The following is a 72,089-nucleotide window of genomic DNA, read 5'->3' as shown; positions in this document are numbered from 1 at the left end:
GGACTTAGTTGGAAAGATAAAGGCTCATTCAGGGTAGAGACAAAGCTAAGAGCACAGTCAGGGAGGACAAAGTACAGGAATTGGATGGTGCCCCCCCCCCCCCAGCTGATGAGAGAGTGCAGCTGATGCTCTGGTAAAACCTCTCATGGAATTCTGACCCGATCCCCAGTACCATGAGAATGGAGGGGAAGATGCAACTAATTCCTTTTTATAATAGCTGAAAAGTACATACTGAGAAATTGCAATATGATCATCCTATCAGCATTATATAACATTTTGAAAACTTTCAAGGTTTTAAGCCTGCACAATCTTGCCAGCCCAACTTTATCCTATTTTTGTGATAGCCTAATAGGAAACCTTGGATTCATTGCCAAGACATAGTGTCAGACCATCCTTCTCCAGTTTTATGACTGCATAACAGGAAAAGTAATTGGGGGTAATACAATGGACACAGTCTACCTGGATATCAGCAACTGTCCAGCACAAAAGATAGCTGGAGAAGGTAATGAATGCAGCAAAGGAGACAAATCTGCAAATGGGTATAGAAATAATTGAAAAGCAGGATGGAATGGGCTGTGCTGATGAGTCATGTGTCACAAGAAAAGTGGCAATTAGTGGTATGACAGGGTAGATGAGTTTTAGAATAAACTTGCATCTTCTAGGCATAATGCCAGTAATGGGAAACTGAATAAAACTTATGGCAGACAGCTTGATGACTCACTGGTAAGATTTCTGCCTCACAGCCTGTGACTATTTCCTGATATCTGGTTTCTCTATGGAGTTTGTATGCTCTCCTTTTGTATACATAGGCCTTTTCATGTCAGTCACAAGTTGACTGGAAATGTTAAACTGGATACCGCATTGCGTTAATGGTAAAACATCAGCCTCATATCTCCAGTATCAGGGGTTTGATGCTCCAGTCACAATCTGTTTGGAGTTTAGATGTTGTCCCTTTGTTACTTTGGGCTTTGTGTGGACACTCTGGTTTCCTTCCACATCAGCAAAACATACTGGTTAATTACCCACACTTATTGTATTTAGCTACACTCTTGTGGTTTTGGTCATGGCTAAAAAAAGTGTCCATGATATAATTAAATTCATTAATTAAAAATTAATATGATGAGAGTGTAAAATATGGCCAAAGAATTGAGAGATCTGGAGTGATTGATAGCATAGTTAGAAATCTGTCTGCTTAAGTTTAGTTTGGACAAGAACAATGTCTTGTACCACTGAAGCCAATCTAGGGATTGAATACGACTTGAAGTTCCGAGTGCTTGGTTCTTAAGCATTTTAGAAACAAGAAATTAAAACATAAAACCAAACCATTATATGGGACAAGCAGACAAATACACTGTATTATTAATTCATACTACTCAGAGTACAATTATTAAATAAAAATAACACTGTCCCAAGAGTAAAAACATGATGATGATTATCATAATATTGTAATCATTAACAATCTACACTGCAAATCCAGCGTCAGTGCAGAATATTGCATTTTTCAGCACTACCCCCCAAGTAATATTGCACTATATTCTCGGGAAAACAAACTCCATATTTCCTCTCCAGTACTACAAAAAAGCAAGTCAAATAAAGTCAAAGCCACTATGGAGAAAATTAAGCTGGACAGTGCGACAAGCTAAAAGACTGACAGCAGCAAAATTCACAATTTATTCCTCACACTTAGAAGAAAAATAATCCCATTTCTAATTAACAAAATAATAGCAGCCATGGAATCAGCAGCAATGTAACAAACAATAATATACCTCACGGTTTTCATATTCTAATGCTGTAGCAGAACAGCCACCAAATATGATGGAGACAGCAAAGGGGAAAAAAACAAAGATGGAGAGAGGCCTGCAAGGAGGCTACATATGCAGAAAGGGTCATTAGTCTGGGACTACACTCTTGTCATATCCAGGACAGAGCCATTGCATGATCTGTGTCCAAAACTGTTTATATGGAACTCTAGTATGGCAGAACTAAGGATAAAAGATATGGAAGTGGAATAGGGAAAACCATCCAGACAGATCCGATATCACATGAACATGAAGTACTTATTGATAAGAACAGTGGCAAGCATGTGGAATTAACTACCAGAATGGTAATCAAAGCAAAAGTAAGAGACATTCAAATGCAAATTATTAAGAGAAGGACAGCTTCAGGGAGCCATCTGCAACAAGCATTCTGATTCAACTGCCATTAGGTCTCCTCGAGTCAAAAGCCTAATTCCAAACTAAATATCTTGCATTTTTTTATAAACAGTTTTTTTGAGCTGTGTACATGGTAAAATGTATTCCACATTTGGATTATGTAAGTTTTTTTTTTAAGATGGTATTTTTATGCATGAATGCAGTTATATTAGAAGAGATGTTCCAATTTAGGTTATTTTGCATAAATCAATAGTTAGCAAATTATGTAAGCAAATATTAATTTACCACTATAATGAATTGTAAAATTTTCAGCTTTTTGCATCTGCCAAAATAATCTAGCATTCCTACTATTCCTACTAATGATACCCTTAATAAAATTTCCATTGTACCAATTCTAATTACTTCTGTTGATTTACAGAGTATGTGAAAAACATGGTGCAGTGTATGGAGCATGGGGATTATATTCTGATATCCAGAAAAAGACAAACCAGTTAGGTGCCAGAGTGACATGTGACCCGACCTTAAGCAAGCAATAATGTCCAACAGGGTGTGTGTTACTGTGTAAATAACACCCGCCCAGGGGTGTTATAAGGCCCAACATTGCAGGTGGGTGGCCTTTACACCCCTGGAAGGGTGTTACACAGTAGCATACAATCCAAAGGGCATTATTCCACTTAGAGTATCGGCTGGCTGTAAAACTGTTGTGATTTACTTAACTTTTTATTACTATATTATTTTTTAATGCAAAATAGTTCCTCCACCTAATGTTTCAAACTTGCTGTAGTATAAGGGTATTGGAGAAAGAATTTTACACTCAAAATAACACGACCTAATTTTTTTTTTTTTTTTGCCAGTCATTGAGGATTGAAGTCATTAAATAATGACATGCATTTGACTTTCGGACTTTATTTCCATCAGAAAATTCATGCCAACACAAATCTTGTTATTGAAGTTACTTTGTAATTTTATAAGAGCAATATTTAAGATCTGTTCCTATTTTTGAGCCATTGTTCTCCCTTTATCTTAGGATTTAGCCAATTTTTTTCAACTAAGAGGTGTGCAAACCTCTTACTGCTGCTACCAGTGCTCAATCACTTTCACTCTACACAAACACACACACTTCTGATTTCATACATGCAAGCACCCAATCACACAGACAGAAAAACACACACTTTTCTGTTTCATTAATTTTTACTCTTGCTAAACGGCAAAAGCCCTGCTTAGTGAATGTAAAATAATGGCTCAGTTGATCTTGCTCCACTCTCATGCATGCATACACACAAAATTCACACAAACATACCCACACTTTTTTTATTATATATTTTACATTTGCTAAACAGCTTAGCTAGCATAAAATAACGGATACAGTTAAGTTACTTTCTGTCTGAGCTCCACAGTAGCTTGATATGCTGCCGTGAAGGCTCTATATTATAACAGAATGCTTAAAATAGCGGATGCTGTATAATCGACCCAAACAAAAAATAAAAACACAAAATTCTGAACAAAATTGCTGGTCAGCCAAAAAAAAAACTAAACACAAACACACCCCCTACTTAAATATAAATATACCACAGTGGAGGAAAACGGCCCAGTGATTTTTTTTTCCCTGGGGAAAAAAAAAAAATCACGGTTCTGTGTTTTCGGGATTTTAACATTTAGCTGTCAATTAAACAATGTTCACTACATTAACTGTTCACTTACTAAATAGGGAACTGCCATGAAGTGGCAGATTCATTCATTTTTCAGTGGGTATTACTTGTAGATCAGCATCCTGCTGGAGAATGTTCATTCTCCAATTAGGGTGCCGATCTACAGGTAGCCCATTCTCTAAAAAAATGTTAGGCACCTGCTCAGAAAGTTAAGGACAGATCCTACTCTCAGCAGTGATATCTGCCATTACTAACTAGAAAATGACAGAGGCAGAACAAAACATCTGTTTCTGCCTGTGTCCTTACCCTTAAATGTACCACTAACTTCCTATAAAAAACATTGTTTCTAGAATAACAAGATGCATGTTCACCTGCATAATCTGAAGGATACCAACTCAAACTGAAATGCATGTCATTATTTAGTTACTTCAATCCTCAAAAAAAATGGATCAAAAATATGAAGCAATAATCTGGATGTTCTTCGAAATTCTAGAAAGTTGAGACATGAAAGCTGAGTGTAGAAGTAATTAAGTGCATTGTACTGCTATTCAGACAGTCACCACTAAATGTTTATGGCTTTCAAAGCCAGCAAAACAGCAGATAAAGCTCCATGCACTTCAAAAGTATTACGATTGTCTCACTAATCATAACCAGTCACTCTTTGGGTAATTTTGTTGTAAACCACCTTGACCAACAGAGATAGAAATAGTAAGAACACCAACACTGGAATTAGCGTGCCGATATTTTAATCTCCACTTACATCGATACAAACTTCATTAGAATAAAAACCTTCACACACACAACTCTTTAAATAAGAAAAATCAATTAAAAAACAATTAAATGTACTCAACCTATTAAATATAAAAAACCCAGAATAAGAACACTTCTTATCTATTTACAAAAAGTCTCCTCTCCTTCAAATACTTAAATGTTTATCATATCATTAAGCCCTGGGTATCTGTCCGCCCCATTTTTATTTGCTTATACATTGCCCTGAAAATATTGAATCAGTTATGTTTTGGATCTCATATTCATTTAAGATTTTCATCAAGACAACATACTATATATTTGTGTTGCTTTTACACAATCAATTACACGTTAATTTGCTTTCATATTTGATGGTTTAAAATTTCACTTCATTTTGCAGCCGTTTTGACAAAAGTTTAGCCTTAGTCCCATTTACTGGATATTTAAAATACTTTCCTTTATTTTAATAGTTTTTAACTTTTGGAGCAAGTATCTTGCCTTTTACTGGTATTTATACATGCTACAGTGAATTCAACAGAATTATACAGGACTTTCCAATATAAAATACCCACAATCTCTGCCTTTAAATTTTAATAAGGAATAGTTAAATTCTTCCAAAGTCATATATTTTAATTTGTTTTGATCGCCAAATAACATCATCTTCTGTGAGTATCACAACATTATGATATGATGTCCTTAATGTGGTCACTACTTTAAATGAAGTCATGAAGTGGTGAACATTAGTTGCAATAATAAATTCTTATTTTGAGTATTTTTTGTGACCAATTGTTGGATTTCATTTCTTAATAGTATATACAAACACTTCTGCTCAGTATAGCTAATGGATGTGTAGTCCAATCACACAAGTCTATTGTTAGTTGAAGTCACCTATAAAATATTACGTGTTTGGGTTTTACTGCCTGACAAAGCTTAAGTAAAAATTCATGATGTCTGTCCTTATTTATAGACAGAGCTGTATAAGGCACAACAAAGTTGTGTCTTGCCATATCTGCTCACTGTTTGAATTTGGGAAGTTAAGCATGACACTGTTCTAGATCTTTCCTCCTTCAGTGCTGCTTCTTACTTCATCTCTGTATGTTCTTCCCTCCCCAGACTATTCCTAATTAAATAAAAAAAAAAAAAAAAAAAAAAACACACAAAACACTCTGTGCAGTTTATTTCCCCTTCATAGCCATATCCATGTGTTCATTCTAAAAAAACTAAATTTCCTGGTTTAAAAAACTAAATTTCCTGGTTTCTCCCTTAAATTCCTAATTTTTTCACACTGTGCTTAGTTTTCAGTGTGTGTCCTTGGCATTTTCTTTAACATGCATTTCCTTTACCATGTCATCCATTAAAGTAATAATAGCATGCTTATTTGACACTTATTTATGCTCTTGCTGACAAATTATATCCTATACATGCTTATTCATAGATCAAAAATAATCCTCTCCAGGTAATTATTCATAACAAATCTTCAACTTAACTCCAAGAATGCAGTTATCTAATATTCTCCATTACTGAGCACACTTGATTTAATTAAATGTCTTGTATCCAAGCTGCATATTCTATATTTTCACCTGCCTCCACTTCCTAGCATTTCTTTCAAAATAATTTTATTTCACATTTTATCTTTTCATTGACCATCTGTTCTCATCGCTTCTTCTGTATGCTTTAGGGTAAGAACCAGTTTACTTTCTTAGATACAAGAAGGTGTCTACGCTGCAATAAATGGTTCTTGGGTCCTATTCCCCATCAGTTTTGTCTCTCTAAGTATATACTATTTTCTGTATTATTTTTATTTCACTGTTTTTATCACTAATGTAATTTCAAAAATATTGCTCTACATTTTTTAGTTTTTCTTCTGTTGTTCTACATTTACTCCTATTCTTCCACAAGTAATTCTCAAGCATCAGGCACTATATCTTCACCTTTTCCTTCTATATTGCAATTCTACTTTCTTTACTGTGGCCCCATCTTCTTTTAGTTATTTTGATTCATAGGTGTGTACTAGGCTAATGGCCCTGGATCCTTTACAAGCCTAGCCCATAGAAGTGCCCTGGCATCATGCTACTCGATGTTAGCTCCGAAGTAAAGCCACTGGAGTGATCTTTCTATTTCCTATCCACTCATCAAGATTTCTCTTGAAGAGAGCCAGTGAGGTGCTCTGCTTGACATGTATGGAAAGTCTATTCCAGAGCATGGGCAGTATCTGGGTTATGAACCTGTTCCTCCAGCATGTTCTGTTTATTGTGGTAATGAGGTTGAGGTCACTGGGGCATGTGGTGTTAAAGGATTGGGATTTCTTTAGATGTAGAATTTCTAACAGAGATGGGTCAGACATGCCTTTGTAAGTCAAGCAGAAATCGCCTCTTAGTAGACCATACGAAACAGTGAATATCTGGTGTTTTTTTTTTTTCTTTTTTTTTTTTGAGTCTGTCCATGTAGGACATATGTTTAAGGCCTAGGATCTTCTTCATGAGGTACTTTTGTGGCCTTTCCAGCCGTTACATGAATCTAGTGAGGTATATTGCCAAATGGGGCATTATACTCGATGACTGGCCTAATAAGGGAAGAGTAGAGAGTAATGATGACCTCTTTCTTCCCGAATGCAAAACCCTTGGTAATGAGACGTGCCATATAGGACTTTGACCACAGTGGCAATGTGGTGGTCGAAGGAGTTTGCTGTCAACCTGTGTCCCCAGATCTCTTATAATGGCTTCAGTGTTTAGTGGGCCCCAATCAATTTAGCAATTAGTGGGAACTGAGTTTTGTCCAAAAGGGATGACTCATTTTTTGGCATTAAGCTTAAGGCCATGGTTTCGACACCAGTCATTGGTCTCAGTGAGGCCTTTGTGTAGGATGTCAGCATCACTTGGGAAGTTGATAATCATTCCCAGCTTGCAGTTATCTGTAAATTTGGTCAGCCAGAGTCCCTCCGTGTTGGCCTGGACTTCTGAGAAGTAGATGCCAAACAGGAGTGGACCCAGGACAGATCCCTGTGGGACTCCACTCATGACTGGTTGGCAGTCTAACTTGGAGTCTGCTACTTCCACACTGTGGGTTCTGGGAGCCAATTTGCAACCCACCTAGTGATATAGGGGTTGATGCCTAGTTTGGCAAGTTTATCAATAATTTCTGAGTGGGGAATGGTATCAAAGGCCTTGGCCAGATCGAAGTAGGCTGTATGAACCTGCCTTGCCCTCATCCACAGCTCTGGTGACGGACTCAAAGAAGTCAACCAGGCTGAGTAGACATGATCTACCTTTCAGAAAACAAAATTGCGCAAGATCTAGAGTTTGGAGATTTCCTATATCCTCGTTAGTTAGGTCCATTATGATACCCTCAGACTCATCAGGCTAATAGAGTGATAATTCCCAGGGTGTGTAGCCACTCCCCCTTTATGGAGAGGGATGACTGTAGCAGTGCTCCATTTGGTAGGAACAAAGCCTGAGGTGTGATTAAACAGAGCACACAGATGTGGTGTCGATTCACCTTGTAGTTCATGTAGAATACATCCAGAGATAGTCGGGTTCCATGGAAGCTGTATTCTTGGCCTTGGACAATGCAGCTTTAACCTGTGCTACAGTAATGCTGGGTGCCTGGCATTCCTCCGGTATTGTGATTGGTCCATTGGGGGGGGGGGGGCAGTAACTCTGAGCAAACCTGGGTATTCCTGTGGAAATTCTTGATTTAAACTATAGAAGGCTTTGTAGTTGTTTTTAGTCTCTGCCAAAATTATGCCTTCATAGCAGTCTTTACTGGTTTTGATGAGGGATCTCAACTTTTTGTTGAGGCTAATAAGGGAGTTTTACCAGTCTTGGGATGTCGCCTTTTTCTGCAACAGTTTCTTACTTCTGTTATAGAGTTTATTAATGAAAAGCCCAATGTCAAGAAACTTCTTTATTAAAACAACACAAAGCTTTTGGGTTTACACCCTCATTGTGAATATAAAACACTTGTATTAACTCAATTAAAATAGGAACAAATCACATCATGTGACTACAGCCAACTCATCACGAGTGCCATTTACAACAGTCACCTATAACATATAAAAAACTTATCTATATAACAGATAAATCTATATATATATATATATATATATATATATATATATATATATATCTAATATACATCTATAATATATATCATACAAACATCAAAGTTTACTTTGTTGCAACTTAACTAGCACAGGTTTAATGGCCACAGCAGTATTAAGGCCAGGTTTAATATATCAGCTCCTAGTCTCAATATCCAGCTATATTCCTTGTTCTCTAGTAAAAATTATTTATATCACCCCCCCCCCCCCCGATGTCTTTATCCACCATTTCTATAACCCTAAACTTAAAGATGTGGTCAGTGTTCATACACATAATAGGCCTACACAATGCATTTCTTTATTCACTCTTCTGATGTCCGATTTGTGTTCTAGGATACGTTCTTTAAGTTTCCTTGTGGTCTTGTCTATCTTTTATGCAAGGAAGATAATCCACTCATGAGTCTGGTGTTTCTACAGGCATGGAGATACCTATGCAAGCTACAGAAGATTTTGGTAAGCGGCTAGAACTGTTGGAAAGGGAAGTGGGATCATTTAAGCGCTTTCAATGGCAGCGCACGAGTTTTTTGGTATATTTGGACTTGGGAATTGTCACACTTGGCTTACAAATGTTAAAAATGCCTAGCTATGCAAATGTTTATCCAGAACTCTTGAAACGCTGGCAACAGCTAAATTTAATGCTAGGTTTGGACTATATGACCCTTATGAAAGAAGAAATGATGGATCTTGAAAATAAAATTATGGAAATGGCTTGTTTTTCTGACATGCTTGTGATTTACCAAAAAATGTTAGAAGATTGCAGCAGTTAGATGACAAGCTTGAAGCTGTTAAAAAATGTTATAAACAGTTTACTAGAGAACAAGGAATATAGCTGGCTATTGAGACTAAGAGCAGATATTAAACCCGGCCATAATACTGCTGTGACCATTAAACCTGTGCTGGTTAAGTTGCAACAAAGTAAACTTTGATGTTTGTAGGATTCATATATTATATACATACACATTATATATATACACATATATACACATACATACACACACACACAAGTTTTTTTTTTTTTATAGATTATAGGTGTCTGTTTTAAATGGCACTCGTGATGAGCTGGCTGTAGTCACATGATGTGATTTGCTGTTATTTAAACTAAGTTAATACATGTGTTTTGTACTGACATTGAGAAAGGGTGTAGACCAGAAAGCTTTGTGTTATTTTAATAAAGAAGTTTTTTGACGTTGGGCTTTTTCTTCAGCATATTGGAGTTTTATTCCAGTTTTACAGCAATTACCTTGTTCTGCCTTGTAGAGTTTATTAATGGCAGGGGACCACCATATTGGTTTCCTTTTTATGGTGGACAGCATCTTTGTTCTGTTGGTTATGGCTAGTTCCATACCTATTCCAACTTATGTTGCCTATATATTATATCCTTTAGATTTCCTGTATCATATTTATATGCATTTTTGTATTTCTTTAATATAATACTGTGCTAGAATCAATGAGGCCACCTCCAAAAAAGGTGCCATCATCAGTGGAGTCCATCAGGGCTGTATGTTAGGCTCACTCCTCTTTGGCATCAACTTCTCAGATGACAAAGCCAACGTCAAAAACCTCTGCTAACCACATTCACATATGATTGAAAACTGGGAAAAGTCATTTAATCTCTTGAAGATGACAATACCCTTCAAGAAGGTCTAACACAGATAAATGCTTGGAGACAAGGTCATAACTCAATACCAAGAAATGCAAGAGAAGACACTGTCCATTTGTTATGCTACAGACCATTTTTGGTGCAAATAAGGCAGTCTTAGAGGTTTTTTTTTTTTGTGACTATTTTGAAATCCCGTACTTTATTTAGCTAACTCTTACTGGCATGTTTTGCTGGCAGCAGCACTGACTGCGTATTATGTGTTTCTTTACACCAGGACTTCCTCTTCAGTGTTTTTTCAAAGCCACTTCTTGTTAGAATGGCTCCTTCCACTTAAGTCAATAATTCCATTGGCCATTAGCTCCTACAGGTATCCCTTAAGCTAGTTTCCTATTGGTGCTTATGAAAGCAGGGGTCAACCCCCTTTTTCTAAAAGGATTAATTTTCACAAAGCATCATTCTCTATGGATGGTTTTGCTTTGCACAATCTATTGATATACTTCCTTATAATTACTGAGTGTAAATAATTGCAAATGCACAGAGCCTGATGAAGTTAGCTGCACTGGACAAAACTGGGCACATTTTCCAATGAAGATGACTAGTTCATTTTTTTCCTTCTCATCAATATAACTATTCACAGATTTTTTACTAACTGCTTATTTTCCATGTAGGTAGAGCAGTATAAATTTTGTAAGATTAATTTTTCAGTGCAATTCATTAGTCTTTATGCTTCAGTGAATTTGCAATTAAGCTCCCTTGACAAAAACATTATTCCATTTCCAATTAAATATGGCCTACATGCTTCATTCTGCTCTTTTGTTTACATTGTAGGTACATACCTATTATACATTCTCATCCTGGTAAAATATATATTTTATTAACATTGCCTACACCAGTTCTCTGCAATATCCCCCTGCACATTTGATATCTTGTAAGCATGTCGCATCTTGTTTCTTGTTTTTTTAGACATTTAAAGTACAGTCAATTTTCTTCTTCTCCCACTTAAGATATTTGTATGTATGCATGGTTATTATTGGCAAACTATATTGATTATGGCAGTTTATCCCACTCCATCTGTTCAGTTTTAAATTTTCTTCATGTTTTGCACTAAACTGTCATTTGGTATTTTCATTTCTACCTGTCTTGTTCCTGCATCTCTATCTTCAACTTGTTCTGCAGTATCTTATAACAGGTGTATATCAGAAGTCCGAACACTCTGAAGTCCAAACGCCGAACCTTCGAACTGGGAAGTCCGAAGTCTAAAAATAACGAAGCTGCAGAACATCCAATTCTTTCCAGGGAAAGAATTATGTGGGCCATTTCCACTGCTTTACTATTTCCTCCACTGTGGTGCAATCTCAGAATTGGTATATTTATGTAGGGCGAGTGTGGGGGGCAAAGCCCCCCACATTAGGAACAGTAAGTAATGTTAGTGTGTTTCCGTGTTTTGTACTGGAGCAGCAATTTTTTTTCCCTGGGGGGGGGGGGGGACAAAAAAAAGAAATTCGCTGTTCTGAGTGTTCGGAGTATTCAGTTTTCAAACTTTTGGGTTTGATATTTACATAGTTGAAGTTTTGACACTTTGACTATGTGATATAGACCCCTTATAACAAAACTGTATCCATTTTCTTGCTCAGCTGAATTTTCTTGTCATGCATCTACGTTACATAGGTCTCCCACTTTTTGGTTCTCTTTTGCCTCTTCCTGATCTTCTGTTATTGCTATACAGTCTCCATTCCATTACCCATTTAATTCTCTTACTTCTGCATTTTCTACTCTTTTGTAGAAGTCAGGCTAACTATCTGCAGATCCACACGGACTATGTACATTGGATGTGTAATGAAGTTACTTGCCTTTTTCTAATATTGTGGCATTTTTGCTTGAGACCTTGCCGTTTCTACACTGCTGTACTGTGCACTAGTTTGGTGGCTTTCAGGTTAGGAGTCATGTAGTTCAGATCCAAGTTTAAATTGGATACAATTGCAATACATTGTTTAGTGCCAGAGCTCAGAATATGGCTTTTAGAGAAAAAAGCCATATCATCTGTGATGAATACCTTATTATTACAGACCCCCAAAGGTCAAAGACTTACAAAACCCAAAGCAAAGTGAATCCATTTTATGTAGCTTTTCTTAATGTCCATCATACTGCAGGTACTGAAATGGACGAGTAAAATACTTACCTATGCCTGCCTTCTTCTGAAATCAGTCCTTCAGCTTATTCACAGATTAAAGTGTACTGCAGAGAAGATGGCATCAGATTCAGCATACAAATGTAAAAGACACTTAGCTAAGTGTGTGGCCAAACACATAGCACATATGCTGCTGCATACCCTTTTTAAAAAATAAGTTGTACAATGATATGAATTTAAAAGTAAAACCCTCTGGCACATTTACTGTAGTTTTATTTTATTCTTACATATTTTGTCAGATTTCTTTCTGAATATCAAGTTCAGTAAATGAGTTGTTTTGCTGAAGCTTGCCATTCAGGACTTGTACATTACTGAAGAGGTAGGCTGTGCTGAAAATACACTACCTCGGGTGATGGTGGGTTACAGCTGGACTATGGGAGCTGCATTCTGGGAAGTAATATACAGTTCCAGAAACTCCATGCTGTACTCCTGGAATATAGGTTAGTATATTCTTGGAAGTTTGTCTATAAGGTGTTCAGTATGAAGGCTACAGTTTGTGGTTATTACAATCTCTTGTAGCATTAAACCAGCCAACTTGCTTGTAATTCTTCACTGGCTGACCAGTTGTAGGCCTGTAACATTATTATTTCTAGGACTAGGACATTTTAAGTTGCTTTATTCTTGCTTTCTTTTACCAAATGAATAAAATAAAACCTAACTTGTTCTTTGCACCATTATGGGTATGAGATGGCAATAGCTTAATAATAGTACAGTAGATCCAAGAGTAAATGTTGCTGCTATCATCTATGATTTTAAAATCATCAGTAGTGGGGTACTGAAGGGATCGGTCCTGAGCTCTCACCTGTTTTGCATGTATTTTGTAGGCATTCAAGCCAATATGCCTGAAGTGTGGTTGAACAAGTTTGTTGATGACTGTAAGCCAAGTATTGTTATCCACTTGTAAACAAATACTAAACACCTTAAAAAAGACTGGAATGTGCACATACATGGTGCACCAAAAACGGCCTAAAACCAACTACAAAACAAAGTGCAGCAGAATAGTGTTGGGCAAAAAAGCGGTTTCTACCTCCTATGCCAAGTTTCAAGTGTTTTGAATAGCACAAGAATCAAACACTTCACATTTATGTGCTACTGATCCGAGTAGTAGCCAGGATTACTGAAGTGTTCACCATATTCAATAATGTAGCCATCTCCCTACAGTAAGGAAGACAGTATGTGCTTCTGCACAGTATACCTTTTCATTTTTGGAAAATAAATACATAAATAAATTCTTGAAATATTTAGCCAGAAAGTTTTCTGAATAGACTTTTAATAAAATGTACAACTATAAATCAAGGTAAACATGTCAGTTAAAGAATAAAACCTAGCATATCTCATTGAACAAATTGAAATATTAATAAAAAAGTACATGCTGTATTATAGTATATATGGTGTATGCCTGGCTATGGATGGAGCCATTTAGTGTTTTGTACCAGGCTAGTAAGAAGAATGAGGGAAAAAAAAAAACAACAACACAACACTTCCGCTGATAGTCCTCTACTCCCACTGCTGATCAGTTACTCTTAAACACACTCATAGCCACAGGGGTGGGAGTGCAGAATGTCATAATTGTTCAGTCCAGCACTGAAATTCAGAGTGACATGGTGATCCTTAGCCGTGGGGAGGGGCAGGGGCACAAGTCTTGGCTAATTATTCTTTTACTTCTACTATCCTTAGGGTAAGGGCACAGAGGTTATGACCCAAAGACTCGGTAAGAATGGACCAGTTAATCAGCTAATTTATTATATGGCTAAACTGATCAGAGACCTTAAAATATCTCATGGTGTACTGAGTGGCTTTGCTGTAGGAATCAGACACAATTATTGTTGAGTAACAAAGCAATTGAGAAATCTTTTTAAACAACAGCTGGTAAATTATGATAGTTATCTAGACAGCGACTCGCGTACACAAACACTTTTCTGCAGTACAGAAGCTGAAAGCAGAAGGCATTTCAATTGTTTTCAAGACAAACTGAGAAGCACAAATTTTGTGTCATAAAACACAGGAGAAAGAATGCAAACATCTGATAAAAATGTGTAGCAGATACATCCCACAGTAGCACTGCCTATCAAACAAGGGTCATCTCAATTACAATCAGGACTTCAACCCTCTGTGCCATAGGGTTGCATGAGAGTTATACTCACTTTTGGACTTAAAAGGGGCAGAATGCTTTTATCGAAAATTAAGGCATTCACTAGTTACCCATTCTTTTCTCACTTGTATTGCTGAAGCCTCATTTTTGCTGAGGACTCATTTTCTTTGACTACAGTCCCTTAAAGAATAAAGATTATGTCAGTTTTCCCAGTGAAAGAAGCAACTCTCGGTTTTGTACCAAGTACATGAAGTGTAATAACAGAACAGACTTCTCAGATTCTGAAATTTCCATGTCAGTAGTTATTAGCAGTGGAATAATTTAGATACCCTGCTCTCTGTAGTGAAGGGAAACATTTTTATAGAATCTGATTTCCTGCATGAAAATGGATAATTCAGTGAGTCTGGGTGAGTTGAACTTCTCTTATAGTACATGGAACTTTGAGAGTAATTCTTTTGGACTCTGGCCCTAAGTCTTCATCAATTCAAAAAGACACTTAGAGACCAAGTCTGTTGGAATTGTCCCATAGTCTCTTTTTCTAGTGTAATGGAAAATGCCTTATTTAGATCTTAGAAAACACTGGGTTGTTGGTAGCCTCACTACAGGTTAGAAAACATCAGATGTTACCTCTATATGAACTGTAATACTGTTTTCAAAAAAAAAAAAAAAAAAAAAAGTAGGGAGGATTTTTTTTGCAAAGCAACTTATAGCAATAAGAACAAGGAACGTAAGATCTATGAATGTTATTACCTTGTTTGGTGACCAGATGATACTGCCAGGAGCATGTTAAGCAACTTTGTTTATATATCGTTAATAAATCAGTAACAGGGAAATGAAAATATATTTCTAGAAAAGCCACTCAAAAACTATGTATAAACACTAAACAAATCTCAATTGTAAGAGAAGATGAAAAAGTCACTGTATATATCCAGCAGAATGTAACATATGTTATGCTGACATTAAAAAAGCTACCATAAACATGTAAGAAAAGTCTAAAAGCATTCACAAAGTTCCTCATTTGTAATGATACTTAAACTTCCAGGGATTTTTGCTCATACCTGATGGTATGCAAGGGATATATGCAGTGTAATGCAGAGTAGAATCAGGCATCCTAATCACCGAGCTATGCCAAGCTGTAAATGTTTGAGAAATATTTGGTAACATTTATAGTAAACAAATAATACAAAAGACTTGCTTATTACTAACAAGTGTCCTCTAATCTAAATGCATTTAAAATGAGCGTAGATCTTTTTCAGATACTCTTATATAGCACGGTGCCCAGATTCTTGGTTGCTGTGATTTATCCCACTTTAAGGAAGTCAGTGCTGCATTAACCTCCTCCATTTTGGTGTCTGTCCACTGTTATTTCAGTACCTCAGTCTACTATGGTTCACGATACATCTTTGCTCAGGATGGTCAAAGTTGGTCTCCTGCTTCCATATTTTTGTTGCATACCTATCAAAATCTTTATTCCACCTTGACTCATTCAGCTAACTCCCTTTTCAGCTTGCAGATGTGTTGTCCTCATCTCCTTTGCTTCCCTTATGCCTTCCTTCAGCTCTGTCTCCCTCACCTCACCACCTTCTTTTCAAACTCTTATATGCCCGATGTTAGTTTTAACTGTTAACCTCACCGTTCTGAAAGATTGCCTCACTGTTTTGCCTTTTCCTTATACCCATGTCCTTAGAATCGCTTCCCTCAAAGATTATCTCAACATACGTACTCGCTCAGTTTGTCCCCATTTCCCTAATATTTAGAACTCTCTCCCAACTCATCTGTTCACTTAAAATTCCATATCAGCAGTTGTGTGTTCTGTCCTCCAGTCTCCAACCCTCTTCATTTGTGGTTTTTGAGAAATGATACACTATATAACCCAAGACTCTCATGTACCACCATCTTGTCTATGGCCCAAGTTTGTTTGATACCACCAGTGTCTACCCTCCCTGTATACATCACAGAGTCTTTAGCTCCCTCATTTCTTGCTTAGACTCTTGATTCTGCAAAGTTATACTACAAAGGTATGATTGAGGACCCACTGTTTGTACCCCTTCTTCCTTTATTTCTACTAAACAAATACCTGTATACCCCAAAGTATGTGAAATGCTAACTTCCATTCCTTTTTAACATAAAGGTGCTGTACTTTTCCAACCAGCTCTGAACACCGGTCTCCCTTCTAGGCTAGGAAAGAGCCTGACCCTGACATACAGCTTTTCCATCGGTCAGCATCTACCTGCTCTATTGTCCTGCTTCTGCTCTTTCACCTCAGTCATTATACTCTCCAGTTCCCTACCCCTACAGTGTGCTTGCTGCTGGCACAGGCAATTCTTCTGAAAATGGTGTTTCCACAACGTGTCTCTGTGCGTGGGGGGGGGGGGGGGGCAGTTGCACAGCAGATAGTGCTGTCACCTCAAACCCAAGAGGTTCCCTGGTTTCTCAGCTGGGGTAATAAGGCAAAAAACAAACTAAGAAACAGTGCTGGCAAGAAGTCAGCATACCAAGGCTTCCAGGACAAATTGTAGTTGTAGAGCAAAATGCCCAAAGTTAACAAATCTCACTGAGAAACCTCCTTGTAAAAGCAGATAAACTGGTGAAAATCCAACTCCAGAAACAGCATAGAAAACGAAATCTTCTTTAATGCAGAATAAAACAAGCGCTTTCGCCTGGCAATCCCAGGCTTTGTCAAGTTACAATGTTGTTCTGGCAGTGCAGTGCATTTATATTAAACTGCTGAGCCAATTAAACAATTAAAAATCACCAATTACAATAATCAGAGTCAATTAATTAAATAAAACAGTCAAACTGTTTTAAAATGCTTTGCACAACTTAAAAATGCCAATTTCAGCTCTCTAAAACTTGGATTTAAAACCAAAAAATGTCTTTAAACAAAATGCTGAAAATAATCATAAATAAACCCTGACATTAGTGCTAATGCAAAAGTAATGATTTTGCAGCTTTCAACTAACGCTAGCTTGAGTGCAATGAGGACTTACAAGATGTTTAAAACCCACATCTATTGTTCTATTGTCAAAACCTATGTGAGCCAAAAAAAAAATGAGGAGATAAGACTTTGGTGCCTAATGTACAGACCAAGCATGTCCCAGTGTGTTTGTGTGGGGGGGGGGTGGGGTCCCTAGGTGCTCCCATTTCCTCCTACATTACAAAGACATGTAAGTAGGTGAATTGGACACAATATATTGGTCACAGGTGTGAATGTGTAGTGGGCATCCGTGGCAGGGCTAGCCACCCAATGGTGTGAACCTTGGCTGTGGATTGTCACTGTAGAAGTGACACCCAACCCCATGCGCAAAAATTGGAAAAAGGGGTCATGGCTGGATGGATTGATTTATACCCCTATTCTAGCATCCATCAGAAAATGGTGGTATTTTCTACCACTGGAACTGCGGTCATAGGCAACACTTTTGAAAATGTTTTTTGCATCCCTATCCTGGCATCTTTTGGAATTTGGAAGCACTTCCTACCATCAGAACTGCTGGCAGAGGCAACATCACTGAGAACACTACTTGCATACCTATCTTGTCTCTCTCTGTGCCATCACACTGGTAGTACTTCCTACCACCAGAATGGTTTCCTTTAATGAGACCTTGATGTCTACATGCACCAAAAGGAGTCCATCCCTCGTCCTTGTTAAAAACCTTTGTTACTTTGTCCAATGTCTTTGTGCATCTCAGTCCTAAAACTGGTTTCACTGTGCTGTTGTCTTATTTCTCCATTTATTTGTGGCTTCAATCATGAACACCTTCCTTTTTCATACACTGATTGTCAACTCCTTTATTTCCTTCGCCATGTCCCTAACCATCTTATCTGCAAACTTTTCCCTCCAGTTCCAGTATTTCATCCCCTTTTACTTAGTCTGTGCTAGCTGCCTCATTCACCATTATGCATCTATATCCTCTCCTACATCCCCCTGTACTCTTCCCCATTGTTCTGAAGTAATCTTCTCTGTCAGATTTCCTCTTGGTTAATTTTTAGTGTTAGCTTTTGCATAGCCACTTCTGGATTTGTCTCCAACTCCATGAATTCTCACTGGTGTCTGTTTTCATCTGCCTTTCTGCTTCCTCTCATTACCACACCATTCTGTCCATTGCACTCCTCTGGTCACTTCTACAGCCCCACGTTACACTTTCTTGCCTCAGTACCCAGTCCAACACCATATCAGACTCTTGCATTCTCCCCTAAAGATTCTCATTTTCCTATAGGCTCTTCCACTCCACTCTTTTTTCACTCCAAAAGTCACTGAGTAACTATCAACTCATGTGTTGAGTGTGTGATTAATTTCTTTCACTGTCTTCTTGCTCAGTCTGTCCTTGCTTCTTACTGAAATTGGTACACCTTGTTTGCTGTAGCATAGACTAGATCCAGGCCTGCTGAATAAAGCTTTATTTGTATGCTTGTTGTTTGTTTACTTGTTATGTCCCTGAAATGCTAATTCCACCTAAAACACGGCTTTTCAGCGCTTCTGTGGATCCCTAGTGATATCTGCATTGCTTACTGTACTTATTTCCTTGTTTCACTTGAAAGAAAGTTACTGTTTGTCATTTTTGCATTTAAGTTACCTGCAACACATTGTATTTAAGTTACCTGGCACTTGCTCACTAAAGCAATTATATAAGATAGCACTAAAAAATTAAAAACACTACACCCTCACAAACTCCCCTTGAGTACCTTGTTCCGCATTGGCCCCTTTTTTTCAATTATAAAAGGCATTCCCAATACTATTCTAGCATGTAAAAAGGTCAGTTGTCAATCTCCTCTCCGGTCCAGCTGGTGAATCTGGGAATCTTGAGGCAATGTTACAACTGCCTCATGTACACAGACAACCCTATCCTCCTCCCAACAAATTCCAGCGCATGTGAGAGATGCAACCATATAGCCAAACTGGAGGCTAAGCTCTCTCAACTCAGTACTGGCATAACCAGTCAAGAGAAGGAAACCACACTCACTACAATTCCAGTCTCACATAGACCTACCACGACAGCAAACCCAACACAAACACAAAAACATACTCAAAGGCTCTAAATAAAAATCTGCCTAAGCAGCAGAGACCTCCAAAGCAGACACCCAAGCAACCGCTACCCCAAAACAAAACACATGCAACACATAGCTCACAAAGCCAGTGTGCTGAACAGTCACAGCCCTTAAGGCTAAACAACACACCTGATACACTTGTAATAGGTGACTATCGTCAGGCACACTGACGTCCCGCTCACCAGGCTGAACAAGGAAAAGGTCACAGTGAGCTGCCTGTCGGGCACTAGGATCCGCCACATAACACAAGCACTCGAGTCACTCCAAGGCAAGTACAAATATGACTCAGTCATTGTCCATGCTGCTGTGAATGACCCAAGACGTACCTCCCTGGACTATGAGAGACAGAGGAGCTCTCTGAGCATGTAAGCCCAGGCTGGTATGACCCTGACCTTGAGTAGCATCTTACCCTCACCAAAAATGATGCCACAATATGAAGACAAGATGATCAATTTCAACAATTGGCTTAAGTATTGGTGTCATTCAAAGGGGGTCCAATGCCCGTCAGCCTGGGATGACATGCTCGACAAGACACGATGCTTCGCTAGGGACGGCTTGCAACTGTCACCCCTGGGCTTTCGGATATTGGCAAAGGCTGTTGCTCCCCACATAGTGCCTTTTTTAGGCAAGGCTCAAAAGACAAACCCACCTCCATAGGTATCACAAGGGATAAGAAACTAAGAGTAATACTACTCAACGCCAGAAGTCTAAACCTCAAGATGCATGCACTCGAAACTCTCCTTAGCAAGGAGAACATAGATATCTGTGCAGTAACAGAAACCTGGTTCAAGGCTCCCGAGAGCACCCCAGCACTACCAGGTTATATCTCATGCCATGCTTTTCCGCCCCAAAACTTGGACCGAACAACAAAAGGAGGGGGAGTATCAATATTCATCAAAGATACCCACACCTCCAGGTTGGTGGCACAGCACGAAGCATCAGAGACTATCCATGTGCAACTAACAGTGGGTAAAACTGCCTTCCAGTTTATAGCCTGCTACAGATCACCCTCTCAAACCCAGGAACCCCACTCGGCCTTCCTGAGAACACTGGAAAATATGAAGGTCTCTCCAAACACCATTATATTGGGCGACTTCAACTACCCAAACATAGACTAGGAGCATTACTCTAGCTCCAACACCCTAGCCCAAAGGTTCCTAGAATTTATAAACTCAAATGCTATGGAACAACTTGTTACCACTCCCACAAGAGGGGAAAACATACTGGACCTGATAATCACCAACATGGGGACTCTATGCTCCAGATCAGAAGTGTATCCCTCACTGGTAAGATCAGACCATAAACTAATCTCACTTGATATTCACATCCTGACCCCACCACTTGCCCAGAAAACCACAGTGAAAAACTTCTCTAAAGCAAATTTCATACTCCTCAAAACTGAGGTGGAATCCTTCAAAGCCCCCGGGCCTGTGGAAAATACGGCCCAGACCACAGAATCCTTTATAAACACATTCTATGAACACCTTCAGGAATGCATGGATCATGCAATCCCAAATAAAACCAAGACCCAATCCTCCAAAGGCAGACGTCCTGTCTGGTGGACCCCAGCCATAAACAAACTATACAATAGAAGGAGGAAGCTACTACATGATAGAGCAAAATCCCAAAAAGGGAAGGCATCTCTGATCAGTACTGGCAAAAAAAATACGGGCACTCATAAAATAGTCCAAGGCCAGCTTCGAAAGAAAAATTGCACAGGACACTAAGGATAATCACAAGGCTTTCTTTAGTTATGTTAGGAACCTGGGTGGGAATTCCCAGATATGCTCAGAATTAGTCCAAAATGACAAAAAATACACCAAACCCACAGACATTGCCAACATCCTAGCTGACAGGTTCAGCACAAACTGCCCCCCCCCCCTCCCCACCAAAAGGGCGAATATTTATCCCAGCAGAGTGCTGCCCCCCTGATATATCAGATGCTCAGGTAAGAGCCGCCCTCTCTAAAGCAAAAAACACAGCATCAATGGGACCAGACGGTGTCCCGGGCTGCATCCTACATGAACTCCAAGAAGAGCTAAACCCAAACATAAAACTACTGATCAATCTCAGCCTTACTACAGGATATGTACCCAAAGAGTGGCGTACAGCAACAGTGGTCCCTCTCCACAAAGGTGGTGCCTCAACGGATCCTGGAAACTATTTCCCCATAAGCCTGACTAGCTTGGTCTGCAAAGCTATGGAAAGGATCATCATGGACCTCATAAATAAAGATATTGGGGACATACAGACACTGGATCCTACCCAGTTCGGCTTTGTTAAGGGCAGATCCTGCCTCTTAAACCTGGTCGATTTCTTTGAAACAGTCATCAAGACCATTGACGAGGGGAAGGTGGTCCACACAGCCTACCTGAACCTTGCATAAGCCTTTGATGCAATACCCCACTCTGGCATTACAGATAAGCTCACCAGCTTAAATATAAACCCCTATGTCACTAGATGGGTTGCAAACTGGCTTAAGGACAGAACCCACATGGTTAGAATTGCTGGAGCCATGTCAGACTCCAAACCAGTTTCAAGTGGCTTCCCACAAGGCTCAGTCCTGGGACCTCTCATGTTTGGTATATATTTCTCGGAGGTACAGGCCAACACAGAATGACTGTAGCTGACCAAGTTCACAGATGACTGCAAACTGGGCGCCATAATCAACTCTCCAGCCGACACAAGCATCCTCCAAAAGGGCCTCATAGAAACAGACAACTAGTGCCAGAGCCATGGCCTCAAGCTAAACGCCAAAAAGTGTATAGTCATCTCCTTTGGCAAAAACAAAGTGCCCACAAATTACCACATAGGTGGTAATCCATTAAAGTACAGAAGAAGTAATTATGGACCTGGGGACCCAAGTTGATAGCAATCTCTCATTTGACAACCACGTGGCCAAAGTGGTTAGAAAAACATTTTATACAGCCCACCTAATCATTAAGGGATTCACATCTAGATCAGGGGAGGTCATCGTGCCTCTTTACTCATCCCTCATCAGGCCTATAATTGAGTACAGTGCCCCTATAATTGAGTACAGTGCCCCTTTTGGGATGTACCTTACCAGACACCTGCAGCAACTGGAAAGACCCCAAAAGTACCTCACCAAGAGGATCAAAGGGCTCAAACAGATGCCATATGCTGCCCGGTTAAAGAAACTCCAGCTCTACTCAGTGGCATACCGCCTGCTCAGAGGTGATCTGTGCCTAACGTATAAAGCCATGTCCAACCCGGAATTAATGGACATGCTGCACCTCAAAAAATCCAAATCCCATCGAGCTACGCGCTCGAGAGACTTGAACCTCAGCACTGAAATAAATAGGACATGCTGGAGGGACAGATTCATAACCCAGAGGCTCCCTTCACTCTGGAATAAAATCCCAGTCCAGGTTAGGCAGAGTCCCTCATTGACTCTCTTCAAGAGGAATCTTGATGAGTAGATGGGGGATCGTAGGTTTACCCCGGGTATCACTTCTGTGTCACTGTTAGACAGAGGCACAGTATACTAACTTCGAAAAAGGGCATAGCAAAATTAATTTAAAATGGGTGGCGAAAGCCAAACACACTCTGGCTAGGCTTATAAATGCCCTAGGGCAGATAGCCTAGTATGAACCTAAATTTATGGTACCCACTGACAGTAAATACTCAGCACTGCAAAACTCAGATGCAAATTCAGGGAAACTTAAAAAGCAATAAATTCAACCCTGCCCCCAGAAATATGCTTTGTTTCTGCATTATGCCTTTCAGCAGTTCTTTACAAATGGAATACAAAATTTAAACATTTTAGTAAATGTGTGTACATATCAATAGTATCGCTGTCTCTTGCTCAGACATACATACATACATACATACCAATACGCACATATATGGGTTGCCAACTGTTCAAAAATAGATTGTCGGAGAAAAAATAAAGTCAGTACAGCTGATTGAAAATCAGTTGATTGCATGCTCTAACTTTTAAGCACAAGGTTGAGATACGGTAAGGATCAAGGAACTGACAATTTCCTTACTGTATTGCAATCTCGTAGAATAATTTGAAGCTGCTAATATAACTCACACAACAGATGTTATTTTTACCTTAGTTGTCACTCTGTAGTTCAAGACATGTGCTAAAATTATTGCAGTTCTTAGAAAAGAAGTTAGGCTTAAAATGTAACTTTTTTCCAAATATGCAGTAAAAGCAAATCAGAAAATTGTCTACAAATCTAAAAGAACATTGTTTGATGAACTGCTTAGCAAGACCCCAGAATGTCAACTGCAATACAACTACTTCAAAAACTAAACAAACAAATTGAAAATAGCCAAATTCTTAAGCAGCTGTATGCAACTGGAAAGCAAATTATCAACTGCAAAGTGTTAATCTACCAAGATTATCTCAATAAGTAATTGATTCATAAGCTGAATAACATTTTAATAAAAGCAGCAACAAATTTTAAACCAACTAGATTAGTAGTAGTGAATAAAGTAGGAGAAAATGACATCTTTAGAAAAGGGTAGGAGCAAACTGTATAGGAACAAATGGGGATTGTACGAACAGTACATACAGGGGAAGGAGGGTTAAAAGAAGGCAAGACGTAAATGAGCTATGTAATGTTAGACTGAAAATGATTGGGTAAATTATAAGTGATATATAATGTTTGCAAATAGGATTGTGTCAGTGTGGTTTATTTTCATTTATATAAATGTAGGATTGTTTATGTTGCAAGTGATGGTTTAATGAAGAGGTTCGTTTAAAAAAAATGGGAGGGGCAGGAATTGAAAAATCTAAGTAATGTTGCTTAGGCTATATAATATATAGCAATACATGTGAAGTATAATGCTTGTTAATGTGTTAATGCAGTTTGATTACTTTTGTATAAATGTAAATTTGCCAATAATTGAGTGCAATTGTCCCTTTGGTATTTACCCACCCAGACATCTGGCACAGCTTAAACACTCACTCAAGCAATCTAGTTGTATTTTGCAACATAATTAGAACATAGACAGATTGATATGCATCACAGAAAATTATCTTCCTCTTCATATAGAAGAAGTATTTCTCTTACACTATTCAACTGTAATCTGGACAAATGGATGAGTAACCTCAAATTTCAGCCCTGGTTTATCACCCCCATCTCTCACTGATAAGGGAAACGTGCATATTCTGGTCATCTCTGAGCTATTTGATGTCCTCCTTTATCACTGATCATCTAATTCAGTACAGCAACAAGTGATAATGAGGTTTGGACTGGAGCCAAAGAAGTTCTGGCTAACTGCAACCATATGTCACTTTTATGCCCTCCGTTCTGTGCAGGTACCAAGTGTGTGATGTATGGTGTATACAAGATCATAAGGCTTTGGTATACTGGCTGAGCATCGGGCTGTCCTAGGCTGGAATCCCTATAGTAAAGAATACTGCGACAGTGATGAAAAGGACATCTATTGTTATTTTAAGACTTTACACAACTGTCATTTTTAAAACATAAGGCCTAAAACTTAATGGGAGTGTAAAGATCCTCACAGATCAATACCCTAGTAAGTGCCTATGAAGCTGCAGCTGTAGACAGCTGATGTAGGCATCTAGTTTTATCTCACTCTTTCAGAAGTTAACCAAAACACCAGACAGCTGTTTTCAGTTAATTAACCATTTTTGTTGTGGAAAACAGAACTCCAAATGACATGACAGGAATCGCCATCTGCTACATTCCCAGCAGCTGAAAATACAGCATTAAGACAAGACAGGATTAATTTACTCCATAGGGATGGAAAGATTCCTATTATAAGTCCTTAAGAATATCATAGTTCACAATAATCACAGAATATGCCTTAAAAGAACATAATCAAAACTAGACATTTATGAGTAAATGCAAAAAATTCAAAGAGTTTGAAAATTGTTGTGTGATTTGACAAGCCTGGAAATGTTAAACCAATAAAAAAGTCTAATAGGAAACCTCCTTCATCCAACGGAATCTCATACCATTTATCATTGCACACCATCTACCTATATGGGTGACCATTGCTTGAGTTGCAATGACCTGACTGCTCTACCATAAGAGACTGGCATCCATGGGACTTATCCAGGCAGAGTACCATCTACATCTAAAAGGCAGAGCTATGCACTATCGTCAGACTAGTTAAAAAGATGACCCCCACATGAACTACTTACTACCTTCACATTTCAAGTTTGATAACGGTGTCATACAAGTAAGATGGACAGCTACCTACCTGTTCTTCATCACTTTATGGACAATGTCAAAACCAAAAAAAAAAAAAAACCTTTTGCAAAAATTAAAAATTCTCTCTGTATGTATTATAATCTCAGATTGATAAGGCCTTGCTTCCCTCTAGTTTTACACCTGCTGTCTTTATCCCTTGCTTCCCTCTATTTTTACACCTGCTGCCTTTATCATTGGTTGACTTGGCTGGGCTTAGCTGTTCATAATGATAAAGAACTCTTCTGACAGACATCCATTTCATATGAGAGTCTGTTGATTGTAATTCTGTTCCCAAACTTTCTGCTTGAAATTAGTGGCTTCCTATGAATAGCGCTACCCCCAATAGCTATTTCCTACCACTGTGACCTCCTCCTTTCCTCTTACTGAAACATGATCCTCCGTTAGTGATTTCTCCTATGCATAACAGCATTAACTAGGCCTCCATTAGCCTCCACACTGAATGTTTTGTACTGATTTTTCTTTGCTTACTGAGTAACTCTGATGAATGACCAGATTTCTTTATCTCAACAGCCACCTGCCATTAATATAAAATACCGACAGTCACAGACCTTGAAAGAAATTACTGCTGCTATACATTAGTTCCTTCAATCATGTTTATTCATCTTAAGAGATCTTTGTTAACGGATGGTGCAAAAATGCTAAAAAACTAAATTTATCATTGGACACATCTGACTTGATTAATTTTACTTTCAAACAGATGTTAAGAATTTCTATATTTAATGACTAGCGGATTTTTCTCATTTAAGGATGCTATCTATAGGACTTAAACATGTGGTATCCAGGTGTAACCATAAGACACTCAGCAGTCTCAGGAACTGCTATAGCAGAACAAATACTCTACCAAACCACCTCCTGTCTTCACCATCCAGGTCTGTTAAACATAAACTAGCTGTTCAGGTTATAAGTGGATTCCAATTTCCATTCCATTCTTTGCCTAAATTCCAGCAGACCATTTTTATTGAAGTGCATGCCCTTGCTTTTAGTCTAGTCTCCAAAGGTGAATGCTTAGACTGTTTTTCATGAAATCGCTGTGGCATACCTATATTTTTTCTATAGCCCTATAATTCATCCCATAATCTCGGGTTTGAACGGTCAGGGTTTGGGTGGGGATATTGCGACTTACCTACAAATTAGTTTTGTCAGTTAAAGTTGTAAAAAGGCTTCACAGTTTACATCGCAAAAGCAACACCTTCTGCCGATTCTTCCGTTCTCCATTGTCTGCAGTTTTTCTTATGCCAAGATCATTTTGCTTTTGATTTTTGACCATTTCTTCCCTTTAGATAACATGCATCAAGCTTCAGGGGGCACCGTTTTACTTACATCAGTTTCCTCTGACTTGCACTACAATAGTCACATTACTGTGGCAGCATTCCATGGCAGCTACTATGGGGTAGGAGTTTGTTATCCCAGGAACAGGGAACCCTGCTGCTTTATATATGGGTCTATGTCAGAAGCTTGAATTTTCAGAAACACAGAATTCATATTCTTGAGATGATAGAGTTTAAGAAAACTTGAACTTCAAAAAAATGTTTCCTTCTTTCTACATTTTTGCAGTGTAGCAAGCCCCCCTACACCCTCTATGTGGGGGGTGCCCCCATACCCCCTGCATATTCTATACAAACTCTGAGATTGCACTACAGTGGGGAAAAGGGTAAATTCCCCAATCCGCATTGTACAGTAATCTCCATTCAAACGTTTTCAGAAATATATATGCATAACATCTGAACACAGCAGTTATTTGTCACTCTAAATCATGGAGTAGTCTTGCAGCAGAAAGACAAGCACATAAAACAATGGCTTGTGTCAAGCATTATAGCGACTTGGCAAGTTCAGTTCAAAACCAGTATATGAAATGGAGTCCTCATAATTGGGCATGTCATTATCCTGCTCAAAGCTACTATCAGTTAGTCCAATGGCATCCTTAGTAACCTGCTGACATGGTGATATCATGTGAGCTGGGGTATGGGGGCTGAGGCTAAGTCAGTGAGGAAAGTTTTAGTTATTAAAAAGAAAACTTAGCACAGCAATTTCAGTACTGAAAGCTGCAGTATATAGTGTTAAAAACCTACACATTGTCCAAGCTACAAGACTGGTGTACCACGAATGGTGTGCAATACTGGACTATATGCCTCTCTCAGATTAGTAAAATTAGTTATCGATCATTCATCCTGTTATGATCAATGATTAAGCCCAGACTGTGCCAAGTCAAAAACTACTTAGAAGAAGAAATGTTTGTTCCTTTTGATCACTGTTGGCCTTATTTTGCTGCACATAGCCCCATCTAACAGACAGTGTTTTCATACATTTATAGGTTGGTACTAGGCTATCGACCCTAGGGCCTACACAAGCCTAGCCATAACAATTCCCTGGATATTTCTTTCCACAATATTTACTTCTCTGGACCCTTGTCTAGCAGGGTGACTGACATGATCCCCAGGGTGCATTTCCTATCTCCCATCCAATCAAGGTTCCTTTTGAAGAGGGCCAAGGAGGAGCTCTGCTTGACATGTATGGGCAGTCTATTCCAGAGTATAGGGAGTCTCTGGGTCAGGAACCTATCCCTCTAGCATGTTTTGTTCATTGTGATGACAAGGTTTAGATCCCTGGAGCATGTGGCTCAGAGATTGGGATTTCTTTAAGTGGAGCATGTCCAACAGCTCAGCGTTTGACGTGGCCTTGTATAGGTTCATAGGTTTGTACTAGGCTACCTGCCCTAGGGCATTTATAAGCCTAGCCAGAGTGTGTGGCTTTTGCCACCCCTTGGGATGAGAATACTATGCCCATTTAGGGTTTAATTTACTGTGCCTCTGTCTAGTATAGTGACACAGAGATGACCCCCGGGGTAAACCTACGATCTCCCATCCACTCAAGATTTCTCTTGAAGAGAGCTAGTGAGGGGCTCTGCCTAACATGGACTGGGATTCTGTTCCAGAGTGTAGGGAGCCTCTGGGTTATGAATCTGTCCCTCCAGCATGTCCTATTTATTTCTGTGTTGAGGTTCAAATCTCTTGCTCTCGTGGCTCTGATGGATTTGGATTTTCTGAGGTGGAGCATGCCCATTAATTCCGGTTTGGACATGGCCCTGTACGTCAGGCATAGATCACCTCTGAGTAGGCGGTATGCAACTGAATAGAGCTGGAGTTTCTTCAGCCGGGCAGCATATGACATATGTTTGAGACCCTTTATCCTCTTGGTGAGATAGGTTAAGCAGAGATCGCCTCTGAGTAGATGATATGCCACAGAGTATAGCTGGAGTTTTTTTTTTTTAGAAGGTCAGCATATGGCATCTGCTTTAGACCCATTTCTGTGGCCTTTCCAGCTGTTGCAGATGTCTTGTGAGGTACATACCAAATGGGGCATTATACTCGATAATGGGTCTAATAAGGGAGGAGTACAGTGGTACAATTACCTTTATTCTGGATTCAAAGCCCTTAGTGATGAGGTGTGCTACATAGGATTTCCTGACTGTTGTGGCGATGTTGTGGCGATGTGGTTATCGAAAGTGAGACCACTGTCCAGCTGTGTCCCTAAGTCTCTCATCACACTTTCTATGTTTTGTGTACTGCCACATATGTGGTAATTCATGGGTACAGGTTTTTCTCCAAAGTGGATAACTATACATTTTTTAGCATTAAGCTTGAGCCCATGGCTCTGGCACCAGGCATCTGTTTCTGTAAGGCCCTTTTGTAGAATATCCACATCATTTGGGGATTCAATAATGGCTCCCAGTTTGCAGTCATCGGCAAACTTTGTTAGCCAGAGTCCCTTAGTGTTGGCCTGTACTTCAGAGAAGTAGATGCCAAACAAGTGTAGTCCCAGGACTGAACCCTGAGGTACTCCACTTGTCACTTGTGTGGAGCTGTATTTAGAGTCGGCTACTTTTACAGTCCAGGTTCTATCAGTAAGCCAGTTGGCAACCCAATGAGTGACATAGGGATTTATGCCCAGCTTAGCAAGTTTATCTAGGATTCCAGAGTGGGGGATGGTGTCGAAGGCCTTGGCGAGGTCCAGATAGGCTATGTGAACCACCTTACCCTCATCCACAGCTCTGGAGACTGATTTGAAGAAGTCAATCAGGTTCAGGAGACAAGATCGGCCCTTCACAAACCCAAACTGGGCGGGGTCCAGTGTTCAATGTCTTTGTTTACAAGTTCCATGATAACGCATTCCATGCCCTTGCAGATCTGGCTGCTCAGACTGATGGTACGGTAGTTCCCAGGATCCAAGGTGGATCCCCCTTGTGGAGAGGGGTAACTGCTGCTGTGCTCCACTCAGTGGGCACGAAGCCTGAGGGGAGGTTATAATTAAACATGACACTTAGGTGAGGTGCCAGTTCATGTTGTACACAGCCTGGGATGTCATCTGGTCCCATGGATGCTGTATTCTTAGCTTTGGCGAGTGCGGTTTCTACCTGTGTGGCCATGATTACCAGAATTTGGCAATCTTTTGGTATTGAGATGGGCCCTTTAGGAGGTGAGAGGGGGATGAAATTGGCACTAAATTGATCTGCCACAATATTGCCAATATCCTTGGGATCAGTATAATTAATGCCATTCTGTTGAAGCTCAGAGCAGATCTTAGCATTGCCATTTAGATTCTTGACATAACTATAGAATGCCTTGTGGTTGTCTTAGGAATCTTTGGCAATTTTATTTTTGTAACTAGCTTTTGATGATTTTATGAGGGATCTCAGCTTCTTACTGAGGCTGGTGAGGGAATTTTTGCATCCTGGGATTTTCCTCTCTTCTGCAAGTTTCTTCCTTCTGTTGTATAGTTTGTTTATAGCAGACCACCACCAGATTGGCTTCCTTTTTTTGGAGGAGAGCATCTTGGTTCTATTTGGGATGGCACAATTCATGCAGGAGTGGATCTGCTCATACAGTGCCTTAGTGTAGGATTCTGCAGTCAAACTTTCAGATCCCATCTGCATGGGTGCCATGAAATTTGTTACTTCTGACTTCAGTAGCATGAAGTTGGCTTTGGAGAAGTTTAAGGAAGTTTCCTTACTGGGGGGTGAGGATGGGATGTGGATGTCAAGGGTGATTTGCTTATGGTCAGACCTGACCAATGAGGGGGTGACCACTGGTGTGGAGCATCTCCCATGTTGGTAATGACCAGGTCTAAGATATTGGAGCCCCTGCTGGGTCAATGGATTAGTTTATCCAGGGCATTGGAATTTATGATTTCCAAGAACCATTGGGAAAAGGAATTGGTACCAGAGTAGTTTTCCCAGTTAATGGCAGGATAGTTGAAATCACCCAGTATTAGGGTGTTCGGTTGTATCTTAATATTTTCCAGTATGTTTAGAAAGGTGTAGTGAGAATCTTGGGGCATGGTAGGGGATCTGTAGCAAGCTACAATTGAATTGCAGTCTTACCTAGTGTTAGTTGCACCTAGAGAATTTCATATGCATTGTGTTGGGCAACTAGCCTGGAGGTGTGACTATCCTTGGTGAATATAGACACTCCACCTTTAGTGTTTCCTCCCTTATTAGTCTTGGTTTTGTGGCCGAAAATTGTGGTAAGAGTTGTAGCCTGGTATTGCAGGGGTGCTCTCTGGAGCCTTGAACCAAGTCTCAGTTACTGCACAGATATCGATGTTCTCCATTTTTAGGAGTGCCTTGAGAGAGTGCATTTTGAGGTTTAGACTTCTAGCATTGAGTAGCATTACCTTCAGATTTTGCATGCTTGTATCTGTTACGGTGGTTGTTTTGTCCTTTGAACCTTGTCTACAAAAGGCACTATAGGGGTGGCAAGAGCTTTAGCTAGTAACCTGAATCCCAGGGGTGACAGGTGCAGACCATCTCTGGCAAAGCATCGTGGTTTGTCGATCATGTCTTCCCAGGCAGACAGATACTGAATCCCCTTTGAATGACACCAGAAGCTTAGCCAATTGTTGAAGTCAGTCATTTTGTCCTTATAATGTGGTATAATTCTGGGCGAAGGCAGGATGCTACTCAGGGCTAGGGTCATACCTGCCTGGGCCACATGATCCAAAAGCTCTTCCATGTCTCTTTTCATGTAGTCCAGGGAGGTACGTCTCAAGTCATTCACTCCAGCATGGACAATGACAGAGTTGTATTTGTACTTGTTGTAGAGTGACTTGACTGCATGCATTATGTGGTGGATCCTGGCACCAGACAGGCAGCTGACTGTAATTTCTCCTTGTTCAGCCTGGTGAGTAGGACATCAGTGTGCCTGATTATAGAGTCACCTATGACTAAAGTGTTGGGTACATTGTCTTGCCTTAGGAGCTGTTGTTTGGCGCACTGATGTTGTGAGCTATGTGTCACTTTGGTTGTGGCTAGTGTTTGTTTGCGTTTCAGCTTCAGAGGTCCTTGTTGCTTGAGCAGGTTAATGTTAAGGGCCTCTGCATATGTGGGTTTAGTGTTGCTATGTGTGGGTGTTGAAGGGCTAGGAGTTGCTTGAGGTGTAGTGCAGGTGTTAACCTTCTCCTCTTGACTGTCTAGCTCAATCTTTTTCGGAGAGCGCTTTGCTTCCATTTTGGCTATGCAAGTGCATCTCTCGCAGGTTGTAGGTGTTGGGTGGTAGGAGGAGAGGGTTGTCTGTGTACATGAGGCAGTTGCCACATTGCCCCAGTATGCCCAGATTCATGCCCAGATTCACCAGGTGGACAGGAAAAATCACCGGAAGCTGACCCTTGGACATGCCTGTTTAGGTGCTTTTTTTGTAAAATATAAGAGCTGTTTTCCCTTACCTTTGCAAGGTACTTTGCAATTATAGGCTGTTTAGTTCAAAGTCTGTCCTTTAAACTTTCATTGTCTTTGGCGACTACCTTTATGAGTCAGTCAAGTTTCTCACAGTTTATAGAAATAACTGCCGCTTGGGACCCCCCTGAAAGAGGGCAATTCATTCAGAATACTATTTTTTAAATGCAGGGTTTATGCAGGTCAAACAGCCGCACAGTACAGTTCGGTCATAATTATCAGATGTTATACAAAAACACATGGCATAGTCTGCAGCAGCCTGGTACAACTGCTATATTATTCTGATAATTTGGAGTTCACAGAAAAAGAAGACACGTGCAAACAAAAAAAGTGACAGCTGAATTAAAATTTTGAAAAGTTTCCATTATATCTCTGGTGACAAAATAGATGAATTCCTAGAATAGTGGGAATCACAGACCATTCGCAAGACTTATGCAGTTGCTGGTAATTCACTGCTAACAGACTCAGGAATGCTCGCTTGTTTAAATGAAAGGAAACAGCTGCCCTTGCTAGTTTAGCCATTCACATCTAATCCATTCCTTTCCTATTCTTAAAAGTGCCCTTCACATCCTATTAACATCTCCCTCTTCTAGAGACCTAATAGTTGTTTGTGAGACCTGTTCTCACTTTTAATTTTCTACTGCCTCCTCTGGCAGTTTGTTCCACATGAGAAGGCAAGCTTCTTGGCTGAACAATTGAACAAGGGAACTCTGCCTATTCTCTCTCTCTCAACAATTGCATACTCCCTACTCTAAAAGCATTCCACCCAGTGCCTGATAACAGATTTACTCCCCAGGGCCTCACAGGCACAAAATGTAAGGAATGTGCATTGAACCAGGGAAGGGAACATGATGAGACGCAGGTCTGAATCATGTTACCTTCTGCCCTCAGCCCTGCAAGGCTTAGTTTAGAAAGACTTTTTAAGGTGTTGAAATTGCAAGTCAAAACAGTAAGTGATGCTGCACTAATTTATACAGGTAGTGGCTGCAGTTGTAAGCTTACCTGCCTTTTCCTTCATATCATGTTTAACCAGAACTCCAGAGATCATAATGCAGAGATATAAAACCCATGTCAAATTTTTGCAACAGCAGCAAAGTGAGATAAGTATGCATTGTTAAAACAGTTTTAGGCATAAAAATGTTGATTATAATGGTCACTGCTGATGGCCTGTGGGCACACCAGTTGTATACACTATGCTCACTTTAACATCTTGTTCTAGTACCTTCTTTTGATACAACTCTCATTCCACATCTGTACAAGTTTTGCTTCCCTCCATAAAAAAACACTGTAGGTAGCCAATGCTGTTTATCTACATGTATATCATTATCAGCAGAATACTATTTTTTTTTTCTTGGCGGCCCTTTTAATGTACAGTAGTCTTCCCTAGTTAAACTTAACAGTAATCTTGTCTTCTCTCTAAAAAATTACAAACATTAATAAGCTGAATGAAGATGACGCTTGTGATTTTCCACAAGTAAAACAACAGGCCCCTGAACAGCTATCCCCCACACTTTACCAGTCCTTTCCTTGCTCCATTCAAAGTAACTTTAGTCAGCTTGAATGATTTAAACTGCAATACTACATAATGCAACAAATTGTGAATCTTGGGCATCACCTCATGAAACAGTATTTCTTAAAGTCTGTTTTGAACAGTTCCTATTTTATTTCCCTCTGTCATGTTTGTTCTTGCTTCAACTACATACATACATACAAATGGATACATGTCCTGTCCCTACTCAAAACTCTGTCACCCCTTTCCCTTTGGCAATACAGTTAATATTTTGCATTCCTTCCTGCAGCCAAATTTTTATTTTCATGTTGAACCCTAGAAATGCAAAAGAACTCCAAATGTATCATTACTGTTGTACAGTAAAAAGATATCCCCAGCTCATCTGTTCTCCAGCTGCTGTAGTATGCACTCCAGCCTCACACTGACCTTCACATCTATCTCATTGCACCATCTAATGGTGATTACTGCATCCAGTCTCTTCACTCAATGCCTTGTTTCTGGTTACCTCATCAAGCATATAGATTTTGCTGTGCCCTTTTCTCCAAAGTGTGCAACCTTGAGCATTTTTTTTACATTATATCCTCGCTACCACCAGTCTTCCCGCAGTATAAACTAATGCAATTATCTTTAGACTATTCCTGCCAATGAGCGATTACTGCATCAATCAATGATACTCACATGACTGATATGCAGACTCATCTTTTTCTCCATAATCACAGTCTCATCTCTTTCCCCAAAGCCTGACACCAACAATCTATAAAGGCACAGGGGTAATACTAATACCATATGCTACCAGAGTCAACCATCCTCTAACAACCAGCCTCTGCTTCCATTAACACGGACAGTTTCTAATTGGCTCTCACGTCATGCCCATTCTCACATTCACCACACCATTATCATACCATCTCGCTGTACCAGAAGCCTTGTAGAAGTCCATGTACATCATACCTAATGGGCTCCTCTTGTCCACCTCAGCAGTGGCTCAGTCAAAGAACTGGATCAAGCTAGACATATCCTGGCTTAACAGAGTAGAACGTGTATCAATAAAAATACTTCTAATCAGCCTACTACATGGAAACACTTCCATGATCTTTCTTTCAGTGAAAGTGATACTAACAGCTTGTGGGCAGACTAGACATACCTACCCCTTATTTTTCCCCTCATGAGCTTGGCTGCCTATAATACAACTTCTACCTCACTTTCACATATTTAAGTTTTACTATAAAAATTCCTCTACTACTGAAATGGCCCCTCTCTATCAAAGGTTAATAACTGGAGGGCATGTCCATGGAGCTATAAGCAAGCCACAAACCATGTGATCCAAAGTGCCAAGTCCATCAGTAAAACCTGGTGACTCAACATTTTCCAGGACCATTAGTAAAATTTTGTTTCCTTCCAGGATAAGGGCAACCACAGACAGAAAATTAAATCCCTTCTGGCATCTCATCTAAACACCTAGATATGCAACAGAGCATTACATCAATTTCCCAATTTACTCATATATAATAAAACACTATATAGCCCACCTTCTGTGCATCTCTATCAAATAAGTAATACTACAAGTCAATTTTACATACTACACAGCATATTAATATGCAGATATTTCTTTAAAAAAAATTACATTATGGAATACACGCACAAAGTATATACTTTCATTTATGTTAATATATTTAGGACTATGCTATGAATGCTAACCGAGTTGTATCTTAATATAACTATTTAATTACATAATACATAACGTCTTTTCTTAATTATAGTTATTCTGTTGGGAGCAGTATCAGGATGAATCCACTGAATATGGGACCTCCAACCTGGACATGCTTTCTTAATATAAGCAAGGAAATAGGTCACCAGTTATCTGCTTCCATTAATTTCTAATTCTGTAGTACAACTTCCATTTACAATTCAGAGACTATGCATTAAATCCTGTTCTTCAAGAAAGGACACCAACTCAACTATCAATACGAGAGAAAATTTTATTAGAGCATGTGTCACAGCTTCCAAAACTCATCTCCAAGTGTTCCTTCTCTATACCTTCTTTGCCTTCCCATGCTATCAATACACCTTGTCAAAGTTTACTGCTCTGCCCCTTAAAACAGTTCATTTTTAAATACATAATCATTCTGGAACAAAATGTCCATGGTCATCATACCAAACTCTGGGCTTTTACAGATTTCTGTGAGGTAAGATCTCTTACACTTGTGTACCTAACCTCCAACAAAGCATATGTTCTTACATTATTTACTTCTGCTTTTAAGTGGTTTACTGGATGTATTACCCAGGAGTGGACATAATATCGAGAGAGATTTTTTTTCTCCTGTTTATTTAAGTGTAGCACCATGAGTTTATGATAATAACGATCTTATCCTAAGACATTAAGGTTAAGTGCTTTATCTTTTTTGCCCTCCTGTGCTTGCAGATCATTCTGCTACCTTTGCCCATTTATGATCATTGATGGGTGAGAGTAGCCTGCAGCACACATGGCAATCACAGAAGCAGCCTTGAGGGGAGAAGTTTCCTGGTATGGCCCCAACAGTGCACCCCATTGCATGAAATCGGAGCGGTATTACTGCAGGTCATCTTATACTTTCCACCTGGTATGGTTATGCTCTCACACACAGACGCACGCGCACACACATACACACAATGAAACTTATTACCAGCTTGGGATCACCAAGCTCAGGTCATTCAGTTCAGCAGACAATGCCATTTGAACGGGAGTAATTGGTTAACCAAGTCCATCATCTCCTTCCCAACAGAATGGATGAACTAATGTAAGCCACTCAGTCTTGTTCAAGTCTACCTTGCTTTTCCATTGCCTGAACTCTTAAAAATCAAACAAGTCATTTTGGTTATAGACAGAATTTACATGTCTACATCACAGAACTAGCAAGAGCTGGCAAATATTTTACCAAGTATATTTTCTATTATTTTGGGTCATCCCTTCCACTCTGCGCTCAGCTCGATTTCCAGGGCCATAATGTGCAATATAGTGCATTCTAATAGTTACCACCTGCTGACTTGTGTTCAGTTTTCTGAGGACAGTCAGTCAGTCCCATACTGCTAACGGTTACTAAATGGTCTTCATACAAGAGATGTAGAGGTCTGCTGCAGCTAGCCAGTTATACAGGCTTCTTTAATTTCCCTTGGAGAAATTTGACTGATCTGAGTTCTGCTGCAGGAAGCCTGATGGTAGTGGTGTTGAAAAGTGGAGACAACATTTTAGGGGTTCTAGTACTGTATGAGAATAGCTCAGCAGGGAATATGCCCAATACATGGAGGTAGACTGTACAGAAATATTATAACTGTATACTGAAATATATATCTATAGAACTGTACAGAAACAAATGCATTCCAGTAGCACTACAAATATATATCTATAGAACTGTACAGAAATGAAAGCATTCAGTAGTGCCACTTTTTATGTAGTGTTTACATTGTGACAGTTGATAAAATGCTTTTATTTTTCAGTTAAAGTGCAGAGCACGCTCACATTTGCAAGTCTGGAACAATGTCTTATCAGATTTGTTGAATGAGTTTTATTGCTGGTATATCCTAAGACATAATGCCCATGCATGACAATTATTTAGTAATATATACTGCAGAAGACAATTTTCTGAGTTAAGACAAAAAAATTATTCTGAACTGACATTTTTCATTAGGTTAGAAACTCCCCTCAAGTCTTAGAATTTATAGACTGTCACAGCATGAGATGGCATAATTAGATGTTTTAAAATGCAGTATGTCAACTGCGAGCTATCCTAGAGGTTTTGTTTTGCCACATTTCAGCACTATCTCATCAGCTAGCCTGACATTGTACCTGTTACAGTTCTGTCTCAACACTGGTACTCTTGTTTAAAAAAAACAAAGACTTGGATGTCAGAAGGACAGCAGAATAGTAAAGTGTGTGTTCATAACATGCGCTTGTCTTTCCCTCAGGGGAGAGGGAGAATCAACGTCAAACTGTATGTCTGCACTGCTTACCACTGTCCGTCAGGCACTGACAAAAGAACAAACAAAATGGAACTTACCACTGCATATTTATTGTCCTAATTTTACTACAGGATGGCAGTAGTTGACTCAAAATAGCTGTATTGAATCCGAAGAGGCATGATCAACATACTCTTTATGTCAAAGAAGAGAATATAGAAAGGAATTGTTGCAATGGATAACATTAATGCTACAAAATATAACATCTCTGATAAAAACAGGATGGGCAATATAAAATTGTTTTCAACATGCAAATTACCAGAAACACAGGGCGTGGTGGGCAGTACTCTGTACAATTACCGTATCCTACTTCACTCACCAGTACAAGTGGCAGAGGGAAGCACTTTGAAAAAACAGCACAAAAGAAATTCCCATTATGGTGTACACAGTTCTTCAGTTTTCAAAAGGTGAAGCAATATGGCCTACATCTATGCTCCTTAAGCTATTGACATCAGACACAGCAACTTATGCAGAGCCTAACAAAATGCCTCATGAAGACCAGTGCGATGTAAAGCAAAAGTGGCAAAATACACTTCACCTGTCATACCTGCAACCTTAAACAGCCAGTTCTAAACGGCTATTGTGTTCCTTAGCCTCTTGTTCAGTGCATTGTGTTGCTCAGTTCTGCAGTTTGCATAGTGCCCAACTTGGCTTTAAGACTCAGAGTAAAAGCAGCAGAGTAGACACCATTACCTACTCTGGAGATTATTCCTTCTATGGGGTAGCTGCCTGAAGTTAATCTCCTGCAAGGCAGAGTTATAGTCGCTAGTCAGCTATGAGGCAGTAGTGAGGGCAGGACTGGCCGGACTGACCAGACCACGGGATCAGTCAACTGATGGATTCTAGGAAGGCAGCTAATGTAATGCGAGAAGGAAGTTGCACAGCAGGATATCCCTAGGTTTCATAATACTTCCCAGATTAAATCTAGATGGCTGTAAGAAGAAATCAAAGATTTGAAATCTAGCATTCTTTATTCACACATACACTACCATTTAAAATGTAGCTGTTACAGTATTGGCATTCTCCCTGTGGTCTGGGCCAAAAGCTACACTTTAGTCCACCTCTAGGTCAATGCCACAATCCCATTTTATAGCAATAAGCAAAGGCAGTATTCGAATAGAACTATACCATCTGGACTGAGCATATAATTTCCACAGAGTACAAGGCATATATTTAAAGATATGTAGTATTTGTACTGCATTACTACTGAATAATATGGACATAAAATGCATAAACGTGCTGTAGTGATTCAACTGATTAATGCAGCACTGTGCGATCTCCACAGATCATATGGTTTAATGTTACAGTAGTGCTTTATACCACAGTTTTAATATTCATATTTAGAATATATATTTCTGGCAATCTTATGAATAATTACAGTATATTGAGTTGCATTCTGACTGTCCAGTCTTCAATAGTAAGAAGCATTCATTTGGCATTCAGATGCCATACCATAAGCCATCAGTGTACCGGTTAAAAACTCCACCTACATTTAGGTCTGTTGTGGCACCAAAGGAGTTAAGTTCCACTCTCAAATCACCTCCAAATATAGCTCCCTTCCCCTAGATAACTAGAGATACTTGTATTCAGTTAGAAAATTGCTTAGCTGTGAGCATCATTCCTGCCTGTATCTGTTTAACCTACTTTTTTGCCAGCGATTTATTTCTCTATGGATTGCTGTGAAGCAATCTTTTTTTTTATTTTTTCAGTAGGTGACTCTTATTAGAACACTGAAACTTTTTCTTTTTTCAAGACAGCCAAGGGAGTGCAAGTATGTTTAGGTGATTTGCTTAAAGGAACACAGTATATAAATGGAAGCTTTAGTAGTTAAAATACTGGTCTCCTTCACAGGACACCACTTTTAATGTCATTCTTTACTGTCTCAGTAGTACTGCCTATATAGCTATTCGTTTTACATAATTAACACTTGGCTAGCCACCGATTACTTCTATAATTTTGTAGTATTTTTGAAATTTTATTACTGTCCATTAACCGTACACTTACAGGTCTTATCTGAAAACTGTGCATGTCCTTACTCACTTAGATCTTTTAACTAAACAGACAAACTACACTTCTTGCTTTTGCACCTGTCACCACTTCATCACTTTCTGGGGATCCTATATCATAAAAATGCAGTTTGCTGATCTACACCCGCATACTTGGTCTGGAAATCTGAACTACCCATATGCCATACTCACCTCCCTGCCTCTGTAAAGGAGAATTTCATTAAATCCAATATAAAGTGGTAACCTTCACTCAGGAACTTGTGCTGCTTTCTTCTTTGTTAAGGAAATGGAGGGGGCTGTGATGGAACTTATCTGCATCATCTCCCAGACACTCATGTCTTCCAAAATGACCCTTATTTATCTCTTCCAGTCATATTTTTATTATTTGGGCCCCAGTACTGAATACACTATTTCTGTCACAGACTCAATAGTGTCCTGTGTTACCTTTCTTCATCTGGATACAGCCCCATTATGGATGTAACTCAATACTCTCTTACATTTGTTCTTACTCACTGGAAACTTGTTGGTTCATTTCAACTTTGAATACCACCCCAAGACATACCTCTTAGCCCAAGAAATCTGGACAAAGATTAACATAATTGGAGGACAAAGGAGCAATAATATATAGACAGATTTTAAATATTGTTCTTATAAACTTAAAAAATAGCTAGACTAAAAGGGTTTGTGTTAAAATGCTTTTTCTAAAGAATATGAAGTCTGAAGCTCAAATGTACATCATTTAGTGATTTAATTCCTCAAATCATCTCAATGATTTGCCAGAAATCTTATTTTATGAGGAACTGACAAAGTTTGAAGCAAAAATCCGGACATTGTGAACATCTGGACAGTTGAGAGGCATGCCCCACAACAATTCTCCCTCTCACTTATATTTAATGGCACCTCTCTGCTATTTAAATGGGCTTTGGGATTACTCTATTGCCTTGCACTTGTTTTTAACTTTAGCAGTCACCTATCTGGATGATCACAGAGATTTGTCAGATTGAGGTACAAGTCATTAGAACATTTTCCACTGTTACCTCTTGTTTAGTGCTATTCACAAAGACCGATCCGGTCGCTGCGCCATATGCAATCTCTTCACAAATTCACCAAGAGGTGTATGTCTTAGGAGAGAAATCTGACAAATGCCTCCCCTTCCCTGCACAATGTATGTCTGCTACAAATGCACTGAACAGCACAGTCCTTATGAGGGAACCTTGAAGGATGCTGCTGTCACTGTTCTTTCACTGGATATCATCTTCTAGACAACTGCCTTTTGTGTTATATTCTGTATCTTCTTCAATCCAAATGACTAGTTTTCCGAACCCCCAATAATTTCAGCTTTCTCGTCAGCCTCGCCTGTGTGAAGAGTCACAGGTTTTGGTGAAATCAAGGTACATAATTACTTCATACCCCTCTTGTACCATGTGCTGCAAAGTCAAACTTCATTTGTCGTACCAAGATTACTTTACAATAAGCCTGTGTTGGTTGTAGTCTTGGCGGATACATTTTTTTTTCAGGAAATCCTTAAATGTGTTCTTTGGAGACTTCACTATGGTTTAAGGAGTCCTGAGGTTTAGACTCACTAGCATTCTAAAGTAGCCCGACTCTTTTTTTTGCCATTCTTGTGATGGCTTAGTTCTTAGAATGCTTTCTGCTACTTCATGAATGTATGTTCTGTACGTTTACTGTTAATCCTCTATCTTGAATGCTACACAAGCTTGTTTTCTGCATAATAGGAAAATGCCTATCAGGCCATGAAGGTCAGTCACTGGCATTGAAATGGAGCAAAATCATACCATATCAGGAAATTAACAATGTGGAGAAAAACATGCTTCCAGATAGCAAACAGATTAAGGAATCCCTTATTGCACACCAGCACTGAAACTGATAGGTTGGCAAAAGAAGGTCCCCTACCCAAGATAAAATATACAATTACAGATGCAGCACTGACAAACCAGTGATCAACACTGCAGATCTGCATACAGTGAATGCATGCAAAGCTAGACAATAAGGGGAACAATCATTTCTCTCTCTGAATACAATATACGCTCATATACAAATCAATAATTTGCAAAATTCTACAAGCCTTAATAAAGATAAATTGAAAGACAAACTTTGAGGGCCAGTGACTCAAAGTACATGAAGGAACCTGGTTTCAAACTGCATGCTTTAAACAGAAGTAGAAATTTCAGAAACTACCTATCATTCTGAAACATTACGTTTAAATTCTAAAACTACTTCCCCATCACTTTTGAAGTTCCTTTTTAATTAAATGTTGAAAAACAATGCTAGCATACATTTGAAGTCATATTTTTTGACTATTACGTCCAGTTACATTACCACTGCATGTTACACATACACACACAGCACATTACATAATTGCATGTATTTAAGAACATATATGTTTCTAACATGGGAAAAGGGCAGATTTATTCCTACAAATGGCTGTCATGACCACCTGTAACTCCATAAGTCCAATATATCCACCAGTAATAAACCAGGGAATTAAATAAAGCACAGTGGATGGATACGTTTATAAGCCAGCATCTCCCAAACCTCTGAAAGAAACTTCCCCTTTCATGTTAAGTGGTACAACTCAGAATCTTTCTCCAGACATAACAGCTTGGGTGACTGGATAGGTAGCCACAATTTTACTGCAGACTTGGCGGTATGGCCCTCCTGTATGTAAAAAAAAGAAAAACAGACCTGCACTTTAGAATCATTTTTTAAAATCAAAACCAAGCTGCTAAATTAGAAAAAACTATACTGTAATCAATCTTATGGTGTCATCTCTGAGATTTCTGCAGGATCATTCAGTCTATATTTATGGACAAGTGTGCACTCCTTGTACTATTTGCCTGAAAAATGGAGAGTAAGGAGAAGTTTCAATCCTGTTTTGATGAGTCAAGGGTATACCAAACTGAGAAACCTCAAGCATCCTTGGGGAAAAAAAAAAAAAGGCAGTTCTAGGGAATGAACACCAGCATTCAGTGCCCAGCCTGAGAATTAAGTTCTGTCAATCAAACAGACATACAAGGCAAGTACAAGTGCAAACAAGTGCATTCAACACTGGCGAGAGCAGTAGGGGAGCTATTTCAGGTGGCGTAAGAGCTTCTACATGAGGTGCCCCAACACTAGCCCCCATCCTCCTCCTGATCCCGGTAGAGAGAACAGATCCGTTTCCTAGGAATGAGCTTCTGATGGCGAGACCAACTTCAACTGTGCTGTGTAAATAATTATACCTAGTTTGTTATTACGGGAATTTCCTTTCATTTCCACATCATTTCCTAATTTGATGCACATATCTTAAGTCAGTTAATACTTAAAAAGGTTTAACCTACGAACAGAGGTATCTAGCGTAGTTCACTTCCATTAAGTGGTAATATTTTTTATGATTTTCTTTATTTTGGAGAGAAAGTTGTCAATGTTACCTGTCAATCAAAAAATATAAGAATGTCCTCATGGAAGAAAACACTTCAGCTAGTCATTTTGTGCTCTGCATCCGTCTAGTGTTATATGCTAACCCAGTGAAGATGTTATCCTATCAGAGTTAGCTGCGAAAAAAGTCAGTATCAGCCTTTTTATGTTTTATTCAAATTCCCTTACTTTTATAACACTGGCTGCTTGCCAAAGAATTATAAATACTAAGAAATGATAACACTGAAACAAAATTCCACAGCTCAGCCAGCTTTAATAACAAAGATATCTATGTTTTGTTAGCAATGGGCTTGAACAAAGGCTGTTTAATCTGATAAGTGTGAGAAACACCTTAGCATATCTCTCAGTACAAGGGTGAAAGAAACAGAAACAATGAAACATGGCCTGCACAGACTTCATAATACTTCTATATCCCTTTTAGTCAAACCTCTTCCAAAATTAATTCTTAGTCAGAGAAAGAAATAACCGAAAGGAGCTAGTCAAACAGGCTAGGACAGCATATAACATTTGAAACGACTACACCTTCTCTAAAAAGTGCAGTGGCTTTGTATGCCTTACTTCAGTTTGAGAAATGAATCTCTCTAGCCTGCCTTCTAAATTGCATTGCATAACACAATGAAATAAGTGTAGCTGAGCAAGCTATAGAAACATATATTAGGGTATATCTAATTGCAGCACTTTTCCTTAGATACAAGTGACCCATTTCATTTGGACCCCTTGCTACTGAGAGGCCAGATTTACCACAATGCAATAGGTAAACAAATGTATTATGTGAAACCCCAGGGGATCTCTCCTGTGTAGCTATGCTTTTGGAATGAGTGAAGTCAGAGATCCAAGGATATCAGACATCAATGATAATACCAAAACTAGTGCAAGAAAAAAAATGGAATTTATCTGATAGAATTGAAACTGGAATTTGGGAATCTTTAGTTGTTTTGGGCCAAGAGCAGAATAACTTTTTTCAGATACATATAACCGAAAGGTAATTTGGGAATCTTTAGTTGTTTTGGGCCAAGAGCAGAATAACTTTTTTCAGATACATATAACCGAAAGGTAATTTGAAATAATTAAAGTATCTAAAAAGTTAGCCTAGCTAAGGAGGAGGGTAAATACTGGGTACCCATGACGAAACCCCCAAAAACAAATAGAACGTGAAGAGAAATTAAGCAAGCTACTAAGTTTTATTACATCAATAGAAAGAAAAGGCAAAGTAATAATTCATAACCAGCTGGAAGTGTTAGACAGTTTAAGACCTAAAAATTTTGCATCAGACTCTATACCTAAAATACAAGATCAGATACAGACCATTACATTAAGAACAATTTAGTACAGATCATTAAAACTGCTCCCTGCAAGCCAGAGTTTTTTGGGGGAAAGCTCTGCTCACTACTCTTAAATCCCCTTACATGCAATTAGCCCACAAAGAGGTGTTATTTGGTAAAGTTTTAAGAAATGAAGGTTATGATGCCTAAAAACGTATATAGTATGATCTGTCCAGTGTCCACAGTAATTACAGTACAAACTTCCTGAGCTCCATTGTGCAACTTCCAATGGGTGGAGCCTAAGCCTTTTGACAGAATCAAATTATGTCCTCACATTTTAAACAAATGTTCATATCTCAGGAATCATAGGGGTTATGAAAGAAGTATAAATGCAAGCTATTCAGCACAAGCTATTTTCATAGTGGTAATATTCTTTAGGCTCTTGGTCTTAGACTGAATTGTAGAAGCCCCAGTAAACATAACAGTTATGTTTGTAATATTTTATAAAAAACGTAAAATCTCAGTAACCACTCAATTTACACACATACTGTCAGCAACAATTTATTCATCTAGCGGAGAGCTTTCATATGAGGCTAAGTAGTTATGTCTGTGTCACCTGGTTTTTGAGATATTTAGAAAAATGTGAAAATTGTATCTATATAAACTAATATCATAAAAACAACAGTTAATATTGCATTACTTGCACAAGGCAGAGGTCAAATATCAATGCCGTTGAATTTGCCATTGTGTAAGGTTTAAGAAGAAATCTTTTAAACCTTGTACATATCATGGTTTTGGAATTATTGATGCAAATATGGAAAAACGGGCAGCCATGGTGGTGCAGTGGGTGTCACCTCACAGCAAGAAGTTCTCCGGTTTGATCCTCGGCTGGGGTGCCTTCTGTGCGGAGTCTGCATGTCCTCCCTGTGGTCATGTGGGTTTCCTCTGGGTGCTCCGGTTTCCTCCTACATCCCAAAGACATGCTGCAGGTGGATTGGACACTCTAAATTGGCCCTAGGTATGAGTGTGTGCCATCCATGGAAGGTTGGACGCCAGGCTGGCAACTTGACACCATAAAACCTCTACTGCCAATCATGAGCAGACAGGTGATCCGCTGTGGCGACCCCTAACCGGGAAAAGCCAAAAGAAGATGATGCAAATATGGAAAAAACAATATTTGATGCCTAGAGTCGTCAGTGTGAGTTAACTGCAGATGCACCTGGAGGCGTCACTTGGCTGTAATGACATAATGGAATATAAAGTGGTAACACATTTTTCTAGTATGCTGTTTTGATAACTGTGCTAGAAGACAAAAGTTATACATCGCATAATCTAATTATCAAAGTAATACCAGGTATTTTTTTCCCAAAGAGCTAGAATATGAGCTAGAATATATTTATTGTGCAATTTACTCACATGTTTGATACAGGAACACCAGAAATGAAAAGGTTTACAACAAAATAGTGATCATGATTACAGAAGATAGTGTGCTTGTCAGTGCCTTCAGTAATACGGTCAGAGACTGGTAAACTCGTAATAAAATGAGATCATCTCTACAAGATGCAAAGAAAAAAAGTCTCTAGCCTACATAAAGTAATGTGTACTAAAACACTTACTGATTGTATACTTTATTAGCACCCGAGAATCCTAAATCAAATAATTTACTAGGATTTTAGAGATTTTGTGGATAAACCTAAAACAGCAGGACAATTTAGATTTCATAGAATTTCATAAAAGAAATCATCAGCTTAATGGAAGCATTTTTGTAACATCTTTGTACAGTTTAATAGAAAGCAAACACTGAGCAGGTGGAATGGGGGAAAACATTAAGAAACAGATGCACATGGCACGCATGGTGAAAAATATATAAAAGGGTTATTGTCAGAGCTATAGCTATCAGATTTATTAGCTCAGGCAGTTCCCCCAATTGGTGACCCCTCAACCCTAAGTTTGTAAACTAGAGGATGAAAAAATAAAAACTTTCATGCTGAAACTGTACCAAGCTGCATAAATATAGCTAGCAACAACTTCAGCCAGTAATGCACTACATTATTAGCCATGGGACTGAATGCACCATTTTAGGTCATTCAATCATTGTTGCCTATGGCATAAGTGGGACAGGTGGAGCGAGGGAGTCGGCGAGCGAGGGAGTCGGTGAGCCAAACTTTTACAAATTTGTACCTCATACGGCCGAGACCATATGATCGAACTTGTAAAAATTTGAACACTGAATAAAAAAAGAAAAACAAAACTAGACATCTGTAGCAGGGTGCTACAGTTCCTGCACTCCCCCACACCCCCCTACTTAAATATAAGTCCTCCTACTATATGGGGAAAAATGACTAAACACAAACCAGTATTTCAGCATAGTGACTCTCACAGCAGAGAGTTTTGTGTGCATGCAAAACATTTAGTCAGAATTGCACAAATTCAGGTATTACAAAGATTCAAAGCACTGAACAGTTTTGAGCGGATTAAAAACAGAAATAGATTTAAAAAGTATACTACCCAATTAATTTCCCACATTAAATAAATGCTATATGAACAACATATGTTTCATATTATAAACATGAACATACGTTTCATATTATAAACAGCTTCTTTTAGGACAATTCATCTCATCTGCTCCCTACAAAGTAATACAAGCCAGTGAATTTTGGTGAAGAGCTGCACCCTCTACTCCCACAATCCCTTCCATAAATATATGGAGTTTAGGATAATAATATTTTGTAAAAAGGAGGAATTTTGATGAGTTTTCCTGCTCAATGAAACAGCTAAGTAACAGACTGCTCCCTTTTAAAGGTCCATTGAACAGCTTTTAAAACTGACCAGATAAGAAGTGGGTATATTTGGTCTGTGGTAGGACTGCAGACAGCCATTTCCACACACCAGCATGACTATACATCTCTCAGCACCTTCATGATCAATTTTTTTCTTCTGTCCTAATAGACATAGTACTCCACATCAGTCAAAGGGGGTCCTACTATTCAAAGGAAGATTGCACTTCAGCTAATCCATGGGCAGTTTCTGAAATTCAAGAAAGCATAATTTTGATAATCTATGTCTGATGAAGCAGTATTCGAGTTCATGTTGTTTGAGTAATTGAACCAGAAGACACACACACACACACACACACACACACACACACACCTCTCCATTTTTGTATATGGAGTCAAGCTGTCATGTCAACTGACCTCATCTTTCAAACCAGTGCCACTCTGTTACCTTCTTTGACAGTCATGCCCGACTTTCTTCTGTCTTCTCACATGCAATCCATCCATCTCTTTGCTGGATATTACTTCTATTACCTTCCTCTTGTCTCTACCAAATCATCTTCTGCTTTCCTGCACGTGACTGAACTACTGTCAAGATGGTCAAGGAGAAGAGATTATGATGCTATTTTCTCAATGCTATGTTCAAAGAGCACTGACATTTAGATAGAGGGAGTCCTGGAGTCAGCAGCAGAGGACGTGCCTACTAAGCTACAACATGACCATGAAGGTTGAGGCAGGCACAGGTTGCATCCTGTGCTGATGTTTTAGTCAACTATTGTCCTTTTGTGACATCCTGAGAAGGGGAAGCAGGTCACACAGGAGCATTGTATGAAGAAGGCAAACGTTATATGCCTTTTACATTACTTGTTCCCAACACTGCCACTATGACCCCCAGACTGGGATGGCCTGTGGCAGCAGTTCCCCTGACACCAGGCATACCAGTATCCACAAAGGACCACCCTGACAATGAAGCACCCGAGAAAACAGAAAGAGTGTATTAAAGTACTCTTCTCAAACACCTACATCCCAGTAATAGTACAGCAGTAAAACAGAGGGGCATGCAAAATCTAAAGACTACATGCCTTGTGCAAGCTGAGGTTAATGCTGAGCTGCAAATGTGCCTATAACAACAAAAATGACCATTAGTGGTATAGGTCTGAAATCAGGTGGTTGCACTGCATGTAATACAGGTTAGTTGATAATGCTCCTCCACATGGGTATTCCCTAACCGCTAATGTGGTCAGCAGAGGTGTAGCTTACTATTCTGCACCCATTGCCATCCCACCAACTATAAGTTAAGTATCAAGAGAAAAAATAAGTTCCATTCCCCAGTTTAGCCCTCCTAATATATGGAGCAAGCCAGCCAGGACCATTCTTTTCAATCCATACTTTGAGGAAGAAAAATAAAAAAAGCTCTGTCATACCTCTCAACTATACAAATTCTCACAGAATGTCCAGATTTTTGCCTGATACTTTTGGTCCATTTTTCATAAATTGTGGTTTTCTGGCAAATCTTTGAAGACTGGGGTCCAAAAATAATGACAGACATTTCAGTTTCAGACTTTATACCCCTCAGAAAATTCATGCTAATGCAAAACCTGCTTAGCTTTAAGTTTGTAAGAGCTATATTTAAAATTTGTCCCCCTATTGTTTATGGATTTGTCCAGATTTCTTCCTGGAAGAGGTTGAGAGGTATGTCTGTTCCCTGATCTGGCACTCCTAATGTAAAGCTCTTCAAATCTATGTTGAGGAGGAAAAACTTCTTAAACTACAGCAAACTAGTTGCTATATTTGTAACTACATTTTGTATCACAAAAGGGGCTCCTCTATGTAGTAAGCGTACATTGCAGTTTATGCCACACTGTTTCAGTTCAAGACACAAATGCAATACTAGCATTAACGAATACGGATAACCCACTCTAGTACAGAGTGCGAGAGACGTCTACACCATGAATCTCGAATCCATGCTCTCTCGCACTCAAAACATCGACAGTGAAGAGGTAGTCAACTCACTCACCACTACACGTGCACATAATACCACTAGTCATACACATAGCATGGACCAAACAAAAATCTACATACGTTCAGGTTCTCTCAAAAAAACTATTGAAACAGAGACCTCCAAAACACAAGTGCTATAACTAAAACAATCCCCACAGCAGCCATGACACATAGCAACACCAGTATCTCATCCACCAAGCCCATAAGGTGCATCACTGAAAAAACAAATTTTCTTGCCATTGGTGACTCTAGAGACGCATGATGTCCCACTCGTCGGGTTGGACAAGGAGAAAGTCAAGAGTCAGCTGCCTGTCCAGTGCCAGGATTCGTCAGATTATGCATACACTCCGGTCTCTCAGCAACAAGTATCATTATGACTGTCATAGCTCATGTTGATGTGAACGGCCTGAGACATACCTCACTGGATGAAGAGAGACATGATTGAGCTGAGTAGGTGTCCCAGGCAGGTATATCCATAAGCTTGAGCAGCATACTACCCTCACCTGGAATGATGCCACAGTATATTTAAAAAAAAAAAAAAAGATTGTTTTTAATAATTGGCTTAGTTTTGGGGGTCATTCAAATGGGATCCAGCTCCTGTCAGCCTGGGTACATGGTCAACAAACCTCACTGCCTGGCACCTCTAGGCTTTTGGATACTAGCAAAGGATCTTGCCTCCCCCATAGTGCATTTGTTAGGCAAGATCTCGAAAACTACATTACCAAAGTGAAATTAACTAATCAGAGCAAAATAAGGGTCATGCTGCTAAATGTTAGGAGTTGAACCAAAAACTGCACTTCCTGGAAGCACTCCTATCACTAGAAGATGTAGAGGTCTGTGCAGTCACAGAAACCTGCTTCAAGGCATCAGAGTACTCTGACGTTGCAAGGCTATAATGCCTTCCACACCTTTAGACTGCAAAATAAATGTATGAAAACCAAAGTAGGCAGTGTTTCTACCTATATTAGAGAAAAATTCACCTCCCATCTAGTTGCACTGGGCAGCTCCATTGAGTTACTCCAAGTCTGGGTTATAGTGGGTAAGACCCCCCCCCATTCAAGTCATAGTCTGTTATAGATACCCCTCCATGGGTCACAATACCCATGAAGCCTACTTGACCAAACTGGAGACGATCCAAATTTTACCAGACACTTTGGTTATGGGGGATTTCATTTATCCCATCAACTGGGAAACCTATGCTAGCCCCAACTCACTAGCACAGAAGTTCCTTGGTTTTGTTAATTCAAATGCCCTGGAACAAATTGTTCATACCCCAACAAGAGGAATAAACACTCTCGATCTGGTCCTCATCAATATGTCAAACAGATGCACTGTTGCAACTGCCAGACCCTCATTAGTTAAATGTGACCACAAAACAGTCACCTTCGAGCTGGCACTAACACCAGAACTCACAAAAGGTGAAATTAGACTAAAAAAACTTCACTAAGGCAAGCTATTCCCTCCTAAGCAAAGGTATAAATGCATACCAAGCCTCACACCTCAAGCTGAAGTGGTAACTACGCTGAAGCTTACACTAAAGCCCTGTACAATCACTTACATAAAAGTGTATAAACTTGGCTGTACCAGAAAAAAAAATCAAAGCTAGAGCCCCAAGTAAAACCAAGCTGCCACGGTGGACATCCAGCATCAAACAAACTTCATAATAAATGCAAAAATTTGCTGTCCAAAAAAACAAAGGCAAAACCCCAACAATTGAAAAGCACCTCCTCAGTCTCAACCGGCAAATTAGACAACTTGTCAAATCCTCTAATGGCTCCTTTGAGAGAAACTTAGCAAGTACAGCCAAGGATAACCATAAGGCCTTTTACAGCTATGTACATAGCCTAAAAAGGTAGGACCCAAGCATATGCAAAACTAGTGACCAGCAGTATCACACATACTGACCCCACGAAGATAGCAAACCTGCTAGCAGATAGGTACCCTTTTCGATCATAGCCCAACCACAGGCTTTGTTCCTGCAGAATGGAGAACAGCAACAGTTATTCCCCTCCACAAAGGAGGCCTAGCAACAGACCAGGAGAATTAAAGACCGATAAGCCTGGCCAGCCTCATCTGTAAGGCCATGGAATGCACCATTATGGACCTGATAATAAAGGCATAGGTGACCTCCATACTCTGGATGTTACCCAATTCAACTTCATCAGTGGCAGATCCTGCCTGTTAAATCTGGTGGACTTCTTTGAAAATATGACAAGGGCCAGTGATGAAGGCAAATTTGTGCACATAGCATACCTAGACATGGCAAAGGCTTTCAATACAATCTAACATTCGGGAATTGGTGTTAAGCTCAGCAAACTGAATGTAAATCCCTTCGTAAGATGGGTTGCCAACTGGTTCACAGACCAGACACACACTATCAAAGTGGGTCAACCAGCAGACCTGTCACCACAGTGTCACAGGGGTCAGTGCTGGGCCTCCAACTGTTTGCCATATACTTCTCAGAAGTTCAGGTGAAAATAAGGGGTTGTGGCTGACCCAATTTGCAGATGACTGCAAACTAGGTGCAAATCATTGAATCCCCAAATGATGTCAGTATACACCAGGAGGGTGTCATGTAGACCAACAACTGGTGCATTAGTCATGATCTCAAACTGAATGCAAAGAAATGCATAGTCATTCCCTTCAGCACAATGTCCCTTCACACTGTACCCACGAAGTGATAAGGGACCTGGGATCACAAGTTGGACTGTAACCTTAACTTCGACCACCATGTGCCTACTGTAGCAAGTAAGGCTTTCTGCATAGCACGTGATTAGTAAAGGAATCTCCATTAGAGCAAAAGAGGTTATAACCCCTCAATACTCGGCACTAATCTAGCCCATAATCAAGTACAATGCCCCATTTGGCATGCACCATACAAAGCACATGCAGCAACTGGAGAGACCACAGAGGTTTCTAACAAAGAAGATAGAGGGGCTCCAGCATTTACCTTACACAGATCAACTGCTATACTCTGTATTGTATAGACTTCTTAGAGGAAACTTATGTCTGGCCTACAGAGCAATCCAAAAGCCAAACCTAAAGAACTTGCTGCATATTCGTAAATCAAATGGCTACCCATTCCAGGGACATAAATGGCATGCTGGAGGACATAGCTCTCAACCTCTTAGCACAAAAAATATGGACAAAGCTAAAAATAATAGGGGGGTACAAAGCCCCCAAAATAGGGGCAAAGTTTAAATATTGCACTTATTAACTTAGAAAGTTGCAAGAAGAAAAGGTCTTACCACATATTTTTCTGAAGGCTATGAAGTCTGAAACTCAAATGCTGGTCATTTAGTATATTCAATCCTCATTGATTTGCTGCAAAAATTCAGAAAAATCACAAATTTTATGAACAGACCAAAAATACGAGGCAAAAATCGGGACATTCTGCCAAAATTTAGACAGTTGAGAGGTATGCTGGAGAGACAGATTTATCTCCCAGCAACTACTGCATCTTTGGAAAAGGCTACCAATTCATGTGAAACAGCACATCTATGACACGGTTTAAGAGGACGAGTGGATGGGGCACTGTAAATTCTTACCAGGGATAGCACCCACAACCCTCCTGGACATGGGCAGTCATCACTAAATGCAGTTGTGAGTAATGACTAACATTTCTAGGATATTACACAGGGATGAAGAGGCTAGGCTTAAAATGAATTCTGGGTCGATAGCCTAGCAATCTCCTATGAGCCTATAGTAATGCATTGAAGACCTGATTGCATCCCCTTAAACCTTCATGCCAGAGGAAGCTGCCCTTTGCCCCACTGTAGTGACACTTCTTGTGCTAAGTGAAGTTTTGAACCAAAGCCGAGTACTCCACCAGGAATGAAACACCTGACATGCCTTCAACCCCCTAGACAGAGGTGTCATGGACTCCTCCATGTCAGCTAATGATGACTCCATCAGTGGAGTACCATCTTACCCTCCATTCCTCTGCTGGGCAGATTGCCTTTTTGAGTGCATGATCAATAATGTTAGTAGTCATGTGTGCAATTCTGGCCACTGACTTTATTCACTTGTTCAACAAGCTCCAGCCAGGCATACTTTTGAAAGCCTTGGTCTTTCTTAGGAGTAAGGAGCATGCATCCATCATGTTCATGGCTGGCCTTCAATAAGATGTCATTCTCATTCTATCAGAACTTCTCCTTCCTCTTCCTGTCCTTCTCAGGCAGGTTTACCTGCAACTGTAAGGCCACACATATACAAGCTGTTTGCATGTTATACCTCTCTCCCACTTCTGAAGAGCCCACAGAGTCCACTGTTAACCTACATCTCTACAGGGATGTGGCCCTTCACAGGTGAGATGTAGTACAGTCCATGTTATTTAACAGCAGTCAGTGTGATACCATGGTTATTTATTTGACACCCACTAAGCAGCAGTCTTCAGGTGACAAAACACAGGGATATCTGAAGCATGTTATTACATCTATGACTGGGTAAAACATGTTCCCCTATACTCTTGTCTGTCCTTTTAAGTGTTGCGATGCTATAGGGCCCATCAATGGACTTGAATGCCATCTTATGTCACACAAACTCCTCATGCCATACACTGTTAATGACAAGACAGGTGTGCATGCTCCTTGACCTTAAGCCACTAATGTAAGACCACTGTCCTGCGTGTGTGTGCGCTAGACAACTGCAGACTGCTGTCTAATACATGCCAACTAATAACATGCCATTAACACCCTCTAAGACTCACATAGTTCTAACTGCACACACACACGTTGGGAAGGTCCCTCTCCCTACATAAGGAAGAATGTTGTGGCTATATTACAAAACAGTCCATAAATATAGGCTTTTCAATCAGCCCCTCCAAAACAACCAGAGAAACAGTGAATGAAAAAGTGTTCATCTCAACCCTATAATGAGCAACAGGAGGCCTGTACACTAAAACATGGCATTTAACCCTTTTCCTAAAGCTCTCCTCTACCACCAACACTGAGTACTATAAGAGATGAGTGGATGAGTGTGTGTGTGTGTGTGTGTGACCAAGCAATCAAATCGGACACATTGAAAATAACCATAAAATGTTGGATCTTCTAATCACACCTAGTTTATAAAGGTTAAAAAGACCCCCCAGAAAAAAAATCTTTTCATCACATTAGTAACTGCCAAGCAAGACTGAACTCTCCTTTGGTGTTCATAATCCAACCAACCTCCTCGTACCCTGCATGATGCAGAGGATAATGATGGCAGTCGCACACATCTACAAAGGAATGTCAAATTTGTGACCGTCACAGTTCCAGGCATAAGCACAGGGCCTATGTGCCCCACTTCCTACAAAAACAGGACATCTCTGTTGTGTCAAAAAGTAGTACAGTAGCAGCACACTTCACATCATGTTAACAACTTCTAGGATTGTACATCATTGCCAGCCAGAAAGTTGTCAATCCAACCTCCACCCCCATGTAACAATCATCATAGAAAGCCAGCCAATGTATAAAAGCAGTTCCCCAGCATTTGCAGGTAGCATTGCCTTTTCAAGTACCTCATGTCTGATGTCCTCCAAAGTTTGACATGTATGAGGTTTCCCACTACAAGATGAACATCAGTGCCGAACAGCAGTGAAACTCTTCTAGTCATGTAAATATATTTCCCAGATGGCCACTACAAGTGTCAAGCTGCTCGTCTACCAGTTCCATCATCAGTTCCACCAGCTCCTGCAGTGTAACATATTGTGACTTGTCAGCTGTACCAGAGTAGTGAATGCTGCAAATGACATCAACCACTGTAGGGAGCAGTGCAAGCAGCACTGCAGTGACTTCAAGGGGTGCAATGCAGGCCTTCTGTGCCAATGGTAAGAAGAGGTCACGGAGAATGTTCCGCCTCTGTTTTAGTGTAATGTACTACATAACTACGAAGGCCCTTAATGTACATATTTTCATGTGTCTTTTCATTTTCTATACTGTTGTTCAGCCCCTGAGCAGATCTTCTATTTCACAGCATATGGAGCATCTCCCCAGACGCTACTAAGAAAGATAACCGTCATACTACATCCAGATAGAGACAGCATAGAAATGTACTACCCCTTATGGTATACATATGGCCTGTTATCTGTAATACATATGAGTAGTAATAATACAGACCTCTAGACAACCTTATCTGTCCTTGCTAGCATCAAGGGAACTGACCCATACTAATGATATTTTCCAGCTCATGTTTGTGAACAGAAAACTGTCATGGAATGCCCTTAGATCATGCCTTGTACAGCACAGTGCACACCATCCAAGGCTGTTGGCTCAGTAACATACTGTGTATAGCCAAAGGGTTGGTGGTCCTACAACAAGCATCCTTCTCACTTACCCACGGTTGGTGTACACTTCTCCCATAAATACTCACATCAGTGCTATGTATACATGGCATTCTGCCTTTACAACCACTCTGTCTTGTAAAGTTTACCTTACATAATGATACATGCCCAACATATGTGGCCATTCCCATAATACAGCCTCTGTAGTGTGTACATTTAGTGCATCACACTGGCATGGTGAGCATGCTTATTTGCATATTCTGCACTAGTGTCCATGCTTGCTAAGCCATTCCTTGTCTATCTCCCTCATGTTATATCCATACATGAATAGCTGCACACCTTTCACAACCTCTGCTTCCCACAACACACTACCTTTGTAACTCTCAGAAATGCTCCCTGGCAGCATTGAGAATATGTAAGCCTGAACCTTTGCTCCCATGTCCTACTGCAGGAGCATATCCTTCTTTATGTCTTGCCGTAATTATGCCACCTAGTATAACTGCATACTTAGCTCTTCTGAAGCTTCCTGTATGCCTTATAGATAGACACAGACACAATGCCAATGTTTTTTTTTCTGTCTCTGACAATCCCTCCTTTTTTTTTTTTTTTTTTTTTTTTAACATTTCTGTTACAGTGTTGGCTAACTACCATAAAACAGTATCTGTGATGTAGCATCAGTCTACATTCTATCATCCTACCTTGCTGTCTCCTGCTGGGTCACCATCTACCTCCAATCCCACATTAATATGGTATCATGTAGGTCATCAAGTGAAGGGAATCAGGAAGGGTCCCTTGGTGGCCTATAGCAGACTAGTGGAGGGGACATTGTAGTACCCTCTGGTGACACCTGTGACAAGTCACAATACGTTACACTGCAGGAGCTGGAGGAGCTGATGATGGAACTGGTAGATGAGCAGCTTGACACTTGTAGTGGCCATCTGGGAAATATATTTATATGACTAGAAGAGTTTCACTGCTGTTCGGCACTGCCCAGTGTGCCAAATGAGATGAGGCCTGTGAAGAAAGCAGTCATTTAGGGGATGGACCTCTGTCTGGGTCCTACCCTGAGGCAGTGTGAAAGATAGACAACATCCCACCCAATCCCTGATCATGTTATAGTCTTCCTTATCTGTCACTTCCCCTGCATGCTTGTAGCCCAATCCTGTCCAACAGCAATTGTCCTTCCTCTGTCATTATGTTTCTAGCTACTATTCCCAAAGTTGTGTCAACTTCACCCATGCTGTTCTTTGTCTGTGTTGCGTTTATGTAATTCTGCCTTTATTCCTATACACTCTTTCTTATTCTCAACTTCCTCTCACATTCTTTCCCATCTACCAGTCTTAAGAACAACAACAACAAAAAAAGCCACAAGGAAGGAAAGAGCAGTAGTAAGGAGGGGGACAAAGGGTACGCACTTCAGAAGTTTCACCGACTGCTGCTCATTCATTTCTTATCTCCTGTGCTACCATTTCCTCCACAATTATATAAATAAAATTAACAGGGATTTGCTAGGAGCCATCCATTATGGCACTCAGCAATTCCCATAGCCCTGTGACATTACATGTGTAGATGTGCCTTGTTACATGTACCCACTGCTGTTCATGAATTCCAAAATTACAGCTGTGCTAACTCCTCTGTTGATCTATACAAGTGGGAATTTTTAATAAGAGTGTCATAGTGCTAATGCTCATTTACCTTAAAACCACATCATGGTTCTTCACATCATCACTTTACCAACTGCTCAAATCCCAGGGAAAGTGCTCCTAATTACTATAAGACTGGTAAAATATCAAACAGTACTATTACAGATGTAGCCAAATAACTGTATAGAGACTGAAATAAAGCTGAGGTTATACAGCCATATACAAAGAAGCTAAGACAATAAGTGCAAGTGGGTGCAGTATATACATTTTATATATGTATACAAGTGAATGTTACAGCTAGGATCCTTAGGTCTACCCCCTCCTCTCTCCGTTCCAAAGTTACCAGTCAGACAAAGCACTAGCTGTTAAATGGCAATGAAGCTACTCCATGTTCTTTTACCAGTCTCTGTGTATCCAAAGGATCGATAGCCAGGTACTCTCTTATTTAACATGTTTATTAACAATTTGCACAAAACCACTACACATGCCAAGCTAATCCAAAGTCATTCAATATACAGAGGACTCTAATCCAGAATCGTACTCAGGTTCAGTAACTCACTTAGGACTCAATTCACCTCCAACAAAATATGACTGGCCGTATCCAACCTCATCCTAAAACCAAAGACAAGATTACTCCTTTTCACTCATAGGTTCATACTAGGCTATCTGCCCTAGGGCATTTATAAGCCTAGCCAGAGTGTGTTTGGCTTTCGCCACCCATTTTAAATTAATTTTGCTATGCCTTTTTTGAGGTTAGTATACTGTGCCTCTGTCTAACAGTGACACAGAAGTGATAGCCGGGGTAAACCTACGATCTCCCATCCACTCATCAAGATTCCTCTTGAAGAGTGTCAATGTGGGACTCTGCCTAACCTGGACTGGGATTTTATTCCAGAGTGAAGGGAGCCTCTGGGTTATGAATCTGTCCCTCCAGCATGTCTCTCTCGAGCGCGTAGCTCGATGGGATTTGGATTTTCTGAGGTGCAGCATGTCCATTAATTCCAGGTTGGACATGGCTTTATATGTCAGGCACAGATCGCCTCTGAACAGGCGGTATGCCACTGAGTAGAGCTGGAGTTTCTTTAACCGGACAGCATATGGCATCTGTTTGATCCCTTTGATCCTCTTGGTGAGGTACTTTTGGGGTCTTTCCAGTTGCTGCAGGTGTCTGGTAAGGTACATCCCAAAAGGGGCATTGTACTCAATTATGGGCCTGATGAGGGATGATTAAAGAGGTACGATGACCTCCCCTGATCTAGATGTGAATCCCTTCATGATTAGATGGGCTATATAAAATGTTTTTCTAACCACTTTGGCCACGTGGTTGTCAAATGAGAGAGATTGCTATCAACCTGGGTCCCCAGGTCCCTAATGATTTCTTCTGTACTTAATGGATTACCACCTATGTGGTAATTTGTGGGCACTTTGTTTTTGCCAAAGGGGATGACTATACACTTTTTGGCGTTTAGCTTGAGGCCATGGCTCTGGCACCAGTTGTCTGTTTCTATGAGGCCCTTTTGGAGGATGCTTTTGTTGGCAGGAGAGTTGATTATGGCACCCAGTTTGCAGTCATCTGCGAACCTGGTCAGCCACAGCCCTTCCGTGTTGGCCTGTACCGCCAAGAAATATATACCGAACAAGGGAGGTCCCAGGACTGAGCCTTGTGGGACGCCACTTGTAACTGGTTTGGAGTCTGACATGGCTCCAGCAATTCTAACCATGTGAGTTCTGTCCTTGAGCCAGTTTGCAACCCATCTAGTGACATAGGGGTTTATATTTAAGCTGGTGAGCTTATCTATAATGCCCGAGTGGGGTATTGTATCGAAGGCTTTTGCGAGGTCCAGGTAGGCTGTGTGGACCACCTTCCCCTCGTCAATGGCCTTGGTGACTGTTTCAAAGAAATTGATCAGGTTTAAGAGGCAGGATCTGCCCTTAAAGCCAAACTGGGCAGGATCCAGTGTCTGTAGGTCCCCAATATCTTTATTTATGAGGTCCATGATGATCCTTTACATAGCTTTGCAGACCAAGCTAGTCAGGCTTATGGGGCGATGCCGTTGAGGCACCACCTTTGTGGAGAGGGACCACTGTTGCTGTACGCCACTCTTTGGGTACATATCCTGTAGTAAGGCTAAGATTGAACAGTAGTTTTATGTTTGGGTTTAGCTCTTCTTGGAGTTCATGTAGGACGCAGCCCGGGACACCATCTGGTCCCATTGATGCTGTGTTTTTTGCTTTGGAGAGGGTGGCTCTTACCTGAGCATCTGAGATGTCAGGGGGGCAGCACTCTGTTTGGATAAATATTTGCCCTTTTCGTGGGGAGAGGGGGGAGAAGTTTGCACTGAACCTGTCAGCTAGGATGTTGGCAATGTCTGTGGGCTCGGTGTATTTTTTGTCATTTTGGACTAATTCTGAGCATATCTGGGAATTCCACCCAGGTTCCTAACATAACTAAAGAAAGCCTTGTGATTATCCTTGGTGTCCTGTGTAATTTTTCTCTCGAAGCTGGCCTTAGACGATTTTATGAGTGCCCGTAGTTTTTTGCTAATACTGATCAGAGATGCCTTCCCTTTTTGGGGTTTTGCTCTATCATGTAGTAGCTTCCTCCTTCTATTGTATAGTTTGTTTATGGCTGGGGTCCACCAGACAGGACGTCTGCCTTTGGAGGATTGGGTCTTGGTTTTATTTGGGATTGCATGATAAATGCATTCCTGAAGGTGTTCATAGAATGTGTTTATAAAGGATTCTGTGGTCTGGGCCGTATTTTTCACAGGCCCGGGGGCTTTGAAGGATTTCGCCTCGGTTTTGAGGCATGTGAAATTTGCTTTAGAGAAGTTTTTCACTGTGGTTTTCTAGGCAGGGGGTGGGGTCGGGATGTGAATATCCAGTGAGATAAGTTTATGGTCTGATCTTGCCAGTGAGGGATACACTTCTGGTCTGGAGCATAGTGTCCCCATGTTGGTGATGATCAGGTCCAGTATGTTTTCCCCTCTTGTGGGAGTGGTAACAAGTTATTCCATAGCATTTGAGTTTATAAATTCTAGGAACCTTTGGGCTAGGGTGTTGGAGCTAGAGTAATGCTCCCAGTCTATGTTTGGGTAGTTGAAGTCGCCCAATATAATGGTGTTTGGAGAGACCTTCATTTTCCAGTATTCTCAGGAAGGCCAAGTGGGGTTCCTGTGTTTGGGAGGGTGGTCTGTAGCAGGCTATAAACTGGAAGGCAGTTTTACCCACGGTTAGTTGCACATGGATAGTCTCTGATGCTTTGTGCTGTGCCACCAACCTGGAGGTGTGGGTATCTTTGACGAATATTGATACTCCCCCTCCTTTTGTTGTTCTGTCCAAGTTTTGGGCCCGAAAAGCATGGTATGAGGTATAACCTGGTAGTGCTGGGGTGCTCTCGGGAGCCTTGAACCAGGTTTCTGTTACTGCACAGATTTCGATGTTCTCCATGCTAAGGAGAGTTTCGAGTGCATGCATCTTGAGGTTTAGACTTCTGGCATTGAGTAGCATTACTCTTAGTTTCTTATCCCTTGTGATACCTATGGAGGTGGGTTTGTCTTTTGAGCCTTGCCTAAAAAAGGCACTATGGGGGTAGCAAGAGCCTTTGCCAATATCCGAAAGCCCAGGGGTGACAGGTGCAAGTCATCCCTAGCGAAGCATCATGGCTTGTCGAGCATGTCATCCCAGACTGACAGGTATTGGATCCCCTTTGAATGACACCAACACTTAAGCCAATTGTTGAAATTAACCATCTTAGCCCAGGGGTGACAGGTGCAAGTCATCCCTAGCGAAGCATCGTGGCTTGTCGAGCATGTCATCCCAGACTGACAGGAATTGGATCCCCTTTGAATGACACCAACACTTAAGCCAATTGTTGAAATTAATCATCTTGTCTTCATATTGTGGCATCATTCTTGGTGAGGGTAAGATGCTACTCAAGGTCAGGGTCATACCGGCCTGGGCTACATGCTCAGAGAGCTCCTCTATGTCTCGTAGTCCAGGGAGGTATGTCTCAGGTCATTCACACCAGCATGGACATTGACCGAGTCTTATTTGTACTTGCCTTGGAGTGACCTGAGTGCTTGTGTTATGTGGCGGATCCTAGCGCCCGACAGACAGCTCACCGTGACCTTCTCCTTGTTCAGCCTGGTGAGCGGGGCGTCAGTGTGCCTGATGATAGAGTCACCTATTACAAGTGAATCAGGTGTGTTGTTTAGCCTTAAGGGCTGTGACTGTTCGGCACACTGGCTTTGTGAGCTATGTGTTGCACGTGTTTTGTTTTGGGGTAGCGGTTGCTTGGGTGTCTGCTTTGGAGGTCTCTGCTGCTTAGGCAGATTTTTATTTAGAGCCTCTGAGTATGTTTTTGTGTGTTTATGTGTTTGGTTTGTTGTCGTGGTAAGTCTATGTGAGACTGGAATTGTAGTGAGTGTGGTTTTCTTCTCCTCCCGACTGGTTATGCCAGTACTGAGGTGAGAGAGCTTAGGTTTGGCTATATGGTTGCATCACTCACATGTGTTGGAATTTGTTGGGAGGAGGAGAGGGTTGTCTGTGTACAAGAGTGTCCAATACTGATTGCAAAGCAAACTTCAAATTCACCTCCTCCAGCAACAGTCCCCAACATTAAACTATTAGATGTCACTATTGCCTATAACTTGAAATTCCACTTACATATTTAAGAAGTTATCAAAAAGTACATTAAAAGTTAGACTCTTGCACACAGGAAGAACACTATCTCAGTGAAAGTAACAGGGCAACCCTTGCCTACTCCTGTCTTCTTCCCACACTCTTGTACACCAAACCAATTTTCACCACCTCCAACCTTGATTAGTGCTACAAGCCCTTTAAGCACCTCTGCTGGCTAGCGTTACCCCACCACTTCACTCTGTCTCATCTTTAAGGACAACACAGTGTAATGCATCATCCTGATGTGTACTCTGCCCTAGACGTTGTGCTACAAAAGTACACCCCAACCAACAGCCTCCACTCTAGTAATTAGAATTTCTTCATGGATCAAAAGTCCAACAACATAGCTGGACATGCTCTGTATTCCAGCCATGCCTCAAATGCCTGCAACTCCATCCCAGTCTATATTAAACTCATTAAACAAAACCTCCTCCTTAACACTAGACTATGCCACTACTACACTCCAGAAAAAGAGCAGCAGTTTACACTTCCCCCAGTCATATGCTGCCATATTATACCCTAGTTTCTAAAAAAATGATCTTATTGCATGCTGTGCAAAACTAAGACTGTAAACTATTACTAGCACTAGACATACATGTGCATGTCTACCCCATTTCACTGCTACAAACTCTTTAAACCTACCAGCTAGCACTACCACTATAACAAGTGCTGTACTTAAAATTCTGTCGAACCACCTCAGTACTGAAACTGTAGCACTGGTTAAACACTTCTACAGTTTGCTGTTCTAATACGTATTAAGTGTATTCAGGAACCTGCTTATATTACTGTGTTTTACTACTATGTACAAAAATATAATGCCTTCTGTAGTACTATTATGTATATAATCTTATTATGTTATGTCAGTTATCTTGGCGTTTATATTAAAATGTATTATTCTTTAACTTTGTGTATGTAGCTTTTCTCCCTGGACATCTGTTGAAGGGGAGAGGGCCTTGTGCCCTTCTGGACTTTGACAGTAAACAAAACAAAATAAAATAAGAAAAAAATATGCTACAGACAGGGTTTAAAGCTTATTTTTTTGAAAAGTAAGCTCCATTTGTCCTCCAACTGCACAACAATCCCACTTCACCACAAAGGCATTTGCATTGCTACTGGAAAATTCAAACAGCACCAAAATACCCAGGCAGTTAATTATCTCAGGCAGGCAAAGCAGAAGCCACAACTTGTTTCTAAAATACACAAAAAACTTCCAGTGCAACCACTGTTGTTCCATACCCTCAAACAGAAACTGTACTCTTTGAAGTGATACTGGGGTACCCAGTCCTCCAAAATCAGTTATGCAATAAAATACCCAAGAATAAAGCTCACACCTATTTTTTTTTTTTTAAATGGTCTACTGATATTTTCCACATATGTTGACACAAGTTTCAGACCTACTACACAAGACATCCATATAAATCATCCACAAACCTGTAGTACAGTCTTTTGGACTTGAAGGCATGATCACTTGTTTGCAAGTCCAGTATTATCTGTTCAAAACCAAACTATTTTAACACAATTGCTCAGCTGAAAATATATGAAACAATTCACTTAAGTACAAAAATAATCTGGACAAATATACCCCCAAGTCATTTAATGTAATGTATTTGCAATAATGAAACAGTAAAATATTTTTTTTTCTGGGAAAAAAAGTTTTCATGTACCACATACCTTTTAAATGTTCATTTCAAAGTCACTTCAGTTAATAACAATAGTTACTATTAAAAAACTGTCTTGCATTTTCCTCAAATGCCGTGATCTCAAGATTCTACAGAAGCTAACAGTTTGAGTCCACTGCATCATCACAACATAAAGGTGCTGCGATTTGAAAATCCATAGAAATTGCTACAGTTTGAACCTCCAAGAATCGCTGCAACACAGATGATGTGAACTCAGGGCCCACCTAAACTAATTCATTTTCAGCCTACATGCATCATCAAAATATACAGCATGAAAGTAAAAATATGGAAACAGTGTGAAACAATTTTGCTCAAGAAATAAAAAACAAAAGGATTTTGTGCACATAAAGATAACCCTCTTCGCTGCTCCCTGCTACTAAAATAACATCATATCGTTTTTGTTGTTTAAAGGGGCTTAGATGAAAATAACTTCATTATGTTTAACATTTTGAGCCCGAATTTTCAGTATAGCATTTCTAGGCCCTGTTCTTATGAAGTATCAGGCTGAAGAACTCAAACCCAGTGCTGCTGTGATGTCTAGCTATAGCAACACATAGTCTTAAACATCTGTGCTAAATATTTACATTATAACCCTTTTATTTCCTTGAGAAGATAAATAAGGCAAATGCTCCCTGTACTCTCAACATGTACATACATAGTTTAACCTTAAATCTCCACTTCATTGTCAAAAACTTTAATACCAGTCACCTTTATACAGATGAAGTCTGTGAATGCTGGTTTATTCAAAGGCATCACTATACTAATTGAAACAAATGAGGGAAACAGTTCCACACCTTAGCTATAGTCTGTAATTACCATGCAGACTAGAGAATAGCATTTTTGAAAAGTTCTAGTTTATCACTTTCCTTGAAACCAAGATACCAGGGGGAAAAAAAAAAAAAAAACCCACAAACTAAAAGTATCCATGGCTGAAAATTCCATACCTCCATTGAGTATAATCTTGTCACAAACAGCCTATCTAGTGAAAGCAAAAAGATTTAACTTTATAAATTAGCCTACCAACATTCCTTGCATTCCCTTGTAGACTTTCAGGTCACAGATATTCCATTTGATTTATTATGTGACATTCCTACAGGTTTTTTAATCTTGTATACTTGACTGAAAAATATTACTAAACTTCTACTCCCCCTTTCTAATTTTTCACTGTGATTGGAACTCATTTATCCAAAAAAATAACATTACAAACACAGTTTCCAGCATCTATATTAGCCTTCTTGCCTTAATTCTGTGTAATCAGCAGTTCCGGCCAATCAGGAAGCCAATGCCAAATTAAGTGAGCTTCTGCCTTGTTATAGAAATGGCTTCTAAACGAGGGAAAGTACTGCTTGTTTCAGAATGCAAAAATGTATCATCACAGTAAACTTTCCTTTGTAGCACTGATACAGATGTTTTCATAATACAAGCCAAATTTATTTTGAACACAAAAGTAAAATAAAGACTCATCTAGAAACTGCTTCTCCAAACACAGCACAATTCAGGATAAAGATAAACAAGGCCTGAGACTAATTAAGATGATCTGGTTATTAATTCCAGATTAATCAGAATGGAGACTTTAATGAGTCAGTGTTTTTCAAATTTTCTGTGCTAACAGAACCCTATAAAAGCTATCCGAACAACTATGTGACTTGTTCATTCCACCTGAAGAGGTCATGCAATTTTATAATAATTTTATTATCATTCCAGATTTATGGCTGGTATAATTGCCAGAAAGAAAAAAAACTCTAGATATAGCACAAGTGCATTTATGTTATCGTTAGCAAGTAATACTGACAAGAATGCAATTATTTTTTTTTAACCAAACATAAAGTACAGTGTTGATATTGCATTAAATTTACTAAGAGAATGAGTCAGTTGCAAAATCAGTATACCAGTTCTTATGTTAATGTGAAATTTTTAACTTATGTTTTTTTACACATCTCCTAAGCTCCACAGAAGCATTTTAGGATACTATAGCTTGGCAAGGGGGATCATCGGTCCAGCCCGGGATCAAGCTCTTCAGTGACAAAACACAAATAGGTATAGCAGTAAATTATTGGGGGGGGGGGGGGGTGCAAAGTCTAAGGGAAGATTTAGAAAATCTGACCAAATTGGCAGCAAAGTGCAATTTCAGGTTCAGAGCAAGCATAAGGAGAACACTACACTTGACTTTTCACAACTTTCATGTGAAGTATCGGTTGGGGAGGCAAAGAAGAGGAAAACAAACTGGGGACAATAAACACATTTGAAATGGGCAATCAAGAGTAGAGTGAGGGGGCAGTGGCAGGAACAAACAATATGCTGAAGTCCATTTTCTGGAGGGGTGGCAAACTGCAGCAGACAAGGGGTAATGCTTCCACTTAACAGTGTCATCATCAGGCCACCCGAGTCCTTTAGTACTGTTTTCAGTTCTGGAGGCCATAAATAGAAAGGAAGGGACATCAAGCCACCAAGCCACTGGGAGGATTCCAAAGGAAAGCCACTACAAAGCTGAGTGAGATGAAGCAGAAAGGCAATGAGAAGACAGAAAACGCATCTCCCTAGAGATGGAAAAAGGAAAGGGATACTGTTGGTCAAGAAGACCTGAATGGGTCATTCTGAACAGGAGTAAGAGAAGGGGAAGGAGGGGGCAAAGGCAGAATGTTGTAGGGACTAACCACTTCCTGAATCCCTGAAAGCGTTTCTTCACAGAGAGTGTTGTGGACCCATGGGGATGGGCCACCATCATGGAGAGTGGAGAGGCAATGCACAAGGGTATTAAACAGGGCATTGCACTGGTGGTGGAAGTGAAAGGAGGAAGGGCAAAATAAATGGGGATTTAACTGCATTTACAGCGCAAATGGAATGGAATGGTAAACAGATTTTCATGTCAAGCCTTTATAAATCTAAGTGTGAATAGTTATGCTCATTGACTAACAAAAGAATACTATTTCTTTAAAAATAATAAACATAATTTTAGACTTTGTTCTGTTCTATAACAGTACATTTGCATGTAACTGCTGTATATTCACTGAATGGAATTTGGAATTTGTTTATTGAAATGCCTTCTAGCATTCTACATTTTTAACTTCAATAAAGTGTAGTTTGTGACTTCAGTCTTACAAGATGATACCTTTATAAAAACAGTTTCACATCGTTAGTTTGAATCAATTCCTTTCAAAAATGTTACCGACATCATAACCACAAAGTGCAACCAAAACCAAACTGAAAACCAAAAAATAAGGCAAGAAGCAAGGTAATGAACCTGAACCATTAAAAAGCCTTTATTAAAACACAATTAAAACCATTAAATGTTTTTTATTCAAACTGGACTTCATCAGAATGAATGCTCATCCCCATAAACCAAGCAAATAAATGCTAGTGCTAGCAGTTTAAAAGCCAATCAGATTCGATGGCAATGCAGCCATAAAATAAGAGTTAATTACTCCATAAAAAATGGAAAGTAACAAACTGTAGGTTCTTAAAGTGACTGAGACTAACATGTTGTTGGAAAAGCTTACAGGAATGAGCTCATTGTGTTCTACACACACACACACACACACACATATATATATATATATATATATATATATATATATATATATATATGTGTATATATAGATATATATATAATGTGTGTGTACAAAATTAAGAAAAAAATGACTGGCTATTAACATTCTAAACGTGTCCAACCTACGGCCCTCAGAGCTCTTCCATGCGGCCCTCACCCTCTAACTGCAACATCGATATACGCATGCCCCAAAACACTTTTTTTTTGTTTTGTGTTTTTCGCTCCCTTGACCTGTAATGCTAATGTCGGTGTGTGCATGCGCCAAAGCACCCTTCTAGTTTTGTTTCTGAGCCAAAAAAGGGTCCGTGTGCTTACGCCATTATTTTGCACCAAACAATGAGTGTGTGTGTGTGTGTTCTCGCTGAAGAGGGACTCATGTATGGATTTGCCACTGTTGCCTTTGAAAGAGACAGCAATTACCTGTGTTAATAGGTAAGTACGGAGTGAGTGAGTGCATGCATGAAAGCAGAATTGCGTGCGTGAAAGTAGAAGAAGAGTGTGTGTGTGTATGAGTATATATGTGTGCATGACAGAGCGAGATGCATGCACAAAGAGGCTAACAATGATCAGTCTACCTACTGAACACAAACAAGTTAGCTCACAAATACATCATACATTAAGAGTACACTTTCATTAAATTGCGGCTTTCCTGACAGGGAGAGTGTTGTATTGAACATGAACGCATACCTCTTAACTGTATGGATTTTCAAAGAATGTCTGAATTTTTGCCTCATCTTCCAATTTGTGTCTTTTGCTTAGGAAATAAAAGTAGTCATCCAAGGTAATGCAGTTCCAGGGAGTAAGAATAAGACAGCAGCCTAGGGTTAATGGGTCAGTAGTGGACTGACTATGTGGCTCTGTAGTATATAAAATTGTATTGTTTTTTCAGACAAACAAAAAAGCACCTAGTACTGTTTTTTCATTGGTGGGTTCTAAGCAGTGGTAGATTGAACAACAGTAAGCATAGCTTTGCTGGATCATTAATACTGGCAAATCAAGTTGGCACAATGTCATTTTTTAAATGTTGGGGATTTTAGTGTGTATGTGTGTGCTTATGTGTTGGGAGTGCTGCAGCAGTAGATGATTATTAAAGACAGAGACTTACGGACTGTGGAGAATATGTTGCTTTGTTTCAAAACCTAATACTTGAGTACGCATGCCAGAAGTAGATTTTTTAAGACATAGCTTCTTGCCATTTACAGTGGATGGATATTTACATTTAATGGACAATGTATTAGCGTGGGCCTGTGGGGTTCTGAAGGATGCCAAGTCTACCACTGCCAATGTCTTGTAAAGTGACCTGGAAATGGATATTGGGATGTTACTGAAAAAATATAGTAAGTGGGCTTAGAAATATAGTTTAATTAAACAAAGTGTACTTTCAATTTACAGGCCATAATTTAATTTATTTCAGGTAGTCCAGATACTGGTAGATTGTATACTATTAGACTTAATTAGGGAGAGCTGTCATTCTGGGGAAACAAGCAGCCCTAGTTTCAGTGAAAGCTCTGTGGTTGCTTGCAGGTAAAAAGCTGCAGGATGTTGATGCAATGTGTTTTATTTATTATTTTTAATGCATTTGTCATTTCAAAGCATGGTTTTCTTTGATGCAAAAGAAGGCAGGACTGAATGAGCCATATAATGTTTAACTGACAATAATGGGATAGAAAGATTATAAGTGATGTATAATGTTTGCAGCTACAGTTGTTTCAATGGTGTCTGTGATGCACAACTATTTTTGGGCCTGTATCCCACTTTTATTTTTCGCTTTGTCCAGATTTCTTGCTCTAAGGATGAGAGGTATGGTTCCATACTAAATCAGAAGTTGTATTTACCTTGGAAGACTTTTCGGCATAATTATGAAAAACATAGCCTTTTTAATATCTCTGCTTATTTTCAATATAAACTGCCATGTTACCTTGCAAATAACCTTCTTATTAAGCTACTTTACTTCTTTTGGAATTGGCAGGTATGATTCATCTGTTCGGACATAAGCATAGAGTGCTAATGTGACTTTTGATTTCTTGCAGCAGTCTGTGGTTTACATAATCACAATAACTTTTCTGTGTTTCTGGGTGTGTAATCAGTTTAACAGTTTTAAAGATGTTTTCCAAAAATAAATAAATATATAATAAATAAATAATCCTCTCGAGACTTTGAACTATTGACAAAGTCTGTGAATTTGTTTTTTTTCAAAAGCGAAGGTCAGCATTACAGCTCAGTAAACTGTCAGTCTGTGAGTAACTTCTGCACAAATTAAAATGTCTGAATGTCAAATGGCTTTAGATTGGAGGGAAGTTTATTTTTATTTATTTTATTTTATTTTACATTTGTTTACCAGGAAAGTCCGACTGGACACAGGTCCATTTTTAGCTGAGGCCCGGGGAGAAAAGCTCCAAAAATAACACAAAACAATATAATACAATACATGAGAGAGAGACAGCAAATTATGGATGTAGTACTCATACAATATGGCAGAGATTGCATCTCGTAACAGTGAGAATCATTGAGGTACAGAATAAACTTAAAAACATTTTTTTTTACAGTTATAATTACAGCAAGGCAAATATCAATGAGTTAAGTTTTTAGGAGAAAGCTGTTTGTACATAACTGAAGCTCTGAAACAATCTTTTGGTATGGATTAACCTGGGGATTGACACAAGTTATATGTTTACACCAGTATGTAGCATTATAGTTTATGGTTTTCTTATTGATTTACTTTTTGCCAAGCAGTTGTTTGTTGATTTATTGATGGTCCTTTTGGTGGTTGGAAATTACATGGATGAATCCATCTCTATTATGATTTTTTTTTCAGATATTTTGACATCCAGACAATTTTATTCAGTGAGTTGGTGTCATGTGATTACTGAGGTTGCCTATTTTAAAAAGTAGGGGCTTTTGTGTGTGTATGTGAGAGAGAGAGAGATTTAATACGTATACTGAATATAATTTTGCAACTGGAATTCTTAGTTAAACATGCCCCTCTTCTTGGGCAACTAGACTTGAGTAACCAATATTAGATCTTAGCCATCCAACTGGGAAAGGTTAGTATGTGGATTTTCCATCTGGTTTGATGAAGGCTATGCTACTTACCCAAGGACTATATTTTTGGCTGTCCATCCAGCCATCGTATTGCAGAACTATATTGTTTGATAATGAGAGGAGCTTTTTACATAAGTTGAAGGTTTTTGTGTCAAGAACCTGTCCATAAAAAGTGGCTTGTTTATGTTGCAGTGAAGGTTGTGGTCTTTGTAGTAAGCATTTTAAGTATAACCAGTATTTCTGAGGTAGAGGACGTCTCTTAAGACAGGATGTTTCTTAGCCTGGAAAGCAAGCCAATGATGAAATTTATAGGGGCCAGTGAGAGACAGAGGAAAGCAAAAAGCTTTTTAGTCTGTTTGAATAAGTAAGTGAACTTAGTCCTTTGAACTTTTTTGTCAGAAATGGTTGTAGTCTTTCTTTTGGCAGGGTGTTTTGCTGAGGCACATGCCAAAAGGGGCATCGCACTCAATAATGGCTCTTGTAAAGGAAGAATACAGGGATGTTATGACTTCCTTGACCCTGGATGAGATACCCTTACTAATGAAGTGGGCCATGTAAAAAGCTTTCCTTACAGCGCAGACATCGTGCTGGTCAAAAGTCAGGTTTCTATCAACCTGGGTGCCCAAGTACCATATGACTTATTGCATGCTTACAACATTGTTATTATTGTGATAATTTGTGAGGACATCACTCTCCTCAAACGGGATGATGATGCATTTTTTGGCATTTAGCTTGAGGCCATATTTCTGGCACCAGAAATTTGTTTGGGTGAGACCCTCTTGTAGCTTATTCAGAATTGTTTTATTAAGTCAGTAATGTGAATTATTTACTTTATTGCAAATTTGTTGGGTTATTTTTGTGGATTATAGTATTGTAGGACTGCTGATGTTGACATTTTATGTAGTTGGACTGCTGGAATGGTTTTCCAGTGAGAAATGCTAGTGCTGTAGTGAATATCTGTTTATTGTAAATATATATATATATATATATATATATATAGATAGATATATTAACTAAGATGTTAGAGTTAACTGTTAGATTAGAAAATTAGAATTAGAATGATAATTAGAATTTTAAGGCAAATATTACGCATTTATTACATTTATTCATTGTTCAAATGCACCTACAGTACAGCCAGGAGGTCGACTGTGGTCTTCCGGAGCAACAAAAGAGTTAACTATATGATATATTTTATATGCGGCCCCAAGACCATTTCTGTTCACTCAATGTGGCTCCAGCAAGCCAAAAGGTTGGACACCCCTGTAAGCATGCTGATTGGCCAGCCCAACCAGCGTTCCCATTGTAAATCCGAGAATATACCAACAGAAAAAGGTCCAGTCGCCCAAACTTTTTTCCATTGGTATATTCTTTAATTTTAACTTTTATTTTCCAAAAAAAAAATAAAAACAAAATTTGTAGTTAGGACTCCAGACATATGAGAGCGACACCATGCAGAAAATACAAGGGAAATCCGGTACGCTGTTTAAAACTAAAGACATGAATCTGATTTCCCTTGTATTTTCCCCATTCTGTCTCTCTCTTCTACCCTAAACTTCCCGAACCTTTTTTTTTTTAAATTAAAAAACAAAGAAAGAAAGGAAAAGTGAAGCAACGGAGATCTTCTTTTCTCCATTGCTTACTTTCCCCAAGCACTGACATACGCACAGTACATCAACACAAGGAAGCAGTATACCACTAGCCATGGGAGAACAGTAATGGGCTGTTATACAAAGACATTA

The 72,089-nt window shown here is 39.6% G+C and overlaps 1 long non-coding RNA gene across 1 annotated transcript; it reads right to left on the bottom strand.

Moving 5' to 3' along the window:
* Positions 1–42,267: 42,267 nt before the first annotated feature.
* On the bottom strand, positions 42,268–64,936 carry LOC122808075. The gene is made up of 2 exons (XR_006365781.1): positions 64,782–64,936; positions 42,268–42,701 (listed from the first exon to the last, which is right to left on the bottom strand). It is a non-coding gene; the product is annotated as an uncharacterized LOC122808075 (long non-coding RNA).
* Between the last annotated feature and the right edge of the window lie 7,153 nt (positions 64,937–72,089).

The sequence above is a fragment of the Protopterus annectens genome, chromosome 8.part0, assembly GCF_019279795.1.
Source record: "Protopterus annectens isolate FY-2018-M chromosome 8.part0, PAN1.0, whole genome shotgun sequence".
Lineage (NCBI taxonomy): Eukaryota > Metazoa > Chordata > Ceratodontiformes > Protopteridae > Protopterus > Protopterus annectens.
Note: the sequence above shows the minus strand (reverse complement) of the source record. Positions and strands in the feature narration are given on the sequence as shown.